Source organism: Antechinus flavipes, chromosome 5 (assembly GCF_016432865.1).
Source record: "Antechinus flavipes isolate AdamAnt ecotype Samford, QLD, Australia chromosome 5, AdamAnt_v2, whole genome shotgun sequence".
Lineage (NCBI taxonomy): Eukaryota > Metazoa > Chordata > Mammalia > Dasyuromorphia > Dasyuridae > Antechinus > Antechinus flavipes.
In genome coordinates this window covers 230,698,811-230,759,758 of record NC_067402.1, presented here as the reverse complement: position 1 = coordinate 230,759,758, position 60,948 = coordinate 230,698,811, and the positions used below count along the sequence as shown (strand labels likewise).

The 60,948-nt window shown below is 37.6% G+C and overlaps 2 protein-coding genes across 4 annotated transcripts; one reads left to right on the top strand and one right to left on the bottom strand.

The window, feature by feature from the left end:
* Positions 1-353: 353 nt before the first annotated feature.
* On the top strand, positions 354-26,922 carry PFKM (phosphofructokinase, muscle). Of its 2 annotated transcripts, none has more exons than XM_051961130.1 (23): positions 354-441; positions 3,383-3,475; positions 11,338-11,411; positions 12,882-12,959; positions 15,552-15,741; positions 16,254-16,419; positions 17,091-17,135; positions 17,587-17,695; positions 17,798-17,893; positions 18,335-18,427; positions 19,557-19,682; positions 20,238-20,302; positions 20,835-20,901; positions 21,760-21,906; positions 22,223-22,293; positions 22,614-22,701; positions 22,837-22,989; positions 23,454-23,618; positions 24,445-24,506; positions 24,773-24,884; positions 25,898-25,997; positions 26,101-26,206; positions 26,414-26,922. In XM_051961130.1, exons 2-23 carry the CDS (start codon positions 3,391-3,393, stop codon positions 26,556-26,558), a joined length of 2,343 nt encoding a protein of 780 aa, XP_051817090.1. In that variant the 5' UTR covers positions 354-441; positions 3,383-3,390; the 3' UTR covers positions 26,559-26,922. The 2 variants fall into 2 exon arrangements, with proteins under 2 accessions (XP_051817090.1, XP_051817091.1); XM_051961131.1 differs by lacking the exon at positions 354-441 and adding an exon at positions 3,204-3,292.
* A 607-nt stretch (positions 26,923-27,529) lies between these two features.
* ASB8 (ankyrin repeat and SOCS box containing 8) lies at positions 27,530-39,273 on the bottom strand. 2 transcript variants are annotated; one of them, XM_051961165.1, is made up of 4 exons: positions 39,071-39,273; positions 36,119-36,277; positions 32,480-32,584; positions 27,530-30,841 (listed from the first exon to the last, which is right to left on the bottom strand). In XM_051961165.1, exons 2-4 carry the CDS (start codon positions 36,245-36,247, stop codon positions 30,209-30,211), a joined length of 867 nt encoding a protein of 288 aa, XP_051817125.1. In that variant the 5' UTR covers positions 36,248-36,277; positions 39,071-39,273; the 3' UTR covers positions 27,530-30,208. The 2 variants fall into 2 exon arrangements, with proteins under 2 accessions (XP_051817125.1, XP_051817126.1); XM_051961166.1 differs by lacking the exon at positions 39,071-39,273 and adding an exon at positions 37,180-37,711.
* Positions 39,274-60,948: the final 21,675 nt, after the last annotated feature.

The window sequence follows — 60,948 nt, the reverse complement described above, 5'->3', positions numbered from 1 at the left end:
GTTGGATCAGACCAGGGAAGAGGGCTGTGCTATTTTGGTTTTGATCAGCTTAAATAGGAGAAACCCCTATCAATCTGAGCTGAAAAAGGGCTGTCCTGTTTATAAATAAGTGAATATCCTAAATGTATATGCCATCTTTCTTCCTGCTAAGTGCAGGTGCCAGTAACACCCCAAATATTAATAGAGAATCAGAGCCATATGGAGAGTGAATGAAGAATGAAGACATCAGATCGGTTCCTTAGAGAGAGAAAAAAAAAAAAAAAAAAAAGGGAGGAGAGAGCAGAACAGCCGGAGTTGTATCTCCTTGTGAGAAGGAGAAAATCTCTTTTCCTTCCCCCTCTCATTTTGCTTTCACCTGGCTCCGCCCCAAGTTCCCGCTCTCCCCTCCCACCAAGGACAGTCAGCCGGGAAGCAGCCGCACTGGAAAGCTCAAGACTACAGGCAAGCTAGGGGTTGCCAGGGCTAAGCCAAGGGGGAATCAAAGCAAGTTAAAAGGGGGTGAATCATACTAGGACGATACGGTGGGGCAAACTGTAGGAAAATGGAAAAGGGAAACAGCAGATGTGGAATGAGAAGCTGGAATAGGAAGGGGGGATGGGGAAGGGCAGACCTGAAGAAACCTAGTCCCTCAGCCAAGCATGGGCTCCAACCTGATTGCTGCACCTGCCAAGAATAGCTCTGCTGTTTAAGATGAAGGAAAGAGGTGGAGGCTAGTTAGGTGGTCTAGCTCCCTGCCTTACCAGTCATCGGAGGACTAGGAAGTGTCCCTTGTGACATGACGCAGTCTCTCTCAGTGTTTTGTTTTTATGTCCACGTGTGCGTGGAGAGTGGGGTGGGGCTGATGTATGTATAGATAGATCTATGTCATTGGTGGCATTTGCATAAACTAGAATTGCTAATATTTAAAAAGACCAGCGTATAACTGTTTCTCTTAATGTGTGTGTGTGTGTGTGTGTGTGTGTGTGTGTGTGTGTGTGTACCCATGGTTTTTTGTCTTTGTGCACACAAATCCATAACCTACAATTGTCTTAATTTTCTCCTTGTGGCTATGATTCTCTTCCCAGTGAAGCCTCAGGGGTATGAGACCCTTAGGTAGTCACTTTTTTCACTTTTTTTTTTTTTTTAAGGCAATTGGGGATTAAGTGACTTGTGTAAGATCACACAACTAGTAAGTGTCTGAGATTTGAATTTGAACTCAAGTCCTCCTGACTCCAATGTCTATGCTCCTCCATCAACATAACAATCTAACTGCCCTATCACTTCTTTTCTGAAAGGAGCACAATAGTGATGTGTTATGGTCAGGCAGACAGGAATGTGGAAACTCAAATGATGAGTACGTCACCTTCACCCTCTCTTATCTTCCTTCAATTACATTTCTTTCTGCCTTTTTATTGTATTTTCCATTTTTTTCCGGGATCCTGAGTGATTTAGGTGTCTCTCTCCATTGTGATGAATATATATCTATGTGTGTGACTTTTTATTATTGTATGAATCCATGTCATATATATAAGAAATATATGGTGTTTCTGTTTCTGTGTGTTTGTATCTGTGTATTTGGGTCTGATGTTCATTCATATACTAAATATTTAAGTGGCTGTTATGAGCACGAACTATGCTAGGCACCAAGGAATACAAAAAAGTAAACGGTATATTCCTTATTCTTGAGGAATTTATAGTCTCTAAAAAACAAGAAACATATATGTGAAATAATTAAATATCAATACAAGATGTTATATGATGTGGAGAGTAATATAGAATATAAATAGAAGAGAAATGAGATCTCAGTGAACTGTGAATATTCAGAGAAAGTTTTTTGTTAAAGTGGTTATACCTTAAAGGATTAAAAAGAGGGGGGTATTATAAACGGAGTTCATACTTAATAAGCATAAGCAAAAATGAGAAATGTGTGATAGATGGTAGACCAACCTGACTAGTATTGAGGATTCATACTGGATAACAGTAGAAAATAAAGTTGAAAGTTTAGATTGTGGAAGAATTTGAATGCTTAATGAGATAATTTTTTTCTTGATCATGTAGGCAATGAGGGGGAAAAAAATGAAGATTTCTCAGCTGTCCATGAAGTAAATAAAGTGATATTTTAATGAGGTTAATCCAGTACTAGTATGTATAATGAATTGAACACTGGAGAAATTAGAAACAGGAATATCATATAGAAATTCAGATTAGGAGAGGCCAAAGTTTGGTAGCAGTAAAAATGGAAAGAAAGGGATGAGCAAGAGAGATATTATGAGAGAAGCCTTGACAAAATTTGGTGATTAAGATGAAGTCAAAAGTGACTTTGAGATTTTAAGTTACTTGACTGAGAGAATGAAGACATATATCTATTTCCTATGCTGTGAGAACCACAACCATTTATGAAATGCCTAGTAATTCCAGGTACTATGTTATGTACTAGAAATTCAAAGAAAAATGAGAATCTCTGCCCTTAATGAGATTATATTCTACAGAGAGAAGGTAAAATATACACGAATATAAATACCTAGAGAAATCAGAAAGAGTCTCTTTGAGAGATAAAATTTGAACTGAGCCTTGAAGGAAGTGAAGAATTCTAAGAAGCAGAGAGGAAGAGAGAATGTTCCAGATATATCTCCAGATAGGGATAGCTTATGCAAAGGCTTAGAGATAGGAGATGGGATTCTGGATTTGGAATAAAATAGATTAATTTGACTGAAATAGAGTATAGATCAATGAAATCAATCTGAAATAATGACCAAGTGAAACTATATTTTTGAAGAGCCATAAATGACAAACATAAGAGTTTGTATTTTATCCCAGAGGCAATAAGAAAAGAGACTAGTCCTTATTCCTAATCCCTATCATTTAACTTTATTTAATTTAGATTTAACTTCAAATACTGATTCCAGCCCTTCTTTATATCCCTAAAATATAGATTCTATCTGAAACCCTAACTCCAGACCTTGCCTTGCTACTTTACTAGCTCTATTCTTCTCGATGTTTCTTCTTTCTTCACCCAGCCATCTCTAACTCCATCTTTCCATCATGATATCTTTTAAAAAGGCAAGAGCCCCTGGAATTTGTCCCATTTCTTCTTTTCTAGTCAGACACCTCTTCTTAATTTAGCTCTGTTCTCCAAATAGTACCCAATTGGAGTGGGAGGGAAGTAGGAGGGATTAGCCAAGGGCTGACACAGCCTTGGGTTCAGTTACACTGACATTTCAGCTTCTTATTCTGACAGGGAACAGCTCTGGGGCTCCTGTCTTGGGAAAAGTTCAAAAAGTTGCCAAGTTAGAGTCCAGACGCAGTGCAAGAAGTAAAGAGCAGAAAAAAGGAGACCACAGCCTATCCAAGCCAGCAGTATACTGATTCATTTCTCTCTTAACTGACCATTTTTGCCTTTCAGATTGGACCATGAAGCATGACGCACATCTTCAGGCAAAAACGCTGGGCACTGGTAAAGCCATCGCCGTGCTCACCTCTGGGGGAGATGCCCAAGGTAAGTGAAAGGGCTCTGATCAATGAAGGGACTGACAGCTGTGATCAATAGACAGGACCTCATTAGAAACTTCAGACTCCAGAACTGGGCCTCCCTTTTCTGAAAAGTCACTGTCACATTTAATACTTTCAATGGATTTGAAGCCTATAAAGCTCCCACACTTTTTATTTCCCTAAATGATTCTTAAACTTCTTTTAAAGTTTTTTCCTTAAAGAAATAGTAGTGCTCCCCAGTCTGTTTAATATCATAAAGGATTGGTCATCAAGTTTATTTGTCATTCATTTATTTAGTAGAAGAAGCAGCAATAGATAGAAGAGGAAGAGGAAGAGGGAGTGGCAGCAAATTGATAAATGGGTGGTGGAGGACAGAGACTCAGGTTCCTGGAAGAGGGATCCAGGATCAGTGGCAACTAGATTGATAAGACCTGAGTGGATTCTGATATGCCCCCACATTTTTTTAACACTGATATTTTGAGTGTCCTAAGCAGCAGATCAGACTTTTCAGCCCTAACAAGTTATTTGCTGCTTCTCTCTCTTCCTTGCTTTCTTCCACCTCTCCTTTAACAACTGCTCTTCCTTTTCATGAAGGATAAAAACAGAACAGAAATAGAAATAATTGAACAAACTAGGATCACTGTGAGAAGGTATGCAGAGAAAAGCAGTAAAGAAAGAATTAACTACAACAAGGCAGACTTGAGGGGCAGGAAGGTTAGGTGTAGAGGACAAAGAAATAAGAATAAAAGAATTTTCCCTTTTTTCTTCTTGGTTTTTCTTGCCTTGTCTAATTCCTAAACTGGGGAATAGGAGACAATCAAGGACACTGGGACAACCATCCTGCTATAGCTGTCCTTGACAGAAATCCATTAGAAGAAAGGATAGAGGCACCTGGTCATTTACTTACTCCATCTATGGAAACACTATATAAAGCATTTGTTATTATATATAATTTATTTTTGCTTCTCCTTTTCCAGAATGTTTTTCACTTCTGTGTATTTGCATTCCCAATCTATTATTTTCTCTTTAATTTCTTTGGTGAAACTGACTATTGGGGATTTACATTTTTCTATTCTGCTAATTATTTTTGCTCCAATCATTTTCATAATTCTCCTTTAAATCATAAATAACAATATGTTGTAGTTCTAAGTTCTCTTTAAATTCCACAGAGTCCTCTATCTCATCAAGTGTAGGATCATTTATTTTCCTTTGTTTTTAAGTTTATTGATGATCTCTTTCTATCTAGATCCAGAATTCATATTTCCTCCAGCTATTAATGTTTCCCTTCTTGATTTTAGATGTTTATATTCAAGATCTTTGAGTTTGTTTCCTCCTTAGATATTTGGCAATTTCAGTCTTTTTTTTCCCTCCTCTTGCTCACTTTCTAACTCCTTCCCTTCTGATAGTTGTTTCCCTGTGGGGCTGATTGTATCTCAATCTCCTTCCACAATGGGCAATTCATGGTTCACCTGGTTCTAGTTCCCTGCCTCAAGTGACTTTTGGGAGGACAGAATGGCCCTTTCTAGATGCTGGGCTTTTTCCTCCAAGCTCCATAGCACTTAAACCTCTCCATATCATGTCCTGGTGTTCTGCTCCACTTTCTCTGTCTCAGTTCTCTGACCCTGCATCAGCTATTCAGAGAGCTATCAGTGTTGGTGCTATAGAGATTAATTTTGGTAGTTTGGTTCTCCAAAAGTCTCTGGGAGGATAGTAAGGTGATGTGGGACTGAGTTCTATTTCAAGCCCAAACATGTGTTTTGCCCCCCTCTATTCCTCTGCTCTCTTGCAGAGATTTTTTACAGCATAGAACAGCTGCACTGGCCATCGCTAGTGGCCCCAGTAAGTTTCCAAGGCCTAGGCACTGGCTACAAACTTCCATACATAGCCTGGAGCCTGAATCTCTATAACATAGGGAAGGAGGAGGAAGGTCTGCACAGTGGGGTTGGCTTTTGTTGCAAACCTATATGTCACCTAGAGCAACCTCAATACCTGTAGCAGGGTGGGGGGCAGGGTGAGGGAGGTAATGCTGAGCTTGGGGTAGGTTTCAATTCATAGGTATTTATAAAACATTCTTTTAGGTTCCAAGTGTCCTAAACTATGGAGACAGCTGAAGTTGTTTTACTTTGACGCATAATTTTGTTTTGGAAAGGTTTGAGAGGTCATGACAATCAAAGAAAATGTCTAATTGTCTGTCTTGTTGATCATATGACCCAGTAGTCCAACTTCACCTAAGATTTTGTTTTGTAGCCTATGTAACCATAAAAAGCAAGAAGGATTTCCCTTGGAGAGCTTGCAGTTTAATGGGGAGATATCATGCATATCCAAAACACATACATATATATATACGTATATATAATATATGTATGTATATTATATATATATAATCTATCACATATACATGTATATGTATATATGAAACCATATACACAAGTCACTGTCATTTTTATCTCCATTTTGCATCCACTCACATGCTGTCCTCACCTCCCACTAGGTCTTTTGCAATTGTTCTCCCTGCCTTAGATCTTTCCCCATTCTTAATTCATCTTTCATTGAGTTACCAAAATCATTTTGTTAAAATACAGGGCTGAACACACCAGATCTTTATTATATCTTGGCTCCCTGTATCTCAAGGATCAAATATAAAGTCCTCTGTCATTTAGCACAGTTCATAACTTGATTCTTTCCTATATTTGTAATCTTCTTGCTCTTTACTTTCCTCCATGCTGCTTTTCATCTAGTTACCTTCCTCATCTCTACCCCTTAAGTTTCCTGGCTTCTTTCAAAACTCAGTTTGAATTCTGCCTTCTGCAGCAGGCCTTTCATGGTCCCCCAGATTCTAGTGACATCATTTCTGAAGTTACCTTACATTTATTCAATTCATGTGTGTCTGCAAACACACACACGTATGTATATATGTATGACACACATGCATGTTGCATGTACCTAATTATTTACATGTTGTTTTCCTCATTCAAATGATCATTGAGGGCATAAATGATTGTTGCATTTAAAAAAAAAAAACTTTTTTGGTTTCTCAATGCTTACTTGGCACAATGCCTGCCACATAAGTGCTTTATAAATGTTTGTTGATTGACCAGCAACATTGGAGTATTGGTCTTCTGATTTCTAATCTAAACTCTTTCCACTATGCCATGCTGGAGCTATTTAGAGAAAGGCAGAGAAAAATATATATAGTGATTTCCTTTCGTTCAAGAATAGTATCCCTTTCAATCATAGATTTTTAGTAGCAAAACTCAGGTAGCTAGGACAGCTACTATCTTGAATCTATGTCAACACAAGCTCACGGACTCCATCAAATCCATTAAAAATGAGAGCAGGGCCAAGATTATTACTCATTCCTAAAGGTAAAGATCCTAGAATTTAGTGTATTCAATGTAAACTTGTCATAGTCCTCCCATTTTCACATACTGAATATCATTGAGCTTTATGGGACAAATTATAGGTCCAGAAGGGATCTCAAGAGATCTGGTGGTCCAGCCCTTTCCAGGTACATAATTGTCTATTTTATCTTAAAAAGAGATTTCAATACTTTTATTAATTGTATATTCACAGTGTCTAGTCTAGCTTTAATCATTTCTGTTTCAATTTAAGTTTAGATTAAGACTCAATCAGGAGAGAAACTAGCCTTCCAAATCCTTTCAAATTCAATCAATTCAGCCTTCTCTGTGTAATCTATAATTTTAGCTGCCAGCCATACTGGGAACTCCTAGCTTCCCCTGATTTGGGGGTGGGGAGTATCCCTATCTCTCTTTAAATTCCTTTATTCTCTGTCTGATAGAGAATTCTCTGCTATCATTATCATTTAAAGTTATTGCCATATCTGTTCTGTAATTGTAGTATCTGAATTACGTGCCTATGATGTTTCTTAGACCCTTTAAAACTTTTGGGACAGCTGAAAATTCACTCTAGATGGGGCCTGTAACCTTATTCCTCATCTTGCTTCTAAAGGACCTGGCAGCTGTTCCTAGAGTTAGTTAAGAGTGACATGAAACAGCTAAAGAAAGACAAACCAAGACTGCCTGGAGTTAAAGCAAGGCAGGGAAGTCTTTTTTAGCTAAAAGTCTCAGTGTCTTCACCTCGTCTAGATTTTCTTGATATTCATCACAAAGAATTAGGATATAAGAGAAAGGTTCAGGAAATTGAGGTTGTGAAACTTTTTTTTACCAAGAGATATTTTAGTGCAAGAGAGTCCTCAACAGCAGAAGTGACCATTTTGTGTGCTCCAGAACTGACTCTAAACCTCAAGTAGAGTTACAATATCCAAAGTGTTGGAATAAGAGTTAGGAAATCTCATCTTCATCTATGATAACAGCATAGGCTTCATCTATGATAACAGCATATAGCTACAGTCAAATTTTTGAATCCTGTATCTCATTTTTCCTATTTATATAACTGGTATCCCAATCTCTGCTGTTTCCACACTCTCTCCACTTCCTTACCACCTACCAAAATTCTCTCATGAAACAGGGAAGCACATATGATGAGGGAAGATGCTAAGATCCTGAAGAATCAAAGAGAATCCTAAATAAAGTAGGAGATGTACTCAGGGTCAGGAAGAAAGTCAAAGCAGAGCCAAGACTGATCCAGTGGATCAGGAATCTGAAAATAAAAGGTCATACTAGTTGTGTGACCTTGAACAATTCATTTAAGTTGAATCTTTGCTTCCTCATCTATCAAATGGGGACCATACCTTCCTTTACCTACTTCACAAGATTATCATGAAGATAAAATGAGATAAGGACAAAGTGTTTTTTCAAAAGGACTAGAATGTTTGTATAAATGCAAGATCTATATACCATCACCATTATCTCAAGTTTCTTCCTGTACTACAAAGATCTTGTATTCACTTTGGCCTTGGTTCTAGAAGATTTAGGATTATTTCTGCAGAGCTTTATGCTCAGGCATTTAGGATTGGGCTTTACTACCCACTAAATGCCCCCAAACTAACTATAGGACAAACTAAGCTGGTCCTGAAAGTATTTGTGCCCAGGACCAGACACCTTGACAAACTGAAGACCTCAATCCAAACTGAAGGCTTGGTGGTCTGGATGAGCGTTAACCTCTCTCAGGAGCTCAGTGCCATTGTTATAATTTGGGGGAGGGGAGGGAGGAAACTAGGTTGGAGAAGGAAGCTATAAGTGCTTATAATTCTCTAATGAAGAGATATTGGGTAGAATTTGAGATGTTTGGCTGCAGCAAAGGGTATGAATGGCCTAGATTATTATTGTGAGAAAAAGGGCAGAGATGACATCTAGTAGGACTTGAATCTAGGGCCAAGAACCTTACCAATGAATATCCTTAGGGCTAACGGGCTACTATGGCATTGCAGCATGTCTCACCATGTAAGGAGGGAGGAAAAGCTGGGCCTCATAACACAACCCAGGATCAGTCCACCAAGAGGGAAGCTCTTCAAATGGGACAAATGGGAAGAGGTGTTACTTTATTTCTGCCAAATCTGTGCCTTCCTGGAGGTGCCTCGGCCTCCCTGAAGCCAAGGACTTTTTCTAGCATTTACATAATGCTTTGAAATTTACAAAGTGCTTTGCATTTGTTCTCTCATTCAATCCCTTAAAAAAATTTTTGTACTTGAGAAAACTGAGGCTGAGAGGTTAAAACTTGCCCAGCGTCACCCAAGCAATATGAGTCAGGATTTGAACTAAGAGCTTTCTGATTCCAAGCCTAGAAATCATTCATTTTACCACCAGTTGTTATGGACTTTTGGAATCTTGAATTCTCCTAAGTCATTGAACCTCAGAGAATGGGGCCTGAAGGGTAGAGGCAGGTAGAGGTAAGATTTGGACTGGGATATATCTGGAGAGATCGAAAGGCCTTTCTCCACTTAATCCTCCACCACAAGACTGACTGCTCTGGAAGATGCAATGTTCCCCCCAAAACAAAACACAACATATTTCAACATCTTGGCTGGACACAAATTGGACCAGGAGCTAGGAGACCTAGGCTCTAATTTCTGCTTTGACACTCTGAGTCTCTTTCCTCTTTCCTAAAAATGAAGAAATTATTCAAGGTGATCTTAGAGGTCTCTTGTGTCTCTAACAGTCTAATATTTGAGCTCCAGTTACTCTCTCTCAGCTCAGCCTCAGTTTCAACAAGGATTTGAATGAGGTTTGCTCTTTGCGCAGTCTCTGGGCAAGTCATTTCTTCTCTCTTAATCTTCACTTTCCTTCTACGGAAACTGAAGAAATTGGAATAGATAATATCTAGGGCCCTTCCAGATTAAATGTTATATTTCATGGGGAGAGGAGGGGCTTTTAGCTCTCTTTGTTATATGGATTACCTCCAGTGATTAGGCTTCCTGGAGGCCAGATGTGAGGAAACACCTGACCTTAGTTTCTGGTGACCAAGAACAATGAATTCAAATAGGAAGTTGCCAGATGGCCTGATTTCTGGGGGAATGTGGGAGGGTGAGGGATGGGCAGCCTCTCAGCCTGGCTTCATAGTGTCCATGGATTTCTCTCTCTATATACAGGACAATGTCTAAACTTTCCTCTCAAGCTTTAGGGTATGTTTCATATCACTTATTCTGGATTTGTGTCCTCTTCAGAGTTGATAAATAAATAATTCTTTTACAATAAGTATATTCTATATTGCTTATTGGTCAATAGAAGCAGTTTTCAAGTAATTAAAAAGCAGTTCAGAAATGATAAAAATTGATAAAAATATTCAGCAAGGTGATAAAAAACAGTCAGCAAGGAGGTTTCTTGGGGCTTCAGGAATTCTCCACCAAAAGTCTAAAAACTGCTTTCTACTTTTCTTTACCAAAAGGTTTTTGTACAGCTGGGTCATCTCAATCCACCAGAGAGGGAGGCAAGATTAACACAAACTGCCCTAGGTCTGCACAATATCTGTGTTGTAATAGTGTGGGGAAATAGCCTATACCTCCCCAGTTCTACCATTAGAGTGGTTTGTAGTGTTTGCCCAAGATGCAAAATTTCTAATTCAAGATTTGCTCAGCTCTAATCTAAATTCTTGTCCTCAAAACTTTTCTAGACCTGGAGTTCCACGTTGATCCTTACTTTACTCGACCATGCTATATTCTTCATAATTCACTGATTACTTTGCTATGATCATAACCTAATTTTCTTTTTTTAAAAAAATGTATCTGGAATCATTGAATATCTTCTGAAAAGTTTCCAGAACATGTTCTCTCCCTTCCCAAGCTTTGATTGAGTTTTCAGGGCAATTACTTGGACTTGTGATATCATGGTGTTTGGACTCTCATTCTTCTCCAGACTGGCTATAGTAACATCATTTGTTATCAAGATATTACTCAATAACTGTTATTTGATTGCTTGATTGACTGATTGCTGGAATCCAGGGAGAGAGAATGGAATAGAGTTCTCACTGACTTAGCCACAGATGCTTTGACCAATGAAAGGAAGGATGGACTGCAGAATCACAGGTTTTTGATCCATCCTTCTATCCTGTTTTGGCCATACACAACAATATGTGGATAGAAACCCTGGGAAAATTAGGTTGGACCAACAACAGGGACCTGATCTTTCAGACAGCCAGCTGAGGATCTTGTCTATCATCATGGAGGCAAATTAAAATTAAATATTTAAGACTGATATAGAAGGCAGATCAGATTGTCTATGCTATTTTTTATAAAAAATTTTTAGGAAGAGGCTGGGTTTTTAGTGACTTTGAAATGAAGGAGGGAGAAATGAAGCATTCTCTTGGGTTTAGGTGAGGTTAACATTCCAGACTCAGAATATAGTCTACAGAAAAATACAATCTTCCTTTTTTTCTGGGGCTTGAATCTGGGGCTTCCTATCACCACCTTATTCTCTGTTTTCTCCTGATTTCTTTCCTTCCTTCTTTACACAGGGATGAATGCTGCTGTCCGAGCTGTGGTGCGTGTTGGGCTCTACACTGGAGCAAAGGTTTTCTTTGTCCATGAGGTTGGTAACCAACTCCTTACCATTTCCTTTTTATTCTGTTCTCTCCTTAATCTTAAATCTCTACTTTATATCACTTTACCTCTTTATATTATTTTATATATACTTTTACATCATACAGCAAATATTATGGAACTTCTCTTCCACTTTCTCCCCTCCCCCAAAAATGACAGGGCCCTCCGAACTCCATCTTGTTTTTCTTCCTGATTTTAGGTCTCATAGGGAAGAGAAATGTACTTTTGGACAAATTTATCTTTTATTCCTTGACCACATTTTCCATTTCTTTCTTTTTCTCTCCACTTGCCATCAATTAAATTGTCCCTGACTTAGCACCCCCACTCCTTGACTTTCTTCTATGACACTTTCCTTCTTAGACCAATCTTTCTAGTCTGATGGATGAGATGATAGAACCACACTTCCTAAGGGCCCCAAGATATAGAGAACGTTGCCCTTTGCTGCTTTTCTTCCTTTTGCCTTGGGCATAATCACTCTAGTAATTGTTATTAACTTAGAAGGAAAAGAGATATTTGCCATATCAACATATGCATCTGTTTTTGTTTCTTCATCAGAGAAGGAAAGTGACATAAGAGAGTTCAAGTGAGATGATCAGTTATACAGTAAGTTGAGTATATCTAAGAATAGACCTGACCTGATAGTAAAGTAACATTTTTACTAGTATGGGAGAAATTTTATTGGCTAGTTCTCTAGCTTCTGCTTTGAGCATATCCTCATCCTGAGGTATTACACCCTACTTGTAAGCTATGTTTTCAATTTAATGCCTTCTCTGTTACTATGTTTGTCCTTCTCATTCCCCTTTAAATGGGTCTAGCTGCCCTTTTATAGCTTAGTCTTCCATTCCTTCACTGAGTCATGTTTCCTTCTCCATATTCCTCTAATTGTCCAGGAAGGCCCAATTACCCATCTTCTTTGAATACTGTAAAATAAGAGATGAGGTAGGAGATTGAAGTTTGAAAGTAGAATTTGATTGCTATTAAATATGGAGGATAATGAGTAGTGAGTGAGTAAGGCTGGGGCATCCCTGTCTTGAGGAACAAGGAGAAGAATAGAGAAGTTCCCCCATGTATATGGACTAAGAGCAAGAGATTTTACCTCTGGTCAGAAACCAACTTTTAGAGTAACTTAAGAGGACACAGCCTTAAGACACTACAGACAGGTGAGTCCCCATAGGCTAAAAAAGAGGACTTGATTATCAGGGCGTTAGTAATTAAGAATCTGGAATTAGATCTAACTCATTCCCAAGGATTCATTCAGCCTTGGAGAATGAAGGAAAAATGGAGCAAGAATTGAATGAATATATGGTGTGATGCTGTAAAAAGAATGCTGGATTGCAAGTCAGAGAATATGAACTCTTGGGCAATTTGCTTAAACTCCCTGAGCCTCAGTTTCCTAATGTGTAAAATGAATGGATTGTATTAAGTGACTTCTAAATCTATGATCCTTCATGTTCTTCAGGGTTATCAAGGCCTGGTAGATGGAGGAGATAACATAAAGGAAGCCAACTGGGAAAGTGTTTCCATGATCGTCCAGCTGGTATGTTCTAGGAGAACATGTTTTCTTCATCCTGTACTTTGGTTTGAGTCTAGATTTGCTTTTAAACTCCACTACCCAGTGATTGGAGGTGGAGGGTTTCAAGGGCAGAAGAGGAGCAGCATTTTTTTTTTTTAATGCTTTGGAGGTTCATTTTGTTTTTCTGGTATGAGGATGATCATGAGATAGTCCGTTTGATCTTTTTGAAAAAGGTCATAGGCAAGAATCTGGAAGCCAGCATATAAACAGAATCTGTTTTGGGATTGTGGAGAAGGTCTGGGCCTGAAAATAACTTGATTGGTGAGTAGGAGTCAGATCCAGCAGCACAGCCAAAGCCTGTGGGCTAGCCATGTGATAGAGATTAGATTTCAGAGAAGAAAGTTTGGGGCAGGGTAAAGGAAGATTAGGAGGCATTACAAGGTGGTAGCTCAGGCAGCCTTACAGTGAACTTCCAAAAATGTACTAGTTTTCAAAAAAAAAAAAAAAAATCACATTTCTGTCATACTCTGCTCAGATTACTGGCTTGTATTAGGTGTCTCCCTCACTCTCCCCCTTCCCCATGCCATGTATTTATTGAGAGCCAATAGAACAGTAATATTCATTCACATGTTGTGAAATGGTTTTACACTTATAGGCACATTAGTGTTTACAAAATCTTATCTTTATTTCAACCCTATAAGATAGGCTTCACAATTATTCCAATTATTCTTAATTTGCATATGAGGAAACTGCCAGAGTTTAACAGACTTGCTCTCCCGTCATCCAGCTAGTAAATGTCACAGTTGGAACTGGAGAAAGCAGCAGTTAGTTTTACATACCTATTCCCCGATCTCTGCACCCTTTCCAGCTCCCTTCTCTTTCATGGGGGAGATGAGGGTGCACAGAGTCTAGCACCCATGTGTACACATACACACACACATACACATTTCTTCTTTCTATAGGAACAGATTCGAATTAATAATTTAATTCTAAAAGCATTTATTAAGCATCTACAATGTGCCAGGTCCTGATCTAGGCACAAAATTGAGTATCAATAGTCCTTGCACTTTAAAAGTTTACATACTGTTGGAAAGCTACAATACAAATGCAACAAAGTAAATACTAAATAAATTTAGAAACTGAATCAGGGCTCAACCACACTAATAACTAGGAGAATCAGGAAAGGCTCCTTGTAGGAGGTGATACTTATACAGAGAATTAAGGAATTGGGGGAGCTGAAAGAGGATGAGCAGCCCATGTTTGGAGGCAACAGATGAAATACAGAGTTTGTTAATGAGTAGGTACATCTTTCTGGAAAGACAGGCTAAAGTGGGATTATGAAGCTCTTCAAATGCCAAAGAAAGTTGCATTTTATCCTGGTGCATAGTTATATGGCAGCTTGGTGAAGTCTATGAATTGCTCAGAATGTTTTTAAACCCATAAAATAAAATTCACTGGATGACAAAGGAAACCAATTATTTTGAAAGTTTTAAAAATATTCCTTTAAAAAAACAAAAACAAAAACAAGGTTGGGGCAGCTAAGTGGTGCAGTGGTTAGAGCACCAGCCCTGAAGTCAGGAGGACTTGAGTTCAAATTTGATCTCAAACACTTAATACTTCCTAACTGTGTGACCCTGGGCAAGTCACTTAACTCCAATTGCCTCAGCAAAAACAAAAACAAAAACAAGGTTGCAGACTTCAGCTTAAGAAGCCCTTTTCTTGCGGCACTAGGGAGCTACTAGAATTCTTCTTATTTTTTTATTTTTTTAATAACTTTTTATTGACAGAACCCATGCTAGGGTAATTTTTTACAACATTATCCCTTGTACTTACTTCTGTTCTGATTTTTCCCCTCCCTCCCTCCACCTCCTCCCCCAGATGGCAAGCAGTCCTATACATGTTAAATATGTCACAGTGTATCCTAGATACAATATATGTGTGCAGAACCGAACAGTTCTCTTTTTGCACAGGGAGAATTGGATTCAGAAGGTAGAAATAACCTGGGAAGAAAAACAAAAATGCAGTTTACATTCATTTTGCAGTGTTCTTTCTTTGGGAGTAGCTGCTTCTCTCCATCATTGATCAATTGAAACTGAGTTAGGTCTCTTTGTCAAAGAAATCCACTTCTATCAGAATACACCCTCATACAGTATTGTTGTTGAAGTATATAATGATTGCTTGGTTCTGCTCATTTCATTCAGTATCAGTTCATGTAAGTCTCTCCAAGCCTCTGTATTCATCCTGCTGGTCATTTCTTACAGAACAATAATATTCCATAACATTCATGTATCACAATTTACTCAACCATTCTCCAATTGATGGGCATCCATTCATTTTCCAGTTTCTAGCCATTACAAACAGGGCTGCCACAAACATTTTGGCACATACAGGTCCCTTTCCCTTTTTCAGTATTTCTTTGGGATATAAGCCCAGTGCTACTAGAATTCTTAAGCAGGGCAGTGACATGATCAAAAACCTAGTGAGAGACTCCAAAATGGTAGTGGAGCCATAACTGTAAATCCACTAAGGAGTTATTTCGACTTAGGGCTAGCCCAGTAGAGTTAACATAAACTTAGCAATATCATCTAGAAAGCTAACTAATTATCCTCTCCATAGGGAGGCACAGTAATAGGTAGTGCCCGCTGCAAAGATTTCCTTGAACGTCCAGGTCGACTTCAAGCTGCCTGCAATCTTGTGAAACTTGGGATCACCAATTTATGTGTCATTGGAGGTGATGGCAGCCTCACTGGAGCAGACACTTTCCGTGCTGAATGGAGTGGCCTGTTGGCTGACTTACAGAAAGAAGGTGAGAAGCTCCTACCATGATCTAGTGTCACTCTATCCTCCCTATGCCTATACCCACCCCTCACCAGCCTGTAAATTCTTTCAGCACTTCTCAAGAACTTGATTTTGTAGCTGGAAAGGTACTGTTTAGCAGTTGTTGTTTAGTCTTGTCCTACTCTATGTGACTCCATAGACATGGTCCATGAGGTTTTCTTGGCAAAGATACTGGAGTAATTTGCCCAATGTGTTCCTATTTTACAGATGAGAAACTGAGACAAATGGGGTGAAGTATCTTATCTTTAAGCTCCGATTTTCCTGATTCAATGCTCTGTTGGCTGCATTACCTAGCTGCTTAGTACCTACTGCCTAGCAGTGGAATAATTAATGTTCCCTTCTGTACCCTGACTTATTTTTACTGCCTACTTTTTCACTGTCCATTTCTAGAGCTATGGTTCCTATCCTTTTCATTATGGATAGGCGAGTCTCAGTATTTAGTACATAACCATGGCTTTTGGTTTGCTTCCTACTTGGAAGGCAAGATCACAGAAGAAGAGGTGAAGAAGTCCAGTTACCTGAATATTGTGGGCTTGGTTGGCTCCATTGACAATGACTTCTGTGGCACAGACATGACCATTGGTACTGATTCTGCCCTACACCGTATTATAGAAATTGTGGATGCTATCACCACCACAGCCCAAAGGTGAGAAAAGGGCTAGGAGGTGGGAAGTTGTGGCAGGGTGGAGGATCAGAACAGGCTGGGATATAGGCTTATAGAGGTTGCAATGATTTTAATGACCACTTTCTAAGACTGGGATAATTTTTGGACTAAACTTCACCAAAATAACCAAAACTTGTCTTTCTGTTTCACTAAGTGCAAACTTAACATATCGGCAGTGAATTCAGGACTTTCAAGCTATACCTCGAATGTGCAACCTTGGAATTTCCAAAACCAATATAAACCATCGTAGGGTTGGAGATAGGAACTGAATCAGTTCTGAGGAGTCACTAACATCTCACCCTTACTTCATCCCATCAAAAATTTTGATTTGCTGCTTAGAAATTCATTCCAATCCTTCTATCTTTTTCCTTTCCCCTTTAACTGGTTTAGAATATGATGGATCATAGATTATGTTTTAGATACACCACAGATCAGTTTCTCTCAGGCCTTGGGAGGACATTTTAGTCCTAAAGGATACTTTCATTAAAATGAAATGGCTTCCTGAAAGTTTGCCTTAATCCCAATCTATATCTTTGAGTCTACTTCCACAGAGTTTCTTCAGAATCTTAGAGGTTAGACTGGAGCGCCTACCAATGTATATCCAGGTCTCATGATCAAAATTCCTGATCTCTTCCCATATTCGTCTTTTGCAGTCACCAGAGGACTTTTGTATTGGAAGTGATGGGCCGGCACTGTGGGTAAGAGCGCCATCCTAATTCATTTACCTGCATTACCTTTTCATTCCTATGTGTAACAGAGCAACCATAACCCTCTCTTTCTAGTGTGGCTATAGGGGGCAGGGATTGGACAAATATTTCTCTAGTTAAGGGTTACAGAAGCACTGTACACTTCTCATCCCACACTCCTGCCTACATCTATACTCATAGAGGTTGGAAGCCCATGTTGACTGGATTGCATTTCACTTGGAGGTGAAATTAGAGTAGAAAATTGTCCATGATTGTCTCAAATTTCCTATCAAAATCCCAGACTCTCATCAGTCTAGGATAGATGAGTGATTACAGTATGGAGGATATCTTTAGAGAACAGAATATTTGTACCCGGAATGGAAACAGGGTAGTATCTGGTTGGGTATAGGATATATTGATTGGAAGGAGACATTTAGGGAGGCTTCTTTGGTTTTCACTGCAGATATCTTGCCTTGATCACTTCTATTGCCTGTGGAGCTGACTGGGTTTTTGTTCCTGAGTGTCCACCAGATGACGATTGGGAGGATCATCTTTGCCGCCGGCTCACTGAGGTAAAGACTCTTCATATATCTGTCTTCATCTCACTGTCATTCCTAACAACTATTCTACTGACCTGTCCTTATCCACACTGACCATTTTATATTCTTTGTCAGACAAGGTGCCGTGGTTCCCGTCTCAACATCATCATTGTGGCTGAAGGAGCAATTGATAGACATGGGAAACCCATCACGTCTGAGAACATCAAGGATGTTAGTGCTGGAGGCAGAGTCCCCAGTTAATACAACCCATACCTCCCACCTTACTGATCTCTGAATTCCCCTGGATTCTTTGTCTCTTTTCCCCAAATCCATTATTCTTATTCCTTCTTCTCTGTCACTCTCTCTTACACCTATGCTTCTATCTCATCAATATCTTTTGCTTTATAATCACTGATCTCTTCTACCCTAGTTCCTTTATTCCCTAAGGATTATGTAACCTCATACTGTGTTCTTATATCCTCTTGTCCCCAGAAGAGCTCAGTGCTTTGCTTTCCTAATTCCTTTTTTCTACTTACTGTCCTTTCTTTATTATTGCAAAATGTTTGATTATTGTAAAAGGTATATTCATGCTATCCCAAGTCTTTCTGTTTCCTTCCTGACTTGCTAAATACCTCTTTTCTCTGTCTCTTCTGTAATTTTCCCTCTCTATAGCTGGTGATGAAGCGTTTGGGATATGATACACGCGTCACTGTCCTGGGACATGTGCAACGGGGTGGTACCCCTTCAGCTTTTGACCGAATTCTGGTAGGAGCAATGGGATTGTCTTGTTCTGTCCCTCCAGAAGTCTCACTTCTGTTGGCTTCCTTCTTTAACACCTTCCCTCTCTCTCCTCATCTTCTAGTGGGTCAAACCATAAGGTAAATAGACAAGGTACTTTGAAACTGAGAAATTTCTCTGTACTATGGAGATAGTACCTGAAAATCTCAGATATGTATTTCTCTCAGTCCCAATGTATCCTTCTCAAACATGGTTACTTCAATTCTTGCTGCTAATGGTACTTACAGAAGAGAAGTGTAGACATTTAAACCAGTCCATTGACAAAGTCTTTTGCTGTGCAGATATATACCACAAATGATAGCCTTTTGCTATTATGTTTTCCCCCTGTTTCTGGACAAGAAGAATCTTCTCTTGTTTCCCAACATACAAGGATTTTCTTCTACAGTTCTATGATGGAGTCGCAACAGCCTTCCTAAATAATAAATCCTAGTATCATATGACTCTAAAACTCTCTGATGACCTTTCTAGTATCTTCAATCTTTCTTTTTTCTATAATTTTAGCCCCCTTGTCTGTAGTTAGTTACAGAGAAGAGGTGTTCTTCATCTACTATTTCTGGCTTTCATAGCTATGAAACATTGATGCTACTAAGTCTAGATTTCATTTTTTACTTCCCTTAATCTTTTCTGCCATACTGAGCCCTGCCTCGCATCAGACACAGTTCTAAGATGATAGAATATCTATCTCCTAGTCAGGGTGGCATTGTTAATGTTTAACTGTATGGTGAGTACCGAGACAAAGTACAGTGAATTCAAGGTCTCAGTTCTCCAGTTTAGAACATAGATATAGTTTGGAATGAGTTTTTGATCCTTTGGCTTTATAATATTTTATTTTCCAAATATATGTAAAGATAGTCTTCAACATTCATTATTGTAAAATTTTGTGTTCAGATTTTTTTCCCTCCCTCCCTTACTTCCCCTGTCCTCAAGACAACAAGAAATCTGATATATGCAATTCTTTTAAGCATTTTAAATTCTTTTAATATTTTCATAATTATAATGTTATACAAGAAAAATAAGGGTCCCTTGGTTCTTCTTAAGACTGAGGCAAGAGAAAGACTCCTATGCTTGACAATAGTTGTTCTCCTGATTCTCACAGGGTAGCAGGATGGGGATGGAAGCTGTGATGGCCTTATTGGAGGGAACACCAGACACCCCTGCTTGTGTAGTAACTCTCTCTGGTAATCAGGCTGTGCGTCTACCACTCATGGAATGTGTTCAGGTGGTAAGTATCTTCCTCAAATCTGGCTCCCAACAGACCCGTCTTTGAGGAAGAGCTCATGGAATCTTAAGCAGTAATCCAAGGGATATTTGGAAGAGGGTAGTCATAACTCTTCTATTATGGCCACAGGAAGTGAGGAAATCATAAACTTTAGAGTTGAGGCAAGAATGATTGCATTTAATTCTCAGTACCAATCTAAATAATCTTTTCAAGGCCTCCATTCCTCTCTGCCCCAGGAATTCCAAAACTAGCAAGAGTCAGTTGATGCTAAGTTGTTTTTTTTTTTTTTTTTTAATATTCTGTCTAGTCATTTATCCCACTGATGAAGCTGGAATGTTGAAAAGATGAGGAAGACATCAAGGATAAAGAACCCTCCTTTTTGTTTTCCATCCCTTAAAAAAAAGTCAAGATTCTTTTCTTGGGTGGGGAAACTCAGGGGGAAAATGGGAAAACTGAGGCCCTATTCCTCAACGAGGAAAGGACTTTTCTGGGTATAAAAATCCACATATAAAGACTCCTGTTCTGGAGCAGTGACTGTGGCTTTAATTCCTCCTTCAGACGAAAGATGTGACTAAAGCCATGCAAAATAAGAAATTTGATGAAGCCATGAAGTTGAGAGGCCGGTAAGGATATGGTTAAAGGACAAGGGAGCTACTTGGGTACTGTGGAACGATAGGGGTTAGACTCTGGGAAAGTCTGCATGTGGCAAAAAGATGGGCTTTTTATTTTTATTCTTCATCCTGTTTGCTCCAATTTCTTCCTTTAAGAAGATGATTAAAGAGTGAGCAGAAGGTCTTGTCCCAATTAGGGATTATGGGATCATGTGTTTACAGTTGGAAATTATCTAGACCAGCTTTATCTTTTTACATTGAGACTTGGAGATATTAAATTGCTTTCCCAAGAACTGATCTTCTGACTTCAAATACATTGATCATTTCTGTTATACCTCTTTACCTCCTAATAAGCTCTCTAGGGTCACCAGATTCTGCTAGACAGTTAGGGAACAGGAGAATTAAGCTTAGAGTCTCTTCCCAGACACTTTGTTTACATTAATGCACAAGTGGGGGCAAACAGTCAAAGTGATTGGTCCCCAAGACTGTTGAGCAAGGTATTTAACATGATTATACTTTCCTTTTTTGCTTGTCCTTCTTTCAGGAGCTTCCAGAACAACTGGGATGTATACACACGGCTCGCTCACGTCAAAGCCCCAACGATTAGCCAGGTATTTATTTATTTATTTATGTATTTATTTATTGTGAGACAATTGGGGCTAAGTGACTTGCCCAGGATCAGACAGCTTAGAAGTGTCAAGTGTCTGAGGCCATATTTGAACTCAGGTCCTTCTGACTTCAAGGCTGGTGCTCTTTCCACTGTGCCATCTAGCTACCCCAATTAGCCAGATATTGACAGACCCACCAACCCAATTTTTAAATTCAGCTTTTCCTTATGTTTTCTTGTAGGGCTATTACAATTTCCAAAGCCCCCTTCCTCTCACCCTCATCTCCCAAATGCTTTCACTAATAACACTACTTTTGCTCTACTATATATGCCAACTACATAGATCACCTCTTCTATATCTTTATTTCTTTTTCCCCACTGCCCCTCCTAATTGTCTTTCACATAAAGCCTCTTATTAGTGACTTTTAGCTTTGGGCTGGGGAGGGAGGGGGCCATGACAAAGGAAGGAGGGCAGGGAGAGGAGAAGGAAGCAGTTGGGAAAAAAAGTTTTCCTTATATATCTCTTTGCTCTCGATTGGGAGTAAAACGTTTAGTATGTCCTCCTTTCTCATTTATTAGATGATGATAGTAAATGGTATTGTGATCACTGGAGTCCTGGGATTTCAAGGGGAAGGAGTCATTAGAGCGTGAACTGATGGGACAGAATATACAAATCCCCTCAAAGACTTCCACCTCTGCCTTTAATGATTCGTTCTCATTTTCTTTCCCTCCCTTCTCCCTTCCTTCTCTCTTGCTCTCTCCCTTCCTCCCTCTCTCCCACCTCTCTTTTTTCTCCCTCTTTCCCCCCTTTTTTTTTCTCTTCTCTCCTCTCCTCTTTTCCTATTCCTCCTCTTCCCACAAGGTTAAGAATGTCGTGGCTGTAATGAATGTAGGAGCCCCAGCTGCAGGTATGAATGCAGCTGTTCGTTCTTCTGTAAGAATCGGGCTCATCCAGGGCAACCAAGTGCTGGTTGTACATGACGGCTTCGAGGGGCTGGCCAAGGGTCAGGTATGAGGAGTATAATTTAGAGAGGAGGGCACTGATTCTAGGAGCCAAAAAGGAGGCATGGGGAAAAGAGTAGATATGGGAGAGTAAATTTTCCTTTTTTCCACGTTCCAACAGCTTGGGGGGGAGGGGAAAGTCACCCATGGAAGCAAGCAGGGGCTGGTGTGAAGGAGATTCTCAAAAAAGTGGGGTCAAGGTCCCTCTGAAAATGAGGAAAACCAGAAGATACAAATCTTGAGTCAGGATGCCCAATTTGTTTGCTTTCTGCCTATTTTTTTTTTTTTTTACCAGTTCAGTGCTGAGTGTCCTTCCCTTGTAGATTGAGGAAGTTGGCTGGACCTATGTTGGAGGCTGGACTGGGCAAGGTGGCGCTAAACTTGGAACCAAGAGGTAAGTGGGTATTATTAGAGCTTTCAGGATGATGTCATTAGAGCTTTGTGGCTTCAAACTTAATCACCAACAGGGTGCCTTTTGGGAAGTGGACATTATGTTACTGGTCATGTGTTTTCACTTTGTTCAATTCTAAAGCTTTTTCTGCCTTTGGGCTTTCCATCATCCAAGTTCAGAGGTGCTACAGAGGACAAAGGCACTAACCAGAAAGTTTGTGATTTGTGCAACTATGAGGCCTTTTCAGTGGGAGGGTTCTGTTTCTAAAAGATACTCCTCTAGATTTTCTTTTATCCTTACCTGAAGCTCCTTGCATCTACCAGGACTCTGCCCAAGAAGCTTTTTAAGGAGATCAGTGCTAATATCACCAAGTTTAAAATCCAGGGCCTGATCATTATTGGGGGCTTTGAGGTGAGAAAAACCCCTATCCTGAATTCTTAATTCTGTTCTTCCATTCTCCTAATCCCTTTTCCCTGAATCATTTCTTTTGACAATAAACTTTGCTGCTTCCTTCTTTCTACTTCTCTCCTAACCTTTCTTTCCCAGGCTTACACAGGAGCTCTGGAATTGATGGAAGGTCGTACAAAGTTTGAGGAGCTCTGCATCCCATATGTAGTCATTCCTGCTACTGTTTCCAACAATGTCCCTGGCTCTGACTTCAGTATTGGAGCTGATACTGCACTTAATGCCATCTGCATGGTGAGGGCCCTACAACCACCTTTCTTGCCAGCTGCTATATCCAAAGTCCCCATCAATAAGAGTGAGACATATTCTTGGGGGAAAAGAATACAATAAATAAGTGGCAAATTTTCTTCCCTCTTTGGGAAGTACTTCTCTTTTTTCAGACAATGAGAGGGCTCATTATAACTGCATTCATAACATCCATTCTCCTCCACTGACTTTTGTATATGCCTTCATAGTCTGACGATGCCTTAGTTGTATTTCCATACCTAATATCTCTTCATGGCTGAGCTCAGATAGTAGAACTTTCATCACAGAAGATTGGTTTTTGTGGGTCAGAGGAGATAGTTAATACCATTGTATAGTAGAGCTAGATTTGATGATTTTCTAGAGGTACCCATAGCTTAGGAAGGGTAAAGCTGTTATATCCTGTTATGAATATATAAATTTTCATTTTCTACATTTTCTATCATTTTCCCCAGACTTGTGACCGACTCAAGCAATCAGCAGAAGGCACCAAGCGACGTGTGTTCATCATTGAGACCATGGGTGGTTATTGTGGCTATCTAGCTACCATGGCGGGGCTAGCAGCTGGGGCTGATGCTGCTTACATCTTTGAGGAGCCTTTCAATATACATGACTTGCAGGTGGGAGCCCAAGCTAAGACCTAGACAGCAAATCCATATCTGGCCAATGTCTGATCACACACCCACACAAAGAGTTCAAGAATAAGGACTGACTGACCTCTATGTAGAGTACAGCAGTAAACCTAGAAGGAGAGTTCTAATGTCCAGTTAAAAATCTTTTCAACTACTCACCTAAATGAGCCCTTCTCCATGCTAAACAGCTGGACCAATCTCTTTTTAAGGTGGAGCTCTGACTCCCACTTTACATATGGGAAACATGAAACTAAGAAAGAGGAAGGGACTTGCTATTTATTACTATTATTATCTTCCCTTAAATAAATACTCTTGGATCCCAAGTTCCAGTAAAGGGGCCATGAAGAAGTCTGTTGAAAGAAGGTAGGCAGGTGGGGCAGGCAACACATCTAAGGGGGAGGGGTGGTTCAGTCCCTCATTTGATGGATAACTGTATCTCACATGTTATCTACCACACAATTACTCACACAGTATTAATCAGATTTAGCAAAATGTTTAAATATATTCAGCTCAAATAGGGGATGGGAACTTAAGAGCCACTGGAATGGGAAAATAAGCACAGAACAGAGCTATGCCTTCTATCCCAGATTCTCCCTTTCCCCATTCTCATTATTAAATATAAATTCCTAGCCTGAACTTAGAATATCCTGGATCTGTTTATTCAGTTTATAACCAACTTTCTACTATATTGGGCCCTGGAGCAGAGGTCCTCATAATTATTATGGAAGGGAGAATTTGTGTTTGTCCACCAGTCTGTGCTCCATTCCCCATCCCCTCTTCTAGTTGAGCTCATAACCTACTATTGATTTTTCAGGCAAATGTTGAACATCTAGTGCAAAAGATGAAATCAACAGTGAAGAGGGGATTGATTGTAAGGTAATTTTTTTTTTTTTTTTGCATCCGTTTCCCATAACTTGATTCAAAAATATCAGGATTTGGAGTCAGCCTGGGCAAGGGCCTATGGTTGGGAAAGTGTTTAATAATAGGATGGAAAGAAAGGGAAAGGGAAGTTCTATAATCTATGTCAGTCATTGATTACTGGACTGGGGGAGATGTGAAACACAAAGCCCATGACAGATAAATGGGGTAGGAAAGGGGGAAGTTGGAGCTTCAGCTGCTGGATCCTAATTTCTGCTCAGCAGGAATGAGAAGTGCAATGAAAATTATACCACTGACTTTATCTTCAACCTGTACTCAGAAGAAGGAAAAGGCATCTTTGATAGCAGGAAGAATGTGCTGGGCCATATGCAACAGGTGGGGGAACTCATACATGTCCCTAGCCCTCCTTTCTCCATCCAGTCAAGATCCCAGCCTCTGACATTGTTTTTCTAAACCCCACCTTTCTAATTCTCTGATCTTGCTCCATAGTGCAGGAAAAGCCAGCCATCCCTTTAATGTCTCACCTGCTAAAACAGTGGCTCCCTTGTAGCTTATTCCTAAAGTCTACTAGCTTCTTTCCCTCTTCTTGAACCAAAAGGACAAGGAAAAAACTTTACTATGAATAACAGTGCATACTTAGTACTCTCTCCATAATCCTATAAGGCAAAATAATTCAAGTATTATCTGCACTTTTTAAGTGAAGAAGCTGAGGCTTAGGGAGGCTAGGTGACCAGCCCCATTGTCATACAACAAGGAAAGGAACCTAGATTTTCCTTCTCTAGCTTATCACTTATTTCACTATATCACACTGGTTTCAAATCCTTTCCTCTAGGAAAGGATACAGGGCAGGCTGAGAATCTTGAACAGGTGGTTAAAAAGAGGGAAAAAGAACAAAGAATATGTGTATGTTAGAGGAGAGGGGAAAGTGTGATATATTCATTTTGCCTATTTCACATTCTTGCCTAGAACTGACCTCCCCTACATTTCATTTTTCCTAATTTATCATCGACATCCTCCTGTCCTAGGAAAAACTTTGCTGTCTTCCTTCCTGAGAAAATAGCATAGTTAGACTAACAAGTGCAGGGATGCTGCCCACAGCAAGTGAATGGGCTTGGAATATTAGCACACAATCAGGTGGTCACAGGGTATCAGAGAGGAGCACCCCTGTCCAACATCTTCCCTTCAACAGCCTGACCAAAGTAAGGGTATGTTAAACTTCTTACTGAACTGAATCTCAAGTTATTTCTTAATTTAAAAAAATTTCAGGTAATTTCCCTGCTTGTGTCTGTCTCCAAATCTCCTTCTATTTTATAGGTACCTCAAAATTTCTTCCTGTTAATCTTAACCCATGGCTTTTCCCCCTCAACTTTCCCCTGTACTCTTTTCAGGGTGGAAGTCCAAGTCCATTTGATAGAAACTTTGCTACTAAGATGGGAGCCAAGGCTATGACCTGGATATCAACAAAAATCCAAGAAAATGTCCGTAATGGTAGGAAAGCTCTTGAGAGGGCAGCCTTAGAAGGTGGTACTGCAGTTGGGGCCAGTTCTGCATTTTTCAAGATGACAATCTTACTATCAAACTCTTATCGCAGGACGTGTTTTTGCCAATTCACCTGATTCAGCTTGTGTACTGGGGATGCGTAGGAGAGCCTTGATCTTCCAACCATTATCTGACCTCAAAGAAGAAACAGACTTTGAGTGAGTCATCTTCATCCCAGTTCCAGAACACTCTTCCATATATCTCCCCAGCCTTATCTTTCTCTTCTTTAAGAATGTTTAGTCTCTTTTATTAAATATTTCCAAATTATTTTCTACTGCTTGGCAACTCCTGGATCCTCTAGATTTATTCGGAGTTAACTGTGGGACTTGGGGCTGCTAGCTGACCTTATCCTATTCCTCTCCCAGACACAGGATCCCTAAGGAGCAGTGGTGGATGAGAATCCGGCCTCTCCTCAAAATCCTGGCCAAATATGATACTGACCTGGACACTACAGATCATGCTCACCTGGAACATGTCAAGCGCATGTCTATGGAATCTGCAAGCCCCTGAGTAAATGGAGAAAGAGCTGGAAATACTCAGCTCATTCTCTGGCTAGTCCATGCCTAGACTCCTTATTTTTGAATTCTCAGTGTTCTGGATCCTTTCTCTTTAAATTTTACCTTACCCTATAATCACAGCCACAAGCAAGTGGTTTCAGTTTTAAGAGCTGGAGGGAAGTTGGGTAGCTTCTACTCCACATTTTTGTTATCTCAGGCAAGTTTCCTTGCTACATTTCACTCGGTTATCAATTTCCTAAAAACAAGTGTTATTTATTTTCCCATTTGTAATTTGGACACAATGATTGTGGTTTCCATATCGCTTCTGTTGTGGTGATAAATGCTGTAGGTACAATAATAAATGCAATGTCATTATGGTTTTGGCTCACTTTAAATGAATTACGATTAGCTATTTGTCTCAGCTTATTCTCACATATTTATAGGTTGGAAGAGTCTACTCTTCCAGAGTAGACTACTGCTCATCCCTTTCAGGCCTCCATTCTTCAGTGTTAATCTCTTCCTTTTCAATTTTGCAATAATCTCAGGCCTATAATTCTGTCACAGAACTCATGTTAGAGGAACAGAGGATTTGCTTTGAGTCATCAAAAACAAATCAGAATGTTACGACTATCTTGAGACAACTAAAGCTGAGATTTTACACTTCTCATGTGAGCATTTAAGATCTCATAGCACTAAACATCAAGTATATATTTGCCACAACTTCCACAGAAGTGGGTCATTGTCCATCCATAGCCCCCATTTTCCGCAAAGAGAACTCCAGCCTCAGGTTTTTGTTCCATTTTCCAAGGATGCCTACATTTTTCCCCCTAGTTCTTTTTGTTATATTGAGGAGCTAAAAAGGAAGAGTTTGCCCTCAGTGCACCATCTTTGCCAGAAGCCAAGACTATGGGAAACTAGGTAGTGCAGAGTATAGTGTTGGCCTTGGTGTCTGGAGTAACAAAATTCAAATCCAACCTCAGAAACTGGGCAAGTCAATTAACCTATTTATTCTAGTTTCTCATCTATGACATGAGCTGGAGAAGGAAATATCAAACCACTCCAATATCTGCCAAAAAAAAAAAAAAAACCCCAAAACCTAAATGGAGTCATGGAGAGTCAGATATAACCGAAACAACTCAATGCAATAATAATCAATTTTACTCGAGATAATTTTACTAGTTGAGATCTACAAGATCTCAAGGGAAAGAAAAATAATTTTATAACTACATTCAGAGTACTTGTCCAAACTTAGAAATGTAAAAAGGTTGAATTCAGGCAATTTAGTCCATATGGCCCTCCTCCCCAACTCCAATTTTGGAGACAATAGCAACCAAGTGATAGCAATTGCCCAAAATTACACCTGTAGCAGAGCTATGACTTGAATTTGGGTCCTCTAAATACAATACTCTAAGTACAATGGGAGGTATAGGCTTTTGTGAAAAAAGCAAATTTAAAGAGCAAATAGATACTTCCTACTGCAGACTGCTTTTTTAATCCTCTGGAACTAACAATAAATGAAAATGTATGAAATTGAATTTTTAAACAAAGAAATAAAATGATAATTTTTATAAAGCCTAACAAAAACATAATACTGTAACAATCTGAGTTTGTGACCTTGAAGGCAGGTAATTTTTTATTCATGTTCTTGTATCCCCATCAATAGGTATAATGGCTACTATTTTATGTCTATTGAATAAAACTGCAACAAAGTAAAACAGAAAGGCAGAACTGAAGGGCTCAGAGAAAGCAGGGGAGTTTCCTATCATGTTTTGATGCTAAAAATTTAGTCAGGCATTATTTTTTTTTAATTTTTAATGGAGGAAAAACTATTTTCTCAGAGCCAACATGGATGGAACTAATTATAAATTAAAGAGAAGTAAGAATTTCTCAGCCAATTGTCTCTATGGGCTTATATCTTCTATGAAATAAAGGCTATCCCTTTTCCTATGTGGATATGATTCCCATCTTCCCAACCCCTCTGAAAATGATTTTATTAATTAGGATCAAGCTTACTGACATATGAAATAGGAGAAGAGAGATTTATATTAGGGATCACCAAAATGTATGAGGAGATAGGGGCATATCTTGTAGTTAGTTATACCTATAAGGGAAAAAAAAGAAACACAAAAATAATCCCAGAAAATAACTGGAACAAAGTATTTAGAAACTTCTCTTTGGAACCACTACTTTTCTCATAATCACTTCAATAATACACAAATAACATAAGGGGAAAAAAATCAGATTCACTTTTTTTTGGACCAGATCTGTGATTTCTGGTATCTCCTGATGAGGAAACTACTGCTAAGTGGCAACTGTTCAATATTTTTATATAGACCCTTTAGCTAAATGAGTTACTATGTGATTTTCCCAAGGTTACAAAGTCAGAATATAGGGAAGGATTTGAACCCAGATCTTCCTGAATTCAAAGTCTGCTATTTATTCAATATACCACACTGCCTTTCTCTTCACTTATTTTCAAGTTACTTCAACAGATTCCATTCCTATTTTGCATATGGCTTTGTCCTCCCCTTTTTCTTCCCACCCCCCCTCCACAGAAGTTTTTTGTTTTAGTCAAGTATTCCTCAGATTACAGCTTCTCAGAAGGGTCAATGACAACTTGATTCAAAATTTAGGAAAATGGAAATGAAAAATCCTACTGACCCAAACCACACTTTTCTAGGCAGTTAGTTCTCTATACAGGTTCTCCCTGCTACCAACACATTCCATACACACTTCCTAAAATGACTAAATTATCAATTAATACAAAGCACAACTTAAATAATAGTAAAAAGGAAAATAATTCCAAACATTTAGTATAGTATTCTATACAGAGACTATGAACTTGACCTTGGAGAAAAGCAGCCTAGTTTATACTTTTCCTTTCTAGAATTAAACACTAAAAGGTCTAATGGATAGGGATAATGGCTTTTTGGTGCTATGGAACATCTAACTGGGGAAAATCTGAAAAGAACATGTGAAAAACTAGCATTCTTAGGACTGCAGAGAGAACTATTTTCTGTACACTGGAGAGTATCTGCATTAAGTCTGTTGTACCATTCAGATACACACAGGGAAAAATAAGGGCAGTTTCTTTTGTTTTCCAAGTTCCCTCAAATTACATGGCAATGCTAGTATGTCATTCAGTTAAGTCATTATTAAATGCATTATTGAAGCTGTTATATTTTCTTTCTTAGACTGAGAACAGGGTTATCTGGTCTGTTCTCCTCTTACCCCCCCAGAATATCTCCAATGACCAATTAAAAAACTCCTCAAGGATTAGTAACCAAATGTCTCTGCAGGGAGATCACACACACTATTCAAATACATTTAATTTTCCTAAAGAAATTCAATTGTGTGGCTGGCTCCAGCTATATGTCTCCTAAATGAGAGAGAACATGGGAGACCTTTCCTTTTGGGAAGGTGCAATATCAAAAGCTGAGTAAGCAATACACACACTTTCTGCAAACAAAAAAGCATGGGATTTTTTTTTTGTTTGGCTTAGAGGGGAGGTGGCAAGAGTGTTATTGCTGTGATATTTGCTTCAAATCTATGCACCAAACATGAGCATCTGCATCCCATTTCTCCATGACAGAACAGGAGAGCTAGGTCTGCAGGGCAAACCTCATGTAGAGTTGCTGTGTGATGGCCCAAGCTCTTTCTCCATTATTCTATAAGTAACAGGTATTCCTTCAAAGATGCTGGCAATGGCAGGCCCTTTACTGCATCTGGCAGATACTGAAGTCCCAGGCTATGTCGAACAGCATATCGAGACAATGTTTTTAGGGTTCCTGGGGCAGAGCACAGCATAGTCAGTTTTTCACAAAGTTGCTGGTCTCTGGCTACTTCACCAGGCATAGTGCCATTTTTTCGTAATTCAAAGTGTCCAACAGCTCTGTGGAGGAGCTCAAAGCAAGAATCCTCTTTTTCTGTTCCAAGTCCCCTAACCAACAGAGCCACCAACCGGGAGATAGGTGTCTGGCCCTTTAAGTTGGTGACCCTGACCTCTGCACCATAGTCAAGAAGTATGCTAACACTCTCAAGATTTCCCTTCATGGCTGCCCAGCTAAGTGGTGTGTCATTGTTGTAATCCAAGGCATTGACAGAGGCACCACTCTCTAGGAGGGCTCTTACACACTCAGCGTTATTCTTAAAGGCTGCCCAGTGAAGTGGAGTGTCTCTGTTGCCATCTAGTGCATTGGGGTTTGCACCATATTCCAATAGCACTTCCACACAAGCTTCATCTTTTTCAGCTGCGTAATGGAGAGCCGTCCGATTATAGCCATCTAGAGCATTGACCTATAAAAATAAATAACAAATACATTATCATGGACATAATAAGCAGATCCAAATTGTCAGGCAGATCCAAATTATTCCATCCATATACCATCACTAATAATCTGTTATGCTGCAAAAGGATATCTATAAGCAAAGGGAGATGATAAGTACGTGGCGGGGAAGACAGTTCTGAATATCCATAGGAAGGCAAAAGTTCAGAGAAAAAGGTATTGATTACTTGGCAATATCAATCTTAAGTGAGTACATATTCTTTATCTATATGGTTAATCTGAAGTTCTCTGCATATAAGATTGGAAAGTAGTGTACAAAGGGAGTATTTTTATACTAGCTCCATAAAGCTGTTAGAAACTAGATGATATCTCTTTAATAAGAAGAAATATTCTATTAGGATTCCAAGGAAGAAAGTTTAAAAAGAAGCTGGAGGAAAAAAAAAAGATTTAGTCCTAAGTACTTAATGAACAGGATGATCCAGCTGCTACAAATACAATTAAAGCTGTCAAAGGGAGAAAGTAGAATCATACTTTTAACAGGGGAGGAAAAAAAGCTTTAAAGAACTGAAGCATAGAAACAGCTGTTAAGGAAAAAATTAATTCAGGAACTATAATCTATTCTGAATCATTCAAGGCTGTTGTTGTCTTTCCTCCTTTCTTATATTTTCTTGTATTATTTTTCTTTTTGCACTATTTAGTAATTCTATAAGAGGGGTGAAAAAGAAGATTCAGCTTAAACTCATCTTTCCCTACTAAGCAGTGATGGAAGAGGTTTGGTGAAGAAAAGTTTAAAGAATAGAAATTTTGGATTATCTCTTTTATCTTAATTCTTTTTGCTCTCTACAGTTAAGCACAATCTAGAAAAAAGCTCTAATGTATACAGTATTATTTATCTGGACAAAACCATAAGGATGTTAGTGGCTATATTCTATATTCACATAATCCACAGCTGCCTTAAAACAGCCTGCTATTGGTGCTAAATTTATGCTGGACACAAGAGAAGGAAAACAAGATTGAAACTAATACCCATACCCTGGCATGGATTCTGTCAATATAAAGTTATTATTAAATAAAATAAAATTAAAAAAAAAAAAAAGAAACTAATACCCAAAATAACACAGAAGTGGGGATGACAGCACAGAAGGCAAAATTCTAAGGAAGGGGTTGTCTGAGGGATGTACTTCTTTGTTTTCATTTGATGTAGGGAAGCTGAATCTGACATCAGGTCCAACACCCTGGGCATGATGTAAGAGTGAGGATTGGGGGCTGTCTTCCTTTTTACAGTTCTGGTTCATTCTACAGGCAAAACAAAAAAATTAATAATTAAGGGTATTGAAGGGTAGTACCCAAAAAAACAGGCTGAGGACAAAAAAGGAAAAGACAAATTACTCCTCACTAACACCATCAATACCTCAAGTTAAAGAGGGGTAAGGTGACTAAGGGACACAACAAGGGCTGATAAAAAAAGAGATATTCATGGCTCTAGATATCTGCCACGATGCCTTGCAATAAAAGCAGTTTTAACCAATGACATCACTGACTAAGAGGTTAAAATGGAAGATGGAGAGGAATAGAGAAGAGAATTAATTATTAGAAAACATGATGTTCTTCAATGAAGTGTTAGAGTGGGTTAATAAAAGCAAATTACCTCAGCTCCTTTTTCCAAGAGTAACTCCACACAATCAGCATCTGATACCATGCAGGCACAATGCAGTGGCTTCAGTGTGCCATGGGTACAATTCACATCAGCTCCCTATGGGCAAAAAAAGAACTAACTTTCATCAGTTTTGCTTAAGTAATGATATCCTATCAACTAGGAAGAATTTGCTATTTTAAGGAAAGTTGGAATGGTGATCCCATCATATTCTGAAAAAGCTAGTCAGACTGGCAGGGAAAAGGCTGAAAACTAGCTACCAGGGAAAATGAGTCATGATTTCACCAGATATGACATATACATAAACATAGCAATCTAGTTTCTTTATTTGCAAACTAAAGAAATATAGGTCTATTGCTAGAGTTAATCATATAAAGCACTACTTTACTTCACAGATTACCATCAAGAGCTCAATCTCATTATCGTACCAAGAGTGGTGTTTTTGCTAACTAAACAAAATTTGCTACATTTAAGAAAGCTGGAATATTGAGACATTTTCCTATCCCACTATGATCTTTAGAAGGTAGGGAAACATCACTAGCAGTCCAAAGAAATAGAAAATCCTATATCTACAAGATAATGAAACAAGAGTAGAATCAATATCCAAATTTTGTACACTCACTTCTATTTCAACAGGGAGTACCAATCTGTAGCACAGAAAAATTTAAAAGTATGGCATTCTTTACCAAGACATAATTAACTGCACAATTTACTTTTCACAGCTATGGAATACCAGGCTATTCATAAGGATTCTTAAGTTCCATGTTTTACTATCATGACAATGGTCTGGCTGCACTCTACAGCAGCCAAGAAACTGCATCCAATGGCCCACAGAAATTTATGGTCAGATGCCACAGATTTTCTAAAATCTTAGATTATATATGACCAGCATTAAGTATAATGTCATACTTTTCAAGAGTTAGAATGCTACTCAAAGTAGGAAATGTAGCATTTGAGCAATAAAGTAGTACCTAGTAAAACAAAAAACATTCATATACTTTGACCCAGTTTTTTTTCCCTCCTGAGGCAACTGGAGTTAAGTGACTTGCCTAGGGTCACACAGATTTGTACTCAGGTCCTCCTGACTTCAGGGTTGGTGCTCTATCCACTGTACTACCTAGCTGTCACCTGACCCAGTATTCTTTTTTTTTTTTTTTTTTTTAATAGCTTTTTATTTACAAGATATATGCATGGGTAATTTTTCAGCATCGACAACTGCAAAACCTTTTGTTCCAACTTTTCCCCTTCTTCCCCCCACCCCTTCTCCCAGATGGCAGGTTGACCAATACATGTTAAATATGTTGAAGTATAAGTTAAATACAATATACATATACATGTCCAAACAGTTATTTTGCTGTACAAAAAGAATCGGACTTTGAAATAGTGTACAATTAATCTGTGAAGGAAATCAAAGATGCAGGTGGATAAAAATAGAGGGATTGGGAATTCTATGTAGTGGTTCATAGTCATCTCCAAGAGTTCTTTCACTGGGTGTAGCTGGTTCAGTTCATTACTACTCTATTGGAACTGATTTGGTTCATCTCATTGTTGAAGAAGGCCACGTCCATCAGAATTGATCATCATATAGTATTGTTGTTGAAGTGATCTCCTCATCCTGCTCATTTCATTAGCATCAGTTGATGTAAGTCTCTCCAGGCCTTTCTGAAATCATCCTGCTGGTCATTTCTTACAGAACAATAATATTCCATAATATTCATATACCACAATTTATTCAGCCATTCTCCAATTGATGGGCATCTACTCAGTTTCTAGTTTCTGGCCACTACAAAGAGACCTGCCACAAACATTCTTGCACATACAGGTTCCTTTCCCTTTTTAAAAATCTCTTTGGGATATAAGTGGAGTAGTAACATTGCTGGGTCAAAGGATATGCACAGTTTGATAGCTTTTTGAGCATAATTCCAGATTGCTCTCCAGAATGGCTGGATATATTCACAATTCCACCAACAATGTATCTGTGTCCCAGTTTTCCCACATCCCCTCCAACATTCCACATTATTTTTCCCTGTCATTCTAGCCAATCTGACAAGTGTGTAGTAGTATCTCAGAGTTGTCTTAATTTGCATTTCTCTGATTAATAATGAATTGAAGCATCTTTTCATATGGCTAGAAATAGTTGCAATTTCTTCGTCTGAGAATTGTCTGTTCATATCAATTGGAGAATGGTTTGATTTCTTATAAATTGGAGTCAATTATCTATATATTTTGGAAATGAGGCCTTTATCAGAACCTTTGACTATAAAAATGTTTTCCCAGTTTATTGCTTCCCTTCTAATTTTCTCTGTATTAGTTTTTTTTGTACAAAAGCTTTTCAATTTGATATAATCAAAAATTTCTATTTTGTGATCAATAATAATGATCTCTAGTTCTTCTTTGGTCATAAATTCCTTCCTCTTCCACAGGTCTGAGAGGTAAACTATCCTATGTTCTTCTAATTTATTTATAATCTCATTCTTTATGCCTAGGTCATAAACCCATTTTGACCTTATCTTGCTATACGGTGTTAAGTGTGCTGACCCAGAATTCTTAAGAATATACTCTTAAAGTGTCATAAAGAAAAAAAAGAATTGAATAAGGATTTTCATAGCCATATTTACAAAAATACAAAAAAATGACAACCTTAATGCCTAACAATAGAGGAATGATTCAATAAATGGTAGCACATTTATGGAAGTAATATACTATAACGCACAAATGAAGAATATAAAGAAATGTGGAAGGCCCAAATGAAGTAATGCAAAACAATTTTTTAAAAAACCCAACTAAAAATACAGCATACACAATATTAAATCCTTATAAATGGAAAATGACTTGGAGCAACTGAAAAGGTATAATAAAAGCTCACATGCTAAAATTAAACTAAAAAAGTTCCCATAACACAGGATTTTGATCCATTTGTTTAGGTTTTTTGGTTGTCATTATTCAGTCACATCCAATTCTACATGATCCCGGGGACACTGTCCATGGGGTTTTTTCTTGGCAAAGAAACTAGAGTATTTTGCTATTTCCTTCTCCAGTGTGTCTCCACTTTACAGAGGAGGAACTGAAGCAAAGAGAAGTTACTTGACTTGTTCAAGGCCACACAAATTAGTGTCTGAGGTTGGATTTTAATTCAAATCTTCAAGACTCCAGGTTTTATGATTTTATCTATTGCACTACCTAGTTGTCCTCTCCCCAAGTTGGCTTTACTAATGCTCAATATTAAATATTTAATAAAATACTTAATTTTAAAAGTTGGTGCAGCAGGCAATAAATTACTTAGGGGAAGAGAAATATCCCAGACATGGAAAAACCAGTGCATCAAATGGAGAACCATTTATAAAGCCTTTTTAGCTCCCTTCTTCATATCCTAACTAGGCCTTTTAACCATGGACCATGTAGAACTCAACACATTTCATGACAAAAAAGGTACTACAGAAAAACAAAGAGGAGAAGGGAAGAAAAATTGAACCAAAGAACAAATAAAAATCAACAGGTTATCATCTCCGGTGAGGTAATGGCAATTCTATTCTGTGTAGAGTTGATGGTTCAGGATTGGAACAAAGCATGGTCCCTCAGGAACTGTTCCACTTTATTCCTCAGTGGTTTCTACAGAAATAATTGTAAACTTACCCCTCTGATCAGATCCTCTACGTTATCATGGGGAAAGGAACGTATGGCAGCAATTGTTCGAATTAAGCGCTCTGAGAGTGAGTATTTGCTCTGAATACTCTGCATAATATACCACATACTGGAACTCATCAAGGGCTCAGGATATTCACATGCTCCAAACTGCATAAAACAAAGAGACTTTTAAAACCTTTAAGCATTTCAGTTTTTATATCTAATAACTCCTTGAAACATTCACATCATTTAAAATGCCATGTATCTCAGCAATTCTCATAAATCTTAATAGTTAATATATTTTTTTCAACCATAGTGAAACAACCAATTAGAAGTCACTGAGCAGGGAAACGTAGACCTAGGTGTCCTGATTTATAGTCCATTCTCCCATACAGTGCCCAGAGTTTTTTAAATGAAGACACTTGGGCAATCTACTGATTTACATATAGGTAGATATGCAGACTCAATTTATGAGGGCCTGAGTTTGTCATTATATCCTAGCTACTGAAGGAGGATGTGACAAGACCGTCGTAAGAAAAATCCAGTGTTTTTTTTTTTAATACTATATTGTAAGGGTTAGAGTACATATGGGGCTTTTTAGGGAGGGTGATATTTAAACACGTAGAGAACTCCTGGTATGCAATTCCTTCCACCAGTGAAGATCAGCAATAGATCTGCTAACATAAGATCTCAGAGTTGAAGCCCTGAAGCTAAGAAATTTGCCTGAATCTAGAATTAAAGGAAGGAAGTGAATTCAGATGTTTTTTATTCCAAAGCCAGCCCTCTGGTTTATACCATGCTTTCTTTTATATTACTATAACTAAACTATATTCCATGGAACTCTGGGTTTCAAAGGACATGAATAGCTTCCATGGGAAAATTACAATACTATCACTAACACAATGAATATTAATCTACAAATATTAAAAGGCTTATGAAAAATATTTGGTGGGACTAAAAATAAAACTAATGTTCTCTATTTTGTTCCTCAATTTCTTCAACTTCCTTTTAAACTGGGGATAGTCTACACCAGATTAACTGATCCTTTCCTTCCCCTTCTCTCTTCTCACCTCTAACAATTGGGGGTTTGGTCAAGTTTCAATGTATTCCATTGCCTTGTCAGTTGGGACTTTTTTTTTTTTTTTTTTGATCATACTGTAACAAAAAGAAGGAAAACAAAGACATAGATGCTTGGGTCATTTCTTTAAAGGAGTGGAGGCAAACAGATAATTAAATCAATATGCCCAGAATCTTTGAGATATCTTCATTTAAGGAAAAATGTGATGCCATAATTCTTGGGTCATGAAAACTAAGGAAAACTGCAAAATATGTTCACATTCCACTATATCAAGAGTCTGATTTACAAAAAGATTCAAGATTGAACATTTTCATAAAAACAATTACTGAAAATTTGGAAAAGAATTCTAAAGCTGGGTCCTTAGAAGGGTCTAACTTCTAGATGCTGGAAAATATAGGAGTAAATAAAATGTTACTGGTCCAGATCAATAATAATTATTATTTATATAGCACTTTAAAGTTTACAAAATGCTCATTTGATTCTTATAAATGGAAGGCAGGTGCTATTGTTATTTTGTACTGATGAAGAAACTGAGGCAGACTTGCCACTATGTCATCTAGCTGCCATCTGCAATAATTTAGAAGTGTAGTTTACTATTATTGAGACTAAAAGTTTGAAATAAGTAGCATATTTGAGATTTTTATGCTTATGATACATGAATATGTATCGTTTATAACACACATGATGCTATAAATAATCACCTATTTATTCATTCTCAATATTATAATTTGTATATATGGTGGCTGAAATTAATTTTAAAATATTATACCATGCAAACATTTCACTAATGAGTCAAGATATCCTTTCCCATTTTTTAAAAAAAGAAAAATAAACTTATTCTACATTATAAGCTTTTGCTTACTATGCATGTTGTTTGAGGGTTATTTCTAGTTTTAGATACTTTCTCAACTTGTTTTAAAATATTTCAAAAGGTGATTTTTAAAAAAATTCTTATCCATTAAATTATGCACATGAAACATAAAAAAGTGGCCTCAGCATTACACTGAGGTAGCAGCAAGCAGAGCTCTGAAAATGGGAGGCTAAGCTCGTCCAAACTTTGTCTCTGCCTAACCCTATCTGCTATCATGCAGGGTTGAAGACTTTACTAGTAGGACCCAAGGATAAGCTTTGGAGTCCGTGTAGTTCGGCAGTTTTTAATTCCACTCTGCGGCCCTCAAACAAATTCTTTTCCCTTTCTAGGGCTGATTGCCTCCCTATCTTCCTTTGGCCGGAGATCGTGAGGATCAACTTCTAAACTGGAAGCAATGTTTACAAAACTAATATTGGAGCCTCTTTAGTGTCCAAGCACAGATTCCAAAAGTTTTCCAAGTTTAGGGTCACAGTCACTCTAACCGTTGGAGCTAGGAGAAGGGACAAGAAGATGGAGAGCAGAGGGGGAGCCCTTGCGGAAATGTAGTCGGCTCCCAACCCTCGGCGGGCCCGCAGGAGGCCCAGAGGGTAGGGACTCTGCCCGAGCACCGCGGGCTCCCGGGCTGCCTAGGGCACGACACCGGCGACCCCGAGAAGACGAGCGGAGTCTAGGAGCCGCCGCGGGACTCCGCTCGGAAAGGTCTGTTGCTAGGAGCGGGGCGGAACGGAGATTTCCGCGGGGCGCTAGGTCCAGCTGCTCCAGGCCTAGGCCCGCACCACTGCCTCCCAGGGGAGGATGGACACCCGCCATCGCAAGGGGAGGATGGGCACCCGCTATCGCAGTCTGGGTACAGGGTTTCCTCTGCCTCCTACCCTTCCAACAGCATCTTGCCCGAAAGAAGAGATCAAAGGGAGAGCCGGCGGCTCCGTGGGAGGGGAAGGGGAGCGGCGGCAATTAGGAGCTAGGTCTCTAGAGGGACAGGGCGGTGACGGAACTAGTAATTAGGCCTTACCGAACCACCAAGTCGAAGTAGGTACAGAAAGCCGCTATCAAGGGGTGACCCGGAAGCAGAAATTGTCAGGTGCGGGTCGTTTGCCTTCGGACTACCAGAGGACAAAAGGGAGGCAACGGGCCTGCGCACATGCCTGTCACCGAGCGGCGGAAGGCGCCTGCGCACACTTTGAAGGCCCGGTTCTTCCCCTGATGGGACCTCTTTCCAGCCTCCCTATTCTCGCAATTAATGGCTGGCTCTGGCCTTGCTAGAGGCGTGGTTCTAGAACCCCCAGGGAGGAGGGGCGGGGAGTGGAAAAAAGAAGACCTCCCTTCACGCATTTCCCCCGTTTTTTTTGTTTTTGTTTTGTTTTGTTTTGTTTTTGTTTGTTTGTTTGTTTGTTTGTTTGTTTTTTTGCCGGCTTAGTCATTGTAAGCAAGTTAATCCTCATTATCCTTTGGTAAAATGGGTGGCAATTTAATTCTTGCCTTGCCTATCTCGCCATTGTGCAGAGAGAGCATTTTTGGGGTAAATTGCAACATTTGAAGTGAAGAAGAAATTTTTAAAAGGATATTTTGAATTGGATTTATTAATCTCTGAGCCTTTGATGTTTCAGGATGTGGGTTGCTTATATTACTGAAATACTCCTTAGATATCACGAAGTACCTAGTCATGTACAGTTTCACTGTTAATTCTGCCTTCTGAAAAGAAGCAAAAACAAATTTAATCCCTCCTTCACATAACAAACATCAAATAGATAGACAACTATCATATCCCCTCTTAGTATTTTCTACTCTGCCCTGCCTTTAATTATATGGCATGACTGAATCTCTTTGACATCTTAGTCTCATCTTTTGACAATAGTTCCTACTTGTCAAAATCTTTAATAATTTTTCCTTCTAATTCTAGTTGCCAGATTTATATTCTTAAAGCATATTGACTATGTCAATTCTCTACTCCAGATATTTCAATGGCTTCTTGCTCTAGCAATAAAATGCAAATTCCTCAGCTTTAAACACCTTCACATTCTATCTCCAAGCTTCAAGTTGGTAGGTTTTACATTCTTCTGGTTCATGGGTTTAGCATTTGAATAAAACTTGCCTCTATTCTGATCCTATATGGGACATTCCATTTCCCATCTCTTTGCCTTTGCATGGGCCTAAAATGTTTTTCCCTTTCCCCAATGCCTTTTGGAATCCCTACCTCTCTTCAAGACTCATATCAAGTCCCAGATCCTATAGCAGACTTTGGGACATTCTGATAGAGGAACAACCTGCGGGTTGACATCAATATATTAATCATTAGTCTTTGGCTTTGTTCACTCAATTCTGAATTCCTCTACTCTATTATTCATATTTGCTACTTCCCACACAAGGAGGGCAAATATAAATTGGTAATATGTTGAGTCAAACAAACAACTTCACAGATAAGTCAAGTTTCTTAAACCTTGATTGGAAGCTAATCTTTCAGCCCAGATCTCCATTCCTGAAACCAGATTCTGATTTCTGTTTTAATTCCTTGGATTAGGACATTCAGTTCTTGTTTTGTTTTCTTTTCACTTGTTTCCCAGTCCAAGGTTTTAGTAATTTCATTCATCAAGTATATGTTGGCCCATCCCTGGACAGATGATAATCTTTCAGATGTTATATGTAATATCTTGTAAACCCTTAGCTCTTACTTCCTGCATAATTTATTTCAAATATATAATGTGCTACATTTTGTTTGTTTTATTTCTTGAATTTTGCAAACTTCAAAGCAAAATTTCCAGTTTGTTTCTGGAAGGCAGCATGATATAGAGGAAAGAATGTTGAATTTGCATTCAGAGAATCTGCATTCAAATCCTAACTCTTCCACTGTGTGAGCTTTGGCAAATTATGCAACTTCTTGAGACTCCAGTTTCATCATTTGTAAAATGAGTGAGTTGTAGTAAGTCCCTTCTAACTCTGTAGCAATTCTCTTTCAATTGCTTTAGTCCCTAGTATAATACCTAGTGAACAATGAATTCCCACTGCTTGACCATTCCATTAATAATACCCATTTCAAGATGAAAAGTCAGGAAATATTGTTATGAGGCAGAACTTGAAACAAGGTGATAACTCAAGGGAGATGTTAGAATCCTAGTGTTAACTCAATGGAATAGATACAATGCTTATTGGTTCACACATTAGAGCAAATCTTTACAAAGTGATAAGTCAGTTGCCTAATTTAGCATGGTACTTAGCAAATTCTCTAACTCACTAATGTATTTAAGTACTCATAGGAGTTCACAAGTATGGGAGATTCATTCACAAAGTTAACTTTGTAATTTTGTGAATTCAAACCTCCCTTAATTCCTCCCTCAGAGGAAGAGTCAACCTTTAAGAGATCACATATAAGGAACTGACAGTGGCTCAGTCAGAAGTTCAGTTGAAAAGATTGAGAGCAGAGCACTCTGGGAGAAAGCCCACAAGTCCACTCTCAGAGGTGGAGTCAGATTCATTCCATTTTCCACCTTTGTGCTGGCTGGAGGCTGAAGGACAAACCTTTGGATTTGGAGACATTTGAAGGGAGCTCTTGGAACCAAGCAGAGAGATAGGCCACCAAGAAAACTAACCGGGCTATTTTGGAGGAAGCAATAAAAGATCTGAACTTTTAACACCTTGCTGCATCTGGAGTGATTATTACTCTGAACCAAAACTAAGGCTGCCTCCAGAAAACCTCCCCAAGAACCCTGCTCCCAGAGAGAACCATTATATTATATTAAAGAAGAAGAACACCACAAAATATAAAGATTTTGTTTTTTATTTTTTTTTTATTTTTATTTTTTTATTTTTTTAATTTTTTATTTAATAATTACATTATATTGACACTCATTTCTGTTCCGATTTTTTTTTCCCCTCCCTCCCTCCACCCCCTCCCCTAGATGGCAAGCAGTCCTTTATATGTTGGATATGTTGCAGTATATCCTAGATACAATATATGTTTGCAGAACCGAACAGTTCTCTTGTTGCATAGGGAGAATTGGATTCAGAAGGTATAAATAATCCGGGAAGAAAAACAAAAATGCAGATAGTTCACATTCGTTTCCCAGTGTTCTTTCTTTGGGTGTAGCTGCTTTTGTCCGTCATTTATCAATTGAAACTCAGGTCTCTTTGTCAAAGAAATCCACTTCCATCAAAATATGTCCTCATACAATATCGTTGTCGAAGTGTATAATGATCTCCTGGTTCTGCTCATTTCACTTAGCATCAGTTCATGTAGGTCTCTCCAAGCCTCTCTGTATTCATCCTGCTGGTCATTTCTTACAGAACAATAATATTCCATAACATTCATATACCACAATTTACCCAGCCATTCTCCAATTGATGGGCATCCATTCATTTTCCAGTTTCTAGCCACTACAAACAGGGCTGCTACAAACATTTTGGCACATACAGGTCCCTTTCCCTTCTTTAGTATTTCTTTGGGATATAAGCCCAATAGAAACACTGCTGGATCAAAGGATATGCACATTTTGATAATTTTTTGGGCATAATTCCAGATTGCTCTCCAGAATGGTTGGATTCGTTCACAACTCCACCAACAATGCATTAGTGTCCCAGTTTTCCCGCATCCCCTCCAACATTCATCATTATTTTTTCCTGTCATCTTAGCCAATCTGACAGGTGTGTAGTGGTATCTCAGAGTTGTCTTAATTTGCATTTCTCTGATCAATAATGATTTGGAACACTCTTTCATATGAGTGGTAATAGTTTCAATCTCATCCTCTGAAAATTGTCTGTTCATATCCTTTGACCATTTATCAATTGGAGAATGGCTTGATTTCTTATAAATTTGAGTCAGTTCTCTATATATTTTGGAAATGAGGCCTTTATCAGAACCTTTAACTGTGAAAATGTTTTCCCAGTTTGTTGCTTCCCTTCTAAAGATTTTGTTTTTTATATGGTGGATAGTTATCCTGCTTATCTTTTCTATGTAAACATTTTGTAAACCTTAAGACATTATATAAATTATATAAATATTGTCATAGTTAAAGAACAAATACTTCTTTAGTTTCTATGACATATAAATCTGTATTTCAAGTTTCCAACTAGCTAATATTTGAACAATTTGGTAGTTCTTTTACATTAGTAACTATTTGTTCCTTAGTGGTGTGCTATTATAGTTGATTTTTTTTAGTGTTTGAATAATCCTATCTGTAATTTTTTTCTCCTTCATTGTGGAAGTTTGCTTAATTGATGTGTCCTTGGATTTGAAAGAAGATAGTGCTGCTAGAGTTCTACCTTCCCTTCTCACAGTACTCCTTACTGCTAGACATAACTCTCTTCAACATACTCAGAATATATTAGCTGAGTTTATGTCTAATATAAAATGCAAAATAGAAGAGTCAAAAGACTCCTTTCATTTTCTATAATAAAAAACTTTCACTTCTATAATAATAATTTCCTTTTACCTTTCTGCAGCATTTTACAACTTGTGGTACAAAATGCTTTCACACCTATCATTTAATTAGATCTTCCCAGCTTGAGATAGGTAACAAAGAGGAGAATTTAAGCCACAGAATAGTGGCTGACACATAAATGATTGTATCAGTCAAGAACTCTGGACAACCAGAGAGGGTACTTAAACACTTCTACTTTTTAAAATGCAATTTGCTAATATAGATTGTTTCTAGCATAAGTTAGAAACACAATTTTCATAGCTGCCCATTAATACAATTGCTTGGTAAATTTGACTTACCAATAAGATGACTTTGGAACAGTATGAGTGATTTCCTACAGTTAGTCATAAATCCCCCTTTTGTGTTTTTCTGAAATCTTCTTCATTATTTCCTAGTTCTTCAAACCTGAATTTCTAGAGATTAACATTCTCAAATTGTTTTTTACTAATATTGATCTGCCTGGATGTTCCTAGGGAGGCAGCATCATGAAATGGAATGGTAGCTATATTTAGAATCAAGGGATTTGGGTTTAGCTGCTTCCTTTCTTAAGTGATCTGGAACAACGTAAACTCTCTGAGCTGTATACTGAATATTCATCTATTAAAATGAAGATATTGGATTATATTAGCTCTATGGTTTCTTGCAGCTATAAATTTGTGATTCTCTGAAATCTTGCCATCCAGCAGGTCTATCTCTAGTTATTTTTTATTATATCTTTTTATTTATAAAACATATGTATTCATGGGTAATCTTTTCAACATTGACCCTTGTAAAAACCTTCTGTTCTAAATTTTCCTCTCCTTCCCCCCACTCTCTCCCCTAGATGTTATGTAGTCCAATACATGTTAAATATGTTGAATAATATGTTAAATCCAATATATGTATATATATTTAGACAGTTATCTTGCTTACAAGAAAAATCAGATCTAGAAAGAAAAAAAAAACCTGAGAAGGAAAACAAAAATGCAAGCAAACAATAATAGAAAGAATGAAAATGCTATGTTGTGGTCCACACTCAGTTCCCGTAGTCCTCTCTCTGGATGTAGATGGCTCTCTTCATTATTGGACAAATGGAACAAGTTTGAATCAACTCATTGTTGAAGAGAGCCATGTCCATCAGAATTGATCATCATATAGTCTTCTTGTTGCCATGTGTAATGATCTTCTGGTTCTGTTCATTTCACTTAGCATCAGTTCATATAAACCTCTCTAGGCCTCTTTGGAATCATCCTGTTGGTCATTTCTTACAGAACAATAACATTCCATAACATTCATATACCATAATTTATTCAGCCATTCTCCAATTGAAGGGCATCCATTCAGTTTCCAGTTTCTTGCCACTACAAAAAGGGCTGCCACAAACATTTTTGCACATGTGGGTCCCTTTCCCTTCTTTAAGATCTCTTTGGGATATAAGCCCAGTGGAAACACTGTTCGGGATATACCCAGTTTGATAACTTTTTGAGCATAGTTTCAAATTGCTCTCTAAAATGGTTGGATTCATTCACAGTTCTACCAACAATAAATCAGTGTCCCAGTTTTGCCACATCCCCTCCAACATTCATCATTATCTGTCATTTTAGCTAATCTGACAGGTGTGTTATCTCTAGTTATTTAGGAAAAGTATAAATTACAGTGTAATTGTAAGTAATCGCCCTCCCCAGTGAAAAAATCCCTACTTTAAACCATCTCAAAGGGATGGTTTTAACATGCAAAACATATAGACTTTAATTAAAAGTATGTATAACTTAATTAAACCACCACCACATTCTAGAAATTCTAGAATGAAAAGCAAAACAAACAAAGCAAGTAGTATTTTGCTCTAAGTTGCAACAAAACATACCAAAACTTTCTCCTAAATTCTAGAGCATAATTAACATTATTCTGGAGACAAAAGACTCAAGATTCAGGGTAAAGTTGGAAGTTTCGTGTTACATTGCCCTCTTTTGTATTGGATCCCATAACTGGAGGTGCCAAGATATGGCACAAGATGTCTATTTTCATTGGAATTCTGTTCAAAACATAAGATTCATACACATATATTGACAAACAATAATTCATCATTCTTCTTACACTCTTTCATGAAATTTATGCTTGAAATATCAAAATATAAAGTATTTTGAAAGATAGCTGAACAGCCATTTCACTCTTGTTTGGGCTCTGCATTGTCTATATCTTTTTTTTTTTTTCAAATGACAGTATATCTCGGGCTTATTCTCCTGAGAGTTATCTCCTCAGAAGGGAGTATGTAGCATTTCTGCAGAAAACTTCTGCTTCTAGTAACCCCTAACTGAGGAAGGTAGACTTTCTCAACATAACCCTTCCTGAAAAGTCTTATCAAGATCTATATTCAGTTATCTGTGTTGGGGGAGATGTAGGGATGAGGGGTGGAGGAGAAACACAGAAGAGACAACCAAGAACCAACAGGTGCATATTGCTGTATCTGGGAGATGGGGCAGAAAGGAAGCCCTTTTTTTCTTTTATGAAGTCCAATAGAGTCTCATGATGTCCCCTTTATGTTTAGTGGATAGGAACAAAGAAAGCACTAAAGGACAAAGAGGCACTCCTTTTTTATTTCTACTCAGTTGTACACTCTTCTTGCCTCAGCAGCCAATTCTTTCTAACACAGCCTGTCATGGGGGCAGCACCAAAGATTGTTTTATCATCCTAAAGACAAGTCTTTCAGTGCTGAGATCCCTATTCTTAAAAGTATCCAGGAAGGGTTCAGATCTGGCATATGCTCTAATCCAGTGTTTCCCAAAGTGTGGTACATGTGCCCCCAGGGGTACGGGAAGAGTTTGGTGGGGGTATTTGGTGGGGGTATGTGCTGCACCGTGCTTAGCTGCACCTAATTCTATGTTCTCGTGAGTCAAATCAAGCCAATCTTGTGAGACATGAGATGGTCTGGTGTGACATGGCGTGAATATACTGCACTTCATTACAAAGACAACTTACTTTGTTAATAGTGGCTTCTCCAGGCACCTGTGTATTTTTAGCTTTTGTGCGATTTTTCTTATAGGAAAGGTCTGTTATGTGCTTTAGCAAGTCCCACTGATTTTGATTATTTTTATATAGAAGGATGAAATTGTTTGTGCTGAGATAACAGATAGTCATAATTTGGTTCCCTGGTTGTTAATTTTAATCTGAGAAGTAGCTCCACGTCCAATAGTCTGTTCCTTTTTTTCAACTTAATGACTACAAATGCTGAAAAAGCAGCTTCACATAAATATGAAGTTGGAAAAGGCAAGATGTATTTCAGAACTTTTTCTGTTAAAATAGTATACACATGTTGCATTTGTAATTAGAATGATGTTAAAGTACATTCCTTATTTTTATTTTTCAAGAATCTGTCTGAAGCCAATTCCAACAATTGTTCTTCTTCCACATGCAACAAGCCTTCTGGCATGGATTTATATTTTATTATGAATAATTTTATTTTTCATTTATTATTATTTTATGTATGTACCAAAAAAATAAAAAATAAATATATTTTGATTGTTATTAAAATACATCCATTTTTTTGATGAGGGGGTACTCAGTGTTATGAAAATTATAGAAGGGATATACATATGTCAAAAGTTTGAGAAATACTGCTCTAATCCAACCGCTGCTACATTGTTCTTAGGTGTCTGGCTTTATTTTTTTCTGTTGTGTTTTTGAAACATTCATAGTAGAAAGAGAAGAGGTTTCTATCTGTATATAAGAAATCTGAATAATAATTCATAAAACAAAATTATTTTTTAAAAGATATCTATTTCTTTTCAGAGACTTAGTATCTTTAAGTCTCTGAATGTCATGTAAATGATGTAACTGAGGGAGCATTAGACTAGGAATCAAAAGCTTCAGTTTTTATATCTGACACATAAATTAACCTTTCTGGGTCCCAATTTCCTTTTCTATAAAATGATGGAGTCGTGTAGAATGATCTTTAAGGTCTCTTTTTAAAAAAAATAGCCTGTGTCATTTTTCTTTCTCAAAGGTGCAAAGAATCTCTGCTTCCCAAAAACTTATGCTAGGTTCAAATGAAATCTTTGTGGACATGATCAAAGTAATAAGGGCTACAAAGATTAGTTCTGAGAAAGCCCAATGTATTAAGCTTTAGAGGGGATGATGCCATTCTCCAATTGATGGGCATCCATTCAATTTCCAGTTTCTAGCCACTACAAACAGGGCTGCCACAAACATTTTGGCACATACAGGTCCCTTTCCCTTCTTTAGTATTTCTTTGGGATATAAGCCCAATAGAAACATTGCTGGATCAAAGGGTATGCACAATTTGGTAACTTTTTGGACATAATTCCAGATTGCTCTCCAGAATGGTTGGATTCATTCACAGTTCCACCAACAATGCATCAGTGTCCCAGTTTTCCCATATCCCCTCCAACATTCATCATTATTTTTTCCTGTCATCTTAGCCAATCTGATAGGTGTGTAGTGGTATCTCAGAGTTGTCTTAATTTGCATTTCTCTGATCAATAATGATTTGGAACACTCTTTCATATGAGTGGTAATAGTTTCAAGTTCATCATCTGAAAATTGTCTGTTCATATCCTTTGACCATTTATCAATTGGAGAATGGTTTGATTTCTTATAAATTTGAGTCAGTTCTCTCTATATTTTGGAAATGAGGCCTTTATCAGAACCTTTAACTGTGAAGATGTTTTCCCAGTTTGTTGTTTCCCTTCTAATCTTGTTTGCATTAGTTTTGTTTGTACAAAGGCTTTTTAATTTGATATAATCAAAATTTTCTATTTTATGATTGGTAATAGTCTCTAGTTCATCTTTGGTCACAAATTTCTTTCTCCTCCACAAGTCTGAGAGATAAACTATCCTGTGTTCCTCCAATTTATTTATAATCTCGTTCTTTATGCCTGAGTTATGGACCCATTTTGATCTTATCTTGGTATATGGTGTTAAGTGTGAGTCCATGCCTAATTTCTGCCATACTAATTTCCAGTTATCCCAGCAGTTTTCATCAAATAATGAATTCTTATCCCAAAAGTTAGGATCTTTGGGTTTGTCAAACACTAGATACCTATAGTTGACTATTCTGTCTTGTGAACCTAACCTTTTCCATTGATCAACTAATCTATTTCTTAGCCAATACCAAATGGTTTTGGTGACTGCTGCTTTATAATATAATTTTAGATCAGATACAGGTAGGCTACCTTCATTTGATTTTTTTTTTCATTATTTCCCTTGAGAGTCTTGACTTTTTATTGTTCCATATGAATTTTGTTGTTATTTTTTCTAGATCATTAAAATATTTTCTTGGAAGTCTGATTGGTATAGCATTAAATAAATAGATTAGTGTAGGGAGTATCTTCATCTTTATTATATTCGCTTGGCCTATCCAAGAGCACTTAATATTTTTCCAATTATTTAAGTCTGACTTTATTTGTGTGGAAACTTTTTTGTAATTTTATTCATATAATTCCTGACTTTCCTTTGGTAGATAGATTCCCAAATATTTTATGCTATCAACAGTTATTCTGAATGGAATTTCTCTTTGTATCTCTTGCTGTTGGATTTTGTTGGTGATGTATAAAAATGCTGAGGATTTATGGGGATTTATTTTGTATCCAGCTACTTTGCTAAAATTGTGAATTATTTCTAATAGCTTTTTAGTAGAATCTCTGGGGTTCTCTAGGTATACCATCATATCATCTGCAAAGAGTGATAGTTTGGTTTCCTCATTGCCTACTCTAATTCCTTTAATATCTTTCTCGACTCTTATTGCTGAGGCTAGTGTTACTAATACGATATTGAATAATAATGGTGATAGTGGGCAACCTTGCTTCACTCCAGATGTTACTGGGAAGGATTCCAGTTTTTCCCCATTGCATATGATGCTTACTGATGGTTTTAAAAATATGTTCCTGACTATTTTAAGGAAAAGTCCATTTATTCCTATGCTCTCAAGTGTTTTTATTAGGAATGGGTGTTGAATTTTATCAAATGCTTTTTCCTGCATCTATTGAGATGATCATCTGGTTTTTTTTTTTGGTTGGTTATTGATATAGTCAATTATGCTAATAGTTTTCCTAATATTGAACCAGCCCTGCATTCCTGGTATAAATCCTACTTGGTCATAGTGTATTATCCTGGGGATGATTTTCTGTAATCTTTTTGCTAGTATTTTATTTAAGATTTTAGCATCAATATTCATTAGGAAGATTGGTCTATAATTTTCTTTCTCTGTTTTCAACCTACCTGGTTTAGATATCAGTACCATGTCTGTGTCATAAAAGGAGTTTGGTAGGACTCCTTCAATCCCTATTTTTTTAAATGGTTTATTTAGCATTGGAGTTAATTGTTCTTTAAATGTTTGGTAGAATTCACATGTAAATCCATCTGGTCCTGGGGATTTTTTCTTAGGGAGTTGGTTGATAGTTCTATTTCTTTTTCTGAGATGGGACTGTTTAGGATATTTACTTCTTCCTCTGTTAGTTTGGGCAAGCTATATTTTTGGAGGTATTCTTCTATTTCATTTAAGTTGTCAAATTTATTGGCATAAAGTTGGGCAAAGTAACTCCTAATTATTGCTCTAATTTCCTCTTCGTTAGTGGCGAGTTCTCCCTTTTCATTTTTAAGACTAACAATTTGATTTTCCTCTTTCCTTTTTTAAATCAGATTTACTAAGGGTTTGTCTATTTTATTGGTTTTTTTCATAGAACCAACTCTTAGTTTTATTAATTAATTCAATAGTTTTTTTTTTTACTTTCAATTTTATTGATCTCTCCTTTTATTTTTAGAATTTCAAGTTTAGTATTTGACTGGGGGTTTTTAATTTGTTCCTTTTCTAGCATTTTTAATTGCAAGCCCAAGTCATTGAGCTTCTCTTTCTCTATTTTATAAATAGGCCTCTAGAGATATGAAATTTCCCCTTATTACCGCTTTGGCTGTTTCCCATACATTTTGGTATGATGTCTCATTATTATCATTTTCTTGGGAGAAATTATTAATTATGTCTATGATTTGCTGTTTCACCCAATCATTCTTTAGTATAAGATTATTTAGTTTCCAATTATTTTTTGGTCTACTTTCCCCTGGCTTTTTGTTGAATGTAATTTTCATTGCATCATGGTCTGAAAAGGATGCATTTACTATTTCTGCCTTACTGCATTTGAATTTGAGGTTTTTATGTCCTAATATATGGACAATTTTTGTATAGGTTCCATGAACTGCTGAAAAGAAAGTGTACTCCTTTCTGTCTCCATTACATTTTCTCCAGAGATCTATCATATCTAACTTTTCTAGTATTCTATTTACTTCTTTGACTTCTTTCTTATTTATTTTGTGGTTTGATTTATCTAATTCTGAGAGTGCAAGGTTGAGATCTCCCACTATTATAGTTTTGCTGTCTATTTCTTCTCTTAATTTTTCTTTTAAGAAATTAGATGCTACACCACTTGGCGCGTATATGTTTAATAGTGATATTGCTTCATTATCCATGCCACCCTTTAGCAAGATATAGTGCCCTTCCTTATCTCTTTTAATTAGATCAATTTTTGCTTTAGCTTGATCTGAGATCAGGATGGCTACCCCTGCTTTTTTGACTTCACCTGAAGCATAGTAGATTTTGCTCCAACCTTTTACCTTTAACTTGCATGTATCTCCCTGCTTCAGGTGTGTTTCCTATAAACAACATATTGTAGGATTCTGGCTTTTAATCCATTCTGCTAACCGCTTCCTCTTTATGGGGGAGTTTACCCCGTTCACATTTATGGTTAAAATGACCAATTCTGTATTACTTGCCATCTTGTTAACCCCTGTTTATGCTTTTCTCCCTTCTTTCCCTCTTACCCCCTCTTCCCAGTATTAAGCTTGTGAGCACCACTTGCTTCTCACACCCCTCCCTTTTTAGTACCCCCCCCTTAGATTTCCTCCCCCTCTCTTACCCTTTCCCTCCCTGTTTCCGTATTCCCTTCCGCTTAGCTTATTCCTTCCCTTTTCCCTTTTCCCTTCTCACTTCTCAATGAGGTGGGAGAAGTTTCACCATAAATTAAATATGTCTAAAATTTTTCTCTTAAAGCCAATTCCGAAGGCAGTAAGATACCCACTATATTCATCCCCCTCCATTCTTTCTCTCAGATATAATAGGTTTCCTATGCCTCTTCATGAGATGTAGTACTCCCACTTTACCCTTTTTCTGGTACAAAGTCCTTTCCATATCTACTTTCTAGAACAAGGTATACATGTATTCTTTATACCTCTTTATATCAGAAACATAGTTCCCAAGATTAATCTTTACCTTTTTAGATTTCTCTTGAGTTCTATATTTGTAGATCAAACTCTTTGTTAAGTTCTGGCTTTTTCATCAAAAATAGGTGAAATTCGCTTACTTTGTTGAATGTCCATCTTCTTCCCTGGAAAAAGATGCTCATTCTAGCTGGGTAAGTTATTTTTGGTTGCATACCAAGTTCTTTAGCCTTTTGGAATATCATATTCCAGGCCCTTCCATCCTTTAATGTGGATGCTGCCAGATCCTGGGTGATCCTTATTGTGGCTCCTTGATACTTGAATTGGGTTTTTCTAGCTGCTTGCAATATTTTTTCCTTTGTCTGAGGGTTCTGGTATTTGGCCACTATATTCCTTGATGTTTTGATTTTAGGAGCCCTTTCAGGGGGTGATCGATGAATTCTTTCAATGTCTATTTTATCCTCTGTTCCTATGACTTCTGGGCAGTTCTCTTTGATAATTTCCTGGAAAATAGTGTCCGGGCTCTTTTTTTCATCATGCTTTTCTGGGAGTCCAATGATTCTCAGATTGTCTCTCCTGGATCTGTTTTCCAGGTCTGTTGTCTTCCCCAGAAGGTATTTCACATTCTTTTCCATTGTTTGATTTTTTTGGATTTGCTTGACTGATTCTTCTTGTCTCCTCCAGTCATTCAATTCCAATTGTTCGATTCGGATTTTTAATGAAGTGTTTTCTTCACTCACTCTTTTAAAATCTTTTTCTAATTGTCCCATTGAGTTCTTTTGTTCTGTGGAATTTTTTTCCATTTCGCCAATTTTGTTTTTTAGAGAGCTGTTTTCTGTTTCCAGTTCACTAATCCTATTTTTCAAGGATTTTATTTCTTTATCCAGTCTCTCTTTAACTGAGTGGGATGACTTCTCCAGACTCTCTTGCCAAGCCTCCCTTTCCTTTTCCCATTTTTCTTCTAGCTCTCTTGTGAGAGCCTTTTTAATTACTTCTATGAGATTCATCTGTGCTGAGGAACAGATGATCTCCTCCTTTGGGGATTCACCTGGGACAGTCTGTTTTTAGTCTCCTCAGGATTTGGAGTCTGCTCTCTTTCTGTATAGAAGCTGTCAAGGGTTAAAGTCCTCTTCAGTTTTTTGCTCATTATGTCAAAGAATCAAAGACAAACTAGCAAAAAGAGAAAAAGAAATCACCCCTAATTTGGAGTCTGCTTTTTGGGGGGAGGGGCTGGGTGGCGTTACTGAGCTTCCTCTACAGACTGCGGGGGCAGCACCGAGGTACTAGCACTACTGTGCTGCGCCTGAGCTCTGAGATCCCAGAGCATGCTGAGTCACTGTGGGGGAGGGGTGGCCAGGTCCCGAGAGACTCCAGCTGTTTGGGGTTGTATTCTTCGCCCCGGTGTTTTTAGTTTCTCTGCTGGGCTGCTGGCTTGCTGCCAGGGCAAAGTATCCAGTTCTGTAGCAAAGCTCTCCCCACAGAGACAGGTGCGATCACACCCCACCCCCTCTCCAGTCTGCTCGGCTGTGAGCTGCCTGCCGTGCTCTCAGCTGCCTGCCCGCACCCTGTGCCCGATCCAAAACTGTCCCAGCCCTCGCGCAAAAACAGACCTTTCCTGGAGAATCTCAAGGATGGCTTCTCTTGGTAATTATTTGTGGGTTTTTTTTTCAGTCAAGCATCAATTCAGAGGCTTGTAATGAAATGGATAGTGAGAGAAAAACGCGGAGCTACACAGTTGTGTGCCTCCTTTCCGCCATCTTGACCGGAAGTCCACTTCTTGAAATCTTAATGGCAAACAGATATCCAGGAAGTATACATTTTACTATCTCCTGCTTCAGTGACCATAGGAAGCCTGACTTTTGACCATGACTGATTTTTCATATTACTTCTTCTAGGAGGTGAAAGTTTTAATTAAAAAAAAAAACTCAAGGGACTCCTTCTAAATAAGGCTTTCTCAATTCCCAACTAAGGTAAAAGCAGAGAAAAGAAAAACAAGAGCCTAATGGAAGTTTGAACCTCTTTAAAAGATAAATATAAAGAAGAAATATATAACAGGTGATTAGCAGAGGCACTCCCTAACCAAGGAAGTTTTCATAGAGCTGAACATGCCCTTTATTAAATGCGTTGTATAACATAACTCCTGTCATTTGGTTCCCATGATTAGTTTGGCATTGAAGATGATTGGCTACTGAGCTAAAAAGAACTACCCCCTTAGTAGGTTATAAACTGATTAATAAGAGGCTGTACTAATTTTTTTGAGATTATCACTTTGGGGCTCTGTCTTCACTTTGACTTTCAGCAAGAGGAAGATAAAATTTCTCTCCCTTTTTCTCTCCCGCAGTGCAACAGAAGCTGAATTTACATGGCAGGACATGTTCTTATCTAAGTGAGCCTCAATTCCCTGGTCATGTCCTATGTTTTGAATTCCCTGATCACAGGGAATCCTGCGAGATAGACACTGCTAGTTCTGGGGTAACCTTAGAAGTTTAAAAGGAAATGATCACTGACAGGCTTACCCTGAAGCTAAAAGGACTAAAAAACCATGCTTAGTTGTTTAAAAGATCTGGATATGAAAGAAGTTACTAGTATAGGCCTGAAGTGAAAATGGAATGTCTGTTCAGCAGTATAGCAAAGTACCTTTATTTTCAAGGAGATTATAATGTCAGTGATATTATTTTATATTAAGAATCTGATAGTATATGCTAATGAGTTTTTTGTGTCTTTTAATTTTGTTATTGTTGTTGAGGAGGAAATAACTGTTCTATACTATCTATTTTGTACATTGAATTCATTTTCTGGAAGGGACCCTTATAAGTTTTTTTGGAGAAAGTCTGTACATGAGCCATTCTTATTTTGTTTTAGAAATTTTTCTTCTGAGTTTAATTTGAACAGGAAGAAATACCAGCCAAAGCATACAAGAAAAACATGTCTTTTCTCTTTGGGATCAGGGGTATATTTTGGGGTACATTCTAAGTGAATCCAGAGGAGAGCATCTTGTTGGAGTACTAAGTTATCCTGGTCATGGACAACAAAGTGAACATTTAAAAACTTTTGGAATGAATAATGAGTGACAGAGCAGATTAAAATGAAATTTTAAAATTTGAATTAAATTAATTTTACATTTTAAATGAAAAAGTCTTACCTAAATAACTGCCCCAATGATTTTTTTCTATAGTCTATATAGACTATAGAAAATGCATTATCTTGCATGCATTGCTTTAGAACCATTCTCTAAGTATTTGATAAATACAGAAATGTCTATATTCTATTAATTTTGTGTCCCTCATGGTTTCTAGTATAATACTAGAGAGTACATAAGAGGCCCTTGATAATATCATTCAAATGAAATTTTACTGAAATGAACTAAATTAAATGATCCTGCCAAAGTCAAATTATTTGAATTATTATTTTTTTTTTGTACTCTGACCCTGAAAAAGATATGGGGAGGAAGTTTAGAAAGAACAAACTTAAAGAATGGTTTGGAAATGAAGCAAATGGGGAAAAAGAATAAAATCCAAAGGAGACATTACTTCAAACTCATTAAGCCTTTTACACTGCTAAGCCTTGTTCAGTGGGAAAGGAATAAGCAGTTCTGAGGAGGAAGGAATAGTGTTTATTAACAGCAGGGACATTTTTCCAAGACATGTCATCAGGGGGAAACAGCAGTTTCTTTCAGTGTCTGCCCCAGACTAGACAAGCCCTCAATTTTCAAACACTGCTCTTTTTTTTTGTTGTTGTTGCTTTTCCAGGGCTTATGAAAATTTATAATTAAGATAAATTTATAATTAAAAATTATAATTAAGAAAAAACTGTTAAAAGTTGGCCAACTTTTCATCAATATTCTACAAAGATATACAGATATACATATACACACATTAACTCATAGGTATATGCATATATATGTGATTTTGATGTTACAAAACATATATGTATGCATGTGGATAAAACATAATGATATAGTGCCTTAAGGAACAGGTATACCATTTCCTATTCTGCTACTGGTTCATCATTTCCTCTCTTTCCAAGTTCAAAGGAAGTTTAATAAGCATGCTCTGAATTCTAGCATAAGAAATTAACAAATTTTCAGGAAGTCCCTGTAAATTGTTTGGTTTCTCTCCCAATGAGGAAATTTTTTCCTCCATGGAATACTTTCTTCTTTCACTATGTCAAGCCATACAAACTTTAGGCAAAAATCACTATTGATGGCCATGTAATTTATTAACAGTATCAAGTTACTTTAAAACTCAGACATTAAAATGCTCTCCCAACAGCTTTAATAGGGTTTCTGAAGAAAGGGCTTGAGATTTCAACTTTGGGGAAAGTTGGAGAAGAAAGGAGCTGATAACTAGACTTGATTCTTTATAACTGGGACAAATAAATATTCTCCCACTACTATGGTTAAATAGAATGCAATATGGGTCATAGGTATTTAATTTCATTCCAATTGCAGACCCGAACTCAGATCTTGAATAGTCCATTAAAGTTAATAGTAGAAATGAGATGGCATGCTGGCTCACATTTTGGTCAAAGTGAAGGGAAAAGTTAAGAATCCAAGGATGGCTGAACATGGCAACATGACATCTTTTGGCAAGGTATATAGACTTTTTAATGAAACAAAGAAAAGGCTCCACTGACATGGAGTGATTGACTTAATGGGTATGGGAGGAGGGTAAAGAAAACACCAGAACTACCATTCCTTTGTTATTATTAACTATCATAAAGAATCCAAATTAATAGGAAAAGAAAACTGCATATAAATTGTCCTAGCACCTTCAGGTGCTGAAAGAGCTTTTGGTTTTTAAGAACTTCAGTGAAAGCAAAACAGCATTGGATAAAAAGGCATTGCTTATAGGTGTTGGGACCAGTAGGCTTCAAATAGTATTGATAGATAGAAAATACAGACTCAAATATTTTGTTAAAAAATGTGCTCCAAATCACTGGGATCAGGACCATCAGACTTATGATTGATAGTGAAAGTGAGAGACTTGGAAACTAATGGTAAGAAAGCACAAAACTTTTATCCTATTAATGTTCCCAGAATGTGGTTTTCTTCTTATGAGAAAAAGAATTTTACCACCAAGGAACTGGAAATATTGCAGGAGTTTAAAGTTTCAAGCAGTGAATGTGGTGGGCCTGGTCCAAACAACATGATTCAGAGACCTCACAGAGTTCTGTTGGAATCTTTACAAACTGCTAACTCATTAGAGTTGATAGATTATTGATCTGATCTTACAAGAAGATGTTTTGGGCCAGAACCTGAAACAAGGTACTAAGTAGAATTAATTGATACAATGCTTGTGTTTATACCTTTACTCATTGGAGTTCACAAGTATGTGAGATTCACAAAGTTAACTGTGTAACTCTAATGAATTCATACCTCCCTTGAAGCTCTTAGGGCCAGAAAGCACTATGGGAGAAAACCCATAATCCCTTTTTCTTGTATCCCACAACTCCTCTCTCTTGTATAAAAGAAACAGACAGAGGCTCTCGAACAGATTTCAGCAGAATTACATGAAGAGTGGAGCTGGATTGAAGGGTGAAGAAAGCAGAGGCAGAAGCAAAGGACAATCTGCAAGAGCTGTTAGAACCAAGGAGAGAGAGAGACCTCCAAGAATCTAGCTATCCGGGCCCAAGGAAAGAGACAAGACTTGGAAAGAGAAATAAACATTTGTATTTTTACCAGCTGGCTGCATTTGGGGTAATTATTGATCTGAACTGAAACTAAGTCTGCCTCCAGAAAACCTCCCCAAGGAACCTGCTCTTTCTCCCAGAGAGAACCTTCTTATATATTATATTTAAAAGAAGAAAATCACCACAGAGTTCCATACTTAGGTTTAGGGAATTCTCAGAAGATTTACTTTTGCAGAGACAATTAAATCAGTTAGATACCCCAGATGGAAACCAACCTTTGGCCCTTTTTAGTGGCTAAGATGGATATCTCTAGTCCACATAAAGATAGATTCTTTTGCAGGCAGCTCTCCAGTGGGGTTCTAAAAGGAAAGGACTAAAGTTTCTAAAGAAAATGGGTTTGAGAAATCAGATTTATTGTCATAGCACAGTCTCTCAGGATCTATGACCAGTTTGAGATATCTTTTATCTATAATAAAAGTTCTATAAACTCTCCTTTTGGAGCTGATGACTAGATTTCAATCTCAGTAACTGTGACAACTAGATATCCTTTTGGGTGGAACCCTGCCCAAATTATATCAGGCTACTAAGGTAATAGAGTTACCTTCTTACTTGCTTTAATCAATCAATAAGCATTTCTTGTTGCTATTCAGTCATTTCAATCATGTATGGATCTTTGTAATCCCTTTGGAATTTTTCTTGGCAAAGATACTGGAGTGGTTTGTTATTTCCTTCTCCAGCTCATTTTACAAATAAGGAAACTGAGGCAAACAGAGTAAGTGACTTACCCAGGATCACACAACTTATAAATACCTTAAGTTGGATTTGAACTCAAGTCTTCCTGACTCCAGGCCTGGCACTCTACTATCACATTTATACTTTTTCTAATTTTTGTTTGACTATGGATTTGGACAAATGGTTTTTTTTTAGCTTATTGCTATATGTGTTCATTGTGGAATTGGTATCTGGTGGAAAGGAAGTAAAGCCTTAAATATAAAGCTTAGGAACCTGCTCTTCCCAATTAGTGAAACAACTATAAAAACTTAGTTTGAAAAAAAAAAACATTCTTTATTCTAAAGAATTGTTATTCTAACAATATTTAAGCAAATAGATATAGTTCTAACCCAGTTCTCCCTCTTTTTAAAGAGAGGACAGTGGCCAGATAGTTGTCCCCAACTTTCTGGTTCTTATCCTGGCAAGAATAAAGTGTCCCTTGGAGAAAGGGACAGGAGGGAGAGAATAGTGGAGAAGAAGTTAGAGATATCTAGTCTAACTCCCTGTGAACCACACAATGAACCACACAATAAGTTAAAGAAGGAAGAATATGTTACCCTTCAAAATCTATTTAAAAAGGGGGGGGGAAGAATAGGATAAAGGCAGGGTATAGAAGGATATGTAAGTTAATGGAATGGGATTAAATATATAGATTAATGGGAATTGAATAAAGAGGGGAGGGGAGAAGATAAGGGAAAATAGCAAAGCAAACTAAGAGGTAAAAGTAAAGTAGAAAAGTTAACTGAAATGGGAAATAAGAGATATACACAAATATAATATTTTTAATTATAATAATAATGATTAGGAGTAGAATTTATTAGAAAAAAAAGTAGGGATAATACTTTTTTATTATCTCTCTTCATCACTGAAGAATGTTCAGAGATAGAGGTCTCCTTTTTTAATCATTGATCTCAGTCAAAGTTAAAAAAGATTTAATCAAGAACAAAATCTACATTATTTGTCAGTCACATTAATACTATTTCAGATGTATACGTTTTTATATGTGTATGCCTGTGTGTAAGTATGTATGTGTGTAGGTGCATGTAGGTTGTGTATATATGTAAATGTGTCTAAGTGTATATTATATATTTTATACACACACACATAAATGTTTCTGTGTTTTACTGTAGCCTGCTTGGGGGAGGTAATGGAGAAGAAAGGGGAAAAAATAAAGTAAAAAGTACACAGCAGAGAACAAAAGAAAACCCATAAGAAAACAAAGAAAAGATGGTTGTGAGTAGAATGGCTTCTATTATTATAAATGCTTTCTTGAATTGGGAATTTGTTACATATTTTGAATCCTTCCTTATGTTTTTCTGGTCACATGACAAATTTTTTTTCTTTTTCTGTTTTTCTTTGTCTATTTTGTTTTTTCTTATTTTGCATTTAAGTCTTAAATAAATCATAGTTTTAGGGGAAAAATGACACTCCCATGCTACATATAAAGAGAACAACCCAACAAAAAAAATAGGGAATTGTTAAGGGACAGGCCAATTCTCTGAAGCCTTCACAGCTGTGGATCATAACATTTGAAGTATTTGCAAGGCAGCCTTTGCTGACACAGACTGGGAATGAGATAAATTGTAGGCAGAGGGAAGAGGAGAGAGGTCAGACAATGCAATGGCCTCTCAGTCAGAGAAGTCAGAGAACAGCAACTGCCTCTCAATCTCCTTGTATCATCCTCTCACAAGAGGAGATACATTCTGGGTTGGATCGCCAGCAACTACTGTCAGGTGGCTCCCATGTATTCCATTAGCTCCATGGGGAGCTATTATCTCTGTAATTATCTCTGTAATTTTCAGAGATAAAACTTTGGAGAAGACAAAGAGAAAGAAGATAAAAACAACAGCAACAACAACTTCTTTCTTCTTAGGACTGTCTAGTTTGTTTTGTGAAGAAGCATTATAAAGAGAATTCCATAAGAAATCATCTGTGAAGAGCATGTTGTCCTCCTGTGGCCAAAGAGCAGTTGAGAGTATTCCTTAAATACATGATATAAATCCAAATTTTATCATTATGAATGACTTGGGCAGGGGAAGGCAGGACTAAACACCTTTAGTCTTTTTTTTTTTTTTGGCCAGAATTTTATGTATGATTTTAGAGTCAATATTCATTAACAATATGGATCTAGATTCAAATCATTTCCAATTGTTCAGTGATGAAGAGAACCATCTTCACCCAGAGAGAGGATTGTGGGAACTGAGTGTGGACCACAACATAGCATTCTTACTCTTTCTATTGTTGTTTGCTTGCATTTTGTTTTCTTTCCCGGTTTTTTTCTTCCTTCTTGATCTGACTTTTCTTGTGCAGAAAGATAACTATCTAAATATGTATACATATATTGGATTTAACATATATTTTAACATATTTAACATGTATTGGACTACCTGTCATTTAGGGGAGGAGGTGAAGGGAAAGGAGGGGATAATTTGGAACAGAAGGTTTTACAAGGGTCAATGTTGAAAAATTACCTATGCATATGTTTGCTTTAATATGTTTTCTTTACTGATCTATCATTCACTTTATTTTATTCCATAGTTTTTGTTTTAGAAAAAGAAGTGCTTTCTTAATTTTTGATAAAAAAAATTTTACCTTAGTTTTTAATTATTCTTTAAAAACTTGCTAAGAGTTCTTTTGTAAATCCAAGGGACCCACCTCCTATTTCTGTCTTCTTTCCTTTGGGACAGGAAAAGGCAATTGGCATCATCCCCCTTCTGAGTAGTCAAGAATCAGGATATCAATTATTAAGAGTAGTTGTGGTGGAAATAGCAGCAAAAGTACACCAACTGGGGGACTTCTGGGGGTGAAGAGCAGACACAATTCTCTGTAATATCCTCTTTCTCTCAAACCAACAGCAGATTAACCTCTAAACTGG

What these genes read in the sequence shown, in the direction of transcription:
- ASB8 (XM_051961165.1), bottom strand. Translation starts at nt 36,247, where the DNA reads ATGAGTTCCAGTATGTGGTATATTATGCAGAGTATTCAGAGCAAATAC. An exon ending in TAGAGGATCTGATCAGAGGG is followed by an intron (nt 32,585 to 36,118) that starts GTAAGTTTACAA and finishes TTTTGCCCATAG; the next exon opens with GGAGCTGATGTGAATTGTAC. An exon ending in TCTTGGAAAAAGGAGCTGAG is followed by an intron (nt 30,842 to 32,479) that starts GTAATTTGCTTT and finishes TTATTTTTATAG; the next exon opens with GTCAATGCTCTAGATGGCTA.
- PFKM (XM_051961130.1), top strand. Translation starts at nt 3,391, where the DNA reads ATGAAGCATGACGCACATCTTCAGGCAAAAACGCTGGGCACTGGTAAA. An exon ending in CTCTGGGGGAGATGCCCAAG is followed by an intron (nt 3,476 to 11,337) that starts GTAAGTGAAAGG and finishes TTCTTTACACAG; the next exon opens with GGATGAATGCTGCTGTCCGA. An exon ending in AGGGGCTGGCCAAGGGTCAG is followed by an intron (nt 21,907 to 22,222) that starts GTATGAGGAGTA and finishes CTTCCCTTGTAG; the next exon opens with ATTGAGGAAGTTGGCTGGAC.